The 61,280-nt window shown below is 53.1% G+C and overlaps 1 protein-coding gene across 2 annotated transcripts; it reads left to right on the top strand.

Moving 5' to 3' along the window:
* Positions 1-5,423: 5,423 nt before the first annotated feature.
* INSR (insulin receptor) lies at positions 5,424-58,707 on the top strand. Of its 2 annotated transcripts, XR_013834548.1 has the most exons (22): positions 5,424-5,582; positions 20,436-20,984; positions 35,983-36,298; positions 38,406-38,554; positions 39,540-39,684; positions 40,748-40,962; positions 42,259-42,385; positions 43,222-43,460; positions 43,555-43,722; positions 44,412-44,616; positions 45,844-46,118; positions 46,687-46,826; positions 47,085-47,244; positions 48,084-48,183; positions 48,881-48,948; positions 49,230-49,459; positions 49,691-49,801; positions 49,895-50,054; positions 50,862-50,991; positions 52,660-52,794; positions 53,657-54,737; positions 54,796-58,707. XR_013834548.1 is itself a non-coding variant. In XM_079960445.1 (21 exons), exons 1-21 carry the CDS (start codon positions 5,483-5,485, stop codon positions 54,015-54,017), a joined length of 4,083 nt encoding a protein of 1,360 aa, XP_079816571.1. In that variant the 5' UTR covers positions 5,424-5,482; the 3' UTR covers positions 54,018-58,707. The 2 variants fall into 2 exon arrangements, 1 of the variants encoding a protein (XP_079816571.1); XM_079960445.1 differs by having other exon boundaries at positions 53,657-58,707.
* Positions 58,708-61,280: the final 2,573 nt, after the last annotated feature.

Here is a 61,280-nt window from a genome sequence, read left to right as displayed (position 1 = left end):
GCTAAAGTGGTGCTTCAGGTTAAGAACAGATTCAGGTTAAGAACGGACCTCCGGAACGAATTATGTACTTAACCCAAGGTACCACTGTATATAAATTTAACAAATACAGCAGTCCCTTGGTTCTCAAACGCCTTGGTACTCAAACAACTTGGAACCCAAACACTGCAAACCCAGAAGTGTTCCAGTTCGCGAACTTTTTTCGGAAGCCGAACGTGCTCCGTTTTGAGTGTTACGCTTCCGATTTGAGTGCCACACTTCAGTTTTGAGTGTTAGGCTGAGGTCTGTCTGTTTTGGCTATTTATTTTGCGTTTTTGTTTTGTTTTTGTGACTGTGTGGAATCCAGTTCAGCTACTGATTGATTTACTGTGTGACTGCAGTACACTGTTTATTGCTTCCATTTTATGCCTCAATGGTCTCGTTAGATAGTAAAATCCACGTTCAGTTGCTGTTTTGGTGGTTGTTTTCCAAAGTCTGGAACGGATTAATCCGTTTTGCATTCCTTTCTATGGGAAAGCGCGCCTTGGTTTTGGAACGCTTTGGTTCTGGAACGGACTTCCGGAACGGATTAAGCTTGAGAACCAAGGTACCACTGTAGTAGTAATAATGATATTAATAGTAAATAATAATAATGGCATAAGTTCTGCGGGCGCTGAGAACAAACACAAGTCTGGCAGCTGAGGTTTTTGTTGTTTTTCTCTCCCTCGGTTGCCAGGAAATCAGTTTGCAAAGGATTTGCAAGTGTTGCAAAGGGCCAAAACAGTCTTAGGTCCCTGCGTTTAAACCCAGCTCCCATGGGGAAGGAAACTGGAGGAAGCTCCGTGTTTTGTCTGAGGCAGACCAAATAGAAGGCTTCGCGCGGCGCAGAGTTAAAACCCGTGGAATTTGCCCTCTGGAGAGGCGAGGAGGGCTGGCAGCCTGGATGCCTTTCAAAGAGGATTAGACAAAATTCACAGAAGAGGAGGCGATCAATAGTTTATGTTCTGACTGTCAGGGCGCCTCTGAATAATAAGACACAGAATCGCAGCGTTTCAGACTTGGAAGGGACCCCACAGGGTCATCTAGTCCAACCTGCTGCAAAGCAGGGGTCTCAACTAAAGCATGGCCATCTAACCTCTGCATCAAAAGCTCCCAGGAAGGAGAATCCATCACCGTCCATCCCACGGTCGAACAGCTCTTACTGTTTAGTCGGAATCTCCTTTATTGTCACTTGAAGCCACGAGTTCGGGTCCTGCCCTCCGGAGCGGGAGAAAACAATCTTGTTCCTTCTTCCATGTGAGATATCGGAAGATGGCTCTCCTATCTCCTCTCAGGCTCCTCTTTTCCAGGCCAAACATCCCCAGCTCCTTCGACCGTTCCTCATCAGGTTTCCAGACCCTGGGTCATCTCGGTCTCCCTCCTCTGCCCACCTTCCAGCTTCTCAACATCCTTCTTAAATTGTGGTACCCAAAACCCTCTCCCCTCCGACACTTTTCCCCCGTCTTGGCTCATCCTACCTCGCAGGGGGAGGGAAGGCAATTAATTAGCAAGATGAGTGCATATGCAACACGTGGTAACGAATGCACGTCGAATCATTAATTGCCCCCTGTTAATCATGCCCGGTTGGTAGAGTGGGAGACTCTTACTCTCCAGGACGCGAGTTCGAGCCCCACGTTGGGCAAAAGATTCCTGCATTCAGGGGGTTGGACTAGATTACTCTTAGGGTCCCTTTCCAACTCTGAATTCATAGATGCACTTGTGTAATTAATCCAGTAATATCTTTCCGCGCCCCCTGCTATTTTCTCACCGCAATCGAATTCTTACTCAGATCAGGCTCCGCTATTCTCATGAATAAAAGCTTAATCCCTGCCGGTTTTGAAAAGTTAAGAAATTAACCCCGCATTAATATTGTTACTAATATGTTGTCATATTCCCATGAATAACATCAAACACGCGCGACCCCTTATTCCCTACAGATAACCATTCAACCGCATAAAGAGAGGTGTCATTAATCTATTCTTCTTTGTAATTAATCTGTTCTTCTTTGTAATTAACAAGCAAATTAACCTGCTGGTATCCTCCTTTATTACAACACGGGTCAACCTCTGCTTGCTGTTCTTGCGAGCTGGTTAATTAACTCCTCGCTTCCTATTATTAGCAGTAATTAATACATTTTAATCCTCTTTGCTGTCCTCATCAAGCAATCAGATGCCCTCTTCTCAATTTCTCCGGTCAACAATAAGAGAATCCGCTTATAGGAAGGTGGATGATCAACGGGGTGCTTAATTAATAAATCAATCAATTAATAAATGATTGGGCTCCCCCTTTCCCCCAGTTGGAATAGCTAATCCTATGTCTACTCAGAAGTAAGCAGGGCTAGGATTGCAGCCTTGACACATAAATAAATATACTTTCCCCCACTCGCTCATTAGCGATCAGTTCCTAATGACTCAAGCAGTGCCCCTTTGGCCCCCGATTAATTAGCCCATCTGTTTCAATTTCTTACATGGTTACATTTTCTTAATATTTATTAAGCCTGCCACAGGACCGGAGGTGGCGAGCACATGTTCGTTAATATGACCACTACTGCCAGCCATTAATTATTATTAAGGGAAACTGTAGTAATGGTCATTAAGGGAGCCAATAATAATAATCAATAAAATAAGGAAAACCAGCTAGCTTCTAAAGGAACCAATCATAATTTAAGGAAATCCACGATTCCTAGCAAGAGGAAACCAATTAGGATGGGTGATATTCAGCTAAGTCGGGTCGGTGCTTATTATGGGATGAGTGCTCTTCACGCCTGAAATTTCGCATCGAAATGCCAGCCAGAATTCCTCCCCCCCCCATTTAATCCAGATTTACCTTTTCCATGGAAAAGCCAATATATTAAACCTTGTGACGGAAACCCTGTCTGAAGTATTAAGCCCTTGTGAAAGCAGCCCTACTCAGTGTAAACCCATTGATTTGCAGGGAGCCTGCTCTGAGCATGAAATGCCTTCGCTGTTGCCCTGGAAATCAAAGAATGGCAGAGTTGGAAGGGACCCCTGAAGGTCATCCAGTCCAACCCCCTGCAAGGCAGGAATCTTGGCTCAATGAAATTAATCAATAGTGGGTAATATCCTGATAAGCGCAGAACTAACAATAATAATAATAATAATAATAATAATAATAATAATAATCATGTTATAGATAAATAATGGGGTGGGGTGTCGCTGCCTGACTCCCCAGGCGGCCTGGGTCCCCAAAGCACATTGTTTTATGTAACAACATTAACGGTAATAATGTGAATAACAATAGAAGCCTCGCAGGACGTTGGCGATAATAATAAAAGCAATAATAATGAAAGCCACCCAAGACCTTTGGGAAAAATAACGCCCAGCCCGAGGTTGCGGTTCTGTAGTTCTTCTCCTTCCAACAATAGCAATAGGAGTAATAGTAATAGCCACCCAGCACAAAGATGATAATAACCCTAATTTCCATAATAAGGGAAGCCACCCAGGAGGCTGCGAGGGGTGATAATGACAGCCATAATAACGAAGAAAAGCACCAGAGACTTTTTTGGGGGGGAAAGAGCGACCTAGGAGCTGAACAAATAAGAATAATGGTAATGATTTCAATAATGGTAGAAGCCACCAAGGAAGGTGGTGGTGATAATAACAACAGCAATAGTCATAATTGATGATGAAAGGTACCAAAAACCTTTGGAGGAGGAGTAATAACCACCTGGGATGTTAGTAATAATAATAGCAGTAATAATAATGAAAGCCACTGAAAACCTTTGGAGAAAATAGCTGCCACCCCCCAGATGGTTGTGGTTCTGTAGCTGTTCTTCTCCTTCCAACAATGGCAATAGAAGTAGTAATTATTATTATTGTTGTTGTTATTATTATTATTATTGCCACCTGGGATGTTAATAATAATAGCCACCTGGGCTGTTAGTAATAATAATAGCAGCAGCAGTAATAATAATAATAATAATAGCCACCTGGGGTGTTAGCAATAATTAAAGGAGTAATACTAATAATAGCCACCTGGGGTGTTAGTAATAATAACAGCAGCAGTAATAATAATAATAATAATAATAATAATAATAGCCACCCAGGAGGATGTTAGTGATAATAACAACAGCAATAATACTAATAACTAAAGCTGCTGAAGACCATTGGGGGAGGTTGGCCTATGAGCTGAGTTAATAATAATAATAATAATAATAATAGCAATAATAGCAATAATAATACTAGCCCCCCAGGAGGACGTTAGTGATAACAACAACAGCAATAACACTAATACTGAAAGGCGTTTTTTTTGTGGAGAGTGGGGAAGGCCGGCTATGAGCTGACTAAATAATAGTAATAGTAATAATAATAATAATAATAATAATAATAATAATACTAGCCCCCCAGGAGGACGTTAGTGATAACAACAACAGCAATAACACTAATACTGAAAGGCGTTTTTTTTGTGGAGAGTGGGGAAGGCCGGCTATGAGCTGACTAAATAATAGTAATAGTAATAATAATAATAATAATAATAATAATAATAATAATAATACTAGCCCCCCAGGAGGACGTTAGTGATAACAACAACAGCAATAACACTAATACTGAAAGACCTTTTTTTGTGGAGGGGGGGGGGAAGGCCGGCCTATGAGCTGACTAAATAATAATAGTAATAATAATAATGATGATGATGATGATGATGATGATAGCCCCCCAGGAGGATGTTCGTGATAATAACAACAGCAATAATACTAATAACTAAAGCTGCTGAAGACCATTGGGGGAGGTCGGCCTATGAGCTGAGTTAATAATAATAATAATAATAATAATAATAATAGCAATAATAATACTAGCCCCCCAGGAGGACGTTAGTGATAACAACAACAGCAATAACACTAATACTGAAAGACCTTTTTTTTGTGGGGAGTGGGGAAGGCCGGCTATGAGCTGACTAAATAATAATAATAGTAATAATAATGATGATGATGATGATGATGATGATGATGATGATAGCCCCCCAGGAGGCTGTTGGTGATAATAACAACAGCAATAATACTAATAGCTAGAGCTGCTGAAGAGCATTGGGGGAGGCCGGCCTATGAGCTGACTAAATAATAATAATACTAATCCTAGGAGGCCGTTCGTGAATACCACCCCAGCACTAACCCTACTAATGGTGGGCCTCTGAGCTGCCAGTCCTGCTGGTGTTCCTGGGGGAGCCGGGGGCGCCCCTTTCCCCCCCCCCGGGTGGGGAGGAGGAGGAGGAGGAGGCTTGTTTCCCGGCGGAGGCCCAGGAGGCGGAGGCGGAGGAGGGAACTCGGAGGCGGGCCTGCCTGCCCGCCTGCCTGCCTGCGACGCCGCGGCCTCTTTCTTACCTCAGGAGGAGCAGCAGCCGCAGCCGCGTCGCCGCCGCCGCCCCTTGGAGGGAGAAGGGAGGCCTCGTCCTCCTCCTCCCGGTCTCGGTCCTGGTCGTGGTCCTGGCGGGTCCCGGCTCGCCCGCCATCATGGGGCGGGGGGCTCCCCCCTCTCCTCCCCGCGGGGCTCCGGGGCTGCTGCTCGCCGGGGCGGCCCTCGCCCTCCTGGCCGGGGGGGCCCTCGCCCACAGTGAGTGGGGGGGGGTACGGGGGGGGAATGGGGTGGGGGGAGCAGGAGGGGAGAGGGAGGGCCAGGGGGGGGGGAGAAGAGGGAGGGAGGGAGGAAACCGAGGGGCCCCTGAGACGGGGGCTGCAGAAGGGGAGGGGGGAGCAGGACAGGGGGGTGCAGAAAGGCGAGGGAGGGGGGAGATGGGGTGGGGGAGAATGGTAATCGTAGGATTACTCAGGTGGGGAGATATAGGGGGGAACGAACAGGAGGGAGGGAGGGAGGAAACCGAGGGGCTCCTGAGGTGGGGGGTGCAGAAGGGGAGGGGGGAATATGGAGTGGGGGATATGGGGGGCGAGGGGTGGGGGGAGTAGGACAAGAGGGGTGCGAGGGAGGGGGGATATGGGGTGGGGGTGAAGGGAAGGAATAGGGGTGGGGGGAGTAGGACAGGGGGGTGCAGAAAGGCGAGGGAGGGGGGGAACGGTAATCGTAGGACTCCTGAGATGGGGGGAATAGGGGGTGGACAGGAGGGGTGACAGATGGGAGGGAGAAAATCGAGGGGCCCCTGAGGTGGGGGGAGGCAGAAAGCTAGAGGGGGGCATGGGATGGGGGGTGAACGGAGGGAATAGGGGGTGGGGGGAGTAGGACAAGAGGGTGCAGAAAGGCAAGTGGGGGAATATGGGGTGGGGGTGTAACGGTAATCGAAGGACTCAGGTGGGGGATATGGGGGGAAATAGGGGGTGGACAGGAGGGGGCGACGGATGGGGGGGAGGGAGAAAACCGAGGGGTTCCTGAGGTGGGGAGAGGGGGAATATGGGGGGCGAAGGGGTTTGGGGAGTAGGACAGGAGGGTGCAGAAAGGCGAGGGAGGGGGATATAAGGGGGAATATAGGGTGGGGGTAACTGTAATTGTAGGACTCCTCAGGTAGGGGGATATGGGGGGAAATAGGGGGTGGACAGGAAGGGGCAACGGATGGGAGGGAGAAAACCGAGGGGCTCCTGAGGTAGGGGGTGCAGAAGGGGAGAGAGGGGGGGGATATGGGGAGGGAATAGGGGGCGGACAGACAGGAGGGAGAAAATAATCCAAGGGCTCCCGCTTAGTAGAATCCTAGAATTTGCAGAGTTTGAACGGACGCCAAATGTCACTTGGCCCGACCCCCTGCAAGCTTTTGCCCAACGTGGGGCTCGGACCCACAGCCCTACCAGCTCAACTAGACTTGAAATTGCCCTTGAAAGGGGGTAACTGTTCAAGACTGGCGTGTTGTTGTCGGTGGTGCCCACCTAGGTGGCTGCGATGCGCTTGGCGGGAGTGGAAGACTTAAAACAGTCAAGAGTTGCAATGGAAGGGGGTGCTTTCGAGGGAGGCCTCAGGTGCCAGGTTTAGGGTGCCAGGTTTACATAGGGGAGATTTTGAGGGCACTTGCAATATTTGGGGCAGCGCCAGCAATACGGTTGTAGCCGACGTAAATTGGAATGGCAAGAGCAGACTCGATTGCAATGCATTCATTAATGGAAGCGCTGCCAGTTTAGAAGACCGGGGTCGCCTTGGTGGGCGATTTTGGGGGGTCTGCAACTGGGGAGCGGTTGTGGAAATTTCATTCATCGTGACATTCAGGGAAGAAGGCTTCTGGTGTGGAACAGGAGGAGAAGGAGAGGATAGAGAAGGGCAATTCTAGAGCAAGAGACTAGGCTGAGCTTTTCCAGAAACTCCTCTTTTTATTTATTCTATTGTAACTTTGTACTAATGCAATGTTTTTATACGTAACTATGTGTCCTTGCAATGCTCTGTTTAAGTTCTGCGCTGCTGTGGCTGCTGCTCCTCTTAACAAATAAGAGTAGTAGATTGAAATCGCAACCCAAGGCGGGATTGAAATCGCAACCCAAGGCGGGACGTTCAGGGAAGTCCTCTGGGGTGATTTTTCGGTATCGCGAATAGTAGTAGCAGAAGATTTAAATCCTAATGACAGGGTGTGTCTAGAGAAGAGACCGCTGGGGTGGTTGCTCCATTTACTGCTGGTATTATTACCGGGAGTAGCCTCAATTATAATAGTAGAAGGCATGTGAAGAGGAGAGACCTCTGGGCTGATGCTTTTCTCTTCCCCCATAACAGGAGTGGCCATGATTCATGTTTTTGACTTGTTGAGAGTTTGTTTTATTGATATAAACAGTATTACGGTGGCACGCTAGCAGTAACAGTGGTGGGCGTTATTCTAGTATCTGCAGAATTAGAATTGGTAGTAGCAGCCTCAAAGTGTGGTCTACTCAGAATCCACTGGTTCAGTGGGGTTTGCTTCTGGGTCAGTGTGTGTGGGCTTGCATCACCCGTAACTAGCTAGTAACTAGTAGAATTAGAATTAATCATAACAGTTCCAGGTGATTGGAAAGGAGCCGTCTGGGATTATGCCCTCTCTTCTGGTGGTAGTTATGACTTTTGTACTTGCCTGGAGGGCGTTGAGTAATAAGCTTTAACGAAACTGATAAGAGTAGAAATAATAATAATAAGAGAAGAATGGAGAGCACATCTCTAGAATTATTCTCTCCTGAATTTGGACAGGAGACTCGTTATGTGCCTAGATATTTTTATATGCTTCACAAAGCAAGTTTCCTTTAGTTAGTTATCAAAAGCATCTGTACGCCACTTAGCATCCAAAAGGATTGAAGCAGTTGTACGAGACGATGGGAAGGCATTCAGCCGAAATAAAATAACATAAAACATAGTTTAGGCTTCATAAGCCGCTAGTAGGGCAGGGCGATATCTGTGATATGTCAGCAGCTAAACATCTCAGCAGACCGATAGATCACGATGTCTGGAATAAGGATGGAGGCGAGGGGAGCTTGAAAAGTCGTTGACACGCTCTGAAAGTGTAAGATCTTTGGCTGACGCCTCTGAACGTCAGAGGGAAGATCGTTCCTGCGCGTGTCTCTCTTTAAGGCATCACGCGGGACGTGGAGACAAATGCATAAAAGCGAAAACATCACAAGGAAAAGCTGTATTACGCTAAAGCCATAGCAAGACGGAAGAGGCGGCGAGCACGAAAGCAGGCATGAGATAATAAACAGATCGCGCTTATCTTCCCCGAGGCCGCCTCCTCCACGCATCCTGGCCATCGATAACAGTAATTAAGTGCCACACTGGATTCCGTGGCCCGGTTGGCATGCCAGGGCCGTGGTTCTGTTCCAGATGGCATCTCCGGGCAGGGCTGAAAAAGCTCCCCCCCCCCAACCCCTGGGTAGCTCCTGTCAGTCAGCGCAGGAGACATTGCTGAGATAGATGGACCCCCTCGGCCAGCCGCTTGCCGGAAGGAGGCGATTCTGCTCCCAAGGCAGCTTCCTGCTGAAACCGGCGCTTCGTTCGGACCCATGAGGACTTGAACCTTGGCTTGTTTGTAAGGAAAGGACCGTCTCTCGGGGCAGAGCAGCTGGGAGAAGGAAATGGAGGAGAGGGGCTGGCCCAGTGCTCCTTGCTTCGCTAAGAGTTGGCATAAGAGTTTGGGGGGGGGCCTGCAGGGCGCATCCCCCTTCTGCCACGCCGAGTCCCCGTGTCAGAGCTAATTGCTCTTACATTGGTTCAGCACCTGGCAATGATCATTATAATTTCAGGAAAAAATATCTGGCAGAAATCCTGGAGAGAGCTGCTGCCAGCCAGTGCGGGCAGTATTGAGCTAGATGGAGTCAGTGGCCCTGGCTCTGCGCAAGGCAGTTTCCTCTGTAGCTCCCAGATTTCGGGGGAAGGCGCTCCCTGTTAAGCTGGAAGATACACGTGTCAGTGAGGGTTTCATTGTCTAGGAGAGAAAATATATATGAAACAGTCTGTGGGGAGCAGCACTGGCGTGGGTCTGTGCTGACCTACAGGTTGGGCAGGCTGTTATTTGGGGCTGTGTTTGAGCTGTGTGGGGCCAGTCTGTTCTCCCTCTGTGCCTCGTGGCTCCTGGGCAGTTGCATCACTTCTTGCGATGTGTTTTGGGATGTATTTTGGTTGCGGAGACCCTGTCAATGTTGGGTTCCTAGAACCAGGCCTGAAAGAGCATTGCCGGCAGTGGGGGGATTTTATTTGGAGCAGTGGCTTCATAACAACAGGAAGAAAGACACCTGTTGACGAGATGAATCACCTGGAAGCTGGCTTATCAGAACTCTCCCATTTCCAGGCCAAAGTTCCTTGCTTTGCATAGGGACGGTCTCTCGCGTATTAGCAGGGATCATTCTCCCTGGCGGGGGCCGCTGATTTGCAGTCTCTCTCTCTGTGCTTGATGCAAGCAGCTGCCATTATCCCCAATCAAAACACGAAGCAGCCGTTGTGTTTGCTCTCCGCCATCGGGCCGCTTCCGCGAAACACGCTCTTTTATATTCTGTTCCTCGTCGGCCTTCCTCCCCGACAGCACATTCTGCCAGGCAATCTCTCTCTGCCTCTCGTTTCCAGAGAAGCAGAAGGAGGAAGAAAGGGGTTCTCCTCCGGAGGTGACCAAGTCCGAAAATCTCTCTTAATCTAGTATTGTGCATGTGTCAGGCTCCCAGCTGAAACGGCCTGTTTGTTCAGCCCGTAAAACTCTGGGGCATGTGCCCTCTCTGCCCCCTTCCCCCCCACAATTTCCTGGGACTGGTGTTTCCAATTTTGCACATTCGACTTCTCAGGCCGGACTGGTTCTGCCCATGCAAAACCCAGAGATGGGCATCACTTTCAGGAAAAGACGTGGCTTGCCTTGCATCTCCTGGGAGGGCGGAATTATTATTTCTTGGGAGGGGGAGATGCGAATTTAATACAGCCCTCTACCATTTGGAATGGGTGAAAGAAAGAAAGAAAGAAAGAAAGAAAGAAAGAAAGAAAGAAAGACAGACCATTGGAACCTTATTTTGGTCTGGTTTCATAGTTTTGTAGTAACCCCTCCCTGGAACCTTATGGCGACAGATGGGATAAAAATAATAATAATTTTGTAAGTAAATAAACACAGTCAGTTTGGAAGCAGTTAGGCATTGCCAAACAAGCACCCCATAATAACTGGAGGTGGCCGTTATACTCTGCACAGTTTTCGTTCTTCCCCTTCTCTCTCTTTTTCCCAGTTGTACATTCTTTGGTTTTTCCCCCCCGTGTTAGAAAAAAACGAGGCGGTCGATCTGAGAAATGCATTTGGCAACCTCGGACGTGACCTAAGCCATTTTCTGAAATGCATTCCTTGAAAGCGCTGGAAAACAAAACTCTTATTCTTCTGGACGGGACTAAGGATTGTTGTAGTTGTTGGTGTTGTTGGGTTTTTTCTTACCCTGGATACGGGTTGCTGTTTTTGGTGTAGGGAAGCCCCGTGCTTTTGAGATCCCAAAAGTTGGTTTCTTAAGTGCAAGTGGGAGGCTTTGCAGAGAGAGGGAAAAGAAGTTTTGGTTTTCCCTGGCTTTTACTACCTAGCCAGAATGCAAGGAGCTCAGACTTGTGAAAGCTGCCTTGTGTCATGCTCATCCATCCAGCTTGATATAGGCTACACTGGCTGGCAGCAGCTGCTTTTCAGTGGGGAACATTCCCCCGCCCAGGGCTGAGCAACATCACAACAGGTTTTGAACATGAGAGACGAGGGGAGACAGTTCCTTGAGTTTCCCCTGTCCGCTGTGAGTGCGCACGCAGTGAGGTTACTCGCGAGCAAGTGACTTCTGACCCAGCTGCCGGCCGTGTTTACGTGCATCCAAGTTAAAGTTTGACATCGCGCGTTGCAATGCTTAACCGGGGGATAACTAGGAACACGGCTGTTTTCTCCATGCTTAAGCAGAGGCAGTGTGGGTCGCGACGCCTTCCAGGCCTCCCCACAAGCGTTTCTCAAACGGGTCCCGAACCGCTGCTGTCCCTCTCCTCAAAAACCGCCCGCTGTACCAGGCCCCCAAACGGCTTCTCTGGACTGTGGCATTTGGAACACAGAGGGGTATAATTGTGCCCCTCCTGTCTATATATCCGTCCTTTGGCTATATATAAAAGCGGGCGTCGAAGCGGCCACATTTGTGCAAGCGTTATTCCATGCAAAACACGGAGCGGCGTTCTGGGGCTTGGGGGTGCGCCAATAGACGTTTTTTGAGGCTGCTCTTCTGCCAGCCTTCCCACCCACAGAAGCGTGCAGCAGGCTGCCAGCCCGTGCAGAATGGCAGGGCGTGTGTCCTTGTTTTGAAAGTGCTGCCCAGAAACATGGAGCAAAATTGGAAATAATAGAAAGCAACGGTAGGCCGGCCCTCTTGCAGGTTCTGTTCTCGGTGGCGTCTCTGCTGCCGCGTCAGTGTGGGCAATATGGAGCTTGCTAGAATATCGGTAGCTTCTTCCGTCCTTATTTCAATCAGCCCTCGATTGAGACGATGAGGACTGGCATCCTGCTTTGCATTTAAGGGAAGGAGCAGGGCTTTGTATGCCTAGCAGGTCCCGGGTTCATTCCCTCTGCATAGGGCCAGGATTCCCGCCTGCCTGAACCCACAGGGAACCCTTGCTGCCAGTCAGTGCTGTCAGCACTGGGTTCAGTGGTCTGGCTGCCCAAGGCCCCTTTCCTGGGCTCTGGAAATGGCAGCGATGCAAAGAAAGGCTTGTTATGCAACCTCAAGTCCTTGCCAAAGCCGTGCGCTCACCCCACAAGGCAGGCTTCGGCAACCTGGTGCCCTCCAGACACTCTGGAGTGCAGCCCCCCCGACCCCCGGGTTTTTTAGTCCAAAACCTCTGGAGGAGGGGGCACCAAGCTGGCAAAGGCTCCCCAGAGCCCCCCAACACGACTGCTCTGCAAGAGGCGCCGACTCCCCTCTCGGGACTCCCAGTTCAAACCAACCCAGGGTGTAAACAGCCACACGCCCTTCGCTGCTTCGTTAACAATACTATAAAAGTGGAGGCTTTAAACGGACACCTGGGTACAATTCAATAAAACTTCCCCACTGAGTTTGTTTTGTTTTGTTTCTGGTTTTTAAGGCCCTTTGGAGAACTCTTGGAGAGGGGGGGGGGAGAGAGAGAGAGAGAGAGAGAGAAGCATTAGTCGGATCTGCCCTGTCTGCAGCAGCCTGTTAAGAAATATATTCTTTTATATTTTAGACAGCCTGCTTGCCCCAAATATTTAATGCAACTTTCCCCAACCTGCATTGGGCTACTACTACCATCAACCCCTGTTGGGTAACCAGGTTGAGAAAAGCTGATTTAACGGGGGGAAGGAACCAAAGGTGCCTCCCTCTCCTCCGCATCCGACCCCCTGGTAATAGCCTAAGATATTGGGGGCACGTGCCCCAGCATCATTCCCGGCGAACTGTAACTAGGCAAGCAGAGGAGAGTCTTTCTGCCAAAGAGATTGCGCCGGTTTCTTTCATTTAGAGGGCTAGCCAGCCCCTGGCGCCGCTGAACCTCTTGGCGCTCGCAGTATCGAGTCTCCTCAGTCTCCTCTTCCGTTATTGCCCAGGCCCCATCCTTAGTCGCTTGGCATCTGCCTGCGTCGGGCGGCAAGGCAAGAGGGGCGAAGTCAGACCGCTGGAGAGTCGCGGCGCCTGCTGTGGCTGTTTCATGCCACTTTGAGGCAGCTGCGGCTTCCCTGGGAGAATCCTGGGAACTGTAGTTTGTTGCCGGAGCCGGTAGTTCTTAGGAGGCCCGTGCTCCCGCCGTCACAGAGTTCCCTGTGTGGGGAAGAGGGGCTGGCTCTTTAAAGGCACACAAAAGAACATAAGAAGATCTTTCTGGGTCAGGCCGACGGCTCTTCTCACAGAGAGGTGTGTGCGAAAGAGCCCTCTCTCCCCTCCTGCCCTTTTCAGCAAGTGCTGTTTGGAAGCATTTGGCTCCCAGTGGAGCACAGGGTCAGATTTAAGGTGCTGGTTTTGACTTTTAAAGCCCTTCACGGCCTAGGACCCTCATACCTATGGGACCTGCCCTACGGAGAGCCTCAAGGTCCATAAATAGCAACACCCTAGAGGTCCCGGGCCCTAAGGAAGTTAGATTGGCTTCAACCAGAGCCAGGGCCTTTTCAACACTGGCTCCAACCTGGTGGAACGCTCTGCCTCATGAGACCAGGGCCCTGCGGGATCTGATTTCTTTCCGCAGGACCTGCATGACAGAGTTGTTCCGCCTCGCCTTTGGCTTAGAATCAGTTTGATTCCCTCTCCCTCTTTCTTTTTCCTTTCTCCTCCTATGAAGAGATTGCTCCCTAATTGTTTTAATGTTGTATCTTAATCTTTTAAATTGTATTTTAATCAGCTTGTTTTTATTATTGGTTGTTAGCTGCCCTGAGCCCGTTCTTGGCTGGGGAGGGCAGGGTATAAATAAAAAATTATTATTATTATTATTATTATTATTATTATTATTATTATTTCCTGCTACCGCTCTCTGAATTTGCCCAACCCTCTTTCAAAGAGCTTGCCGACTGTCGCATTCCTCCTGCGGTGGCGAGTTCCAGAGTTGAACGGCTGAAAATTGTGAGAGGGTCTCTTGACAACTCAGATGGCACAGACTACAGGATTTTTTGGCGCCGGCGGTGGGTGGGTGGGTGGGTGGGGGGAAGCCGTGACGAATCAAAATGGCACGGTGCTGCTTCAAATGCGAAGTGCAGAGGCCGCCCTCGTGAGTCATTAAAGGTTTGTTATCCAGATTGTTTACTACAAACACGCTCATGCTGCGTTCCAGAATTGCCCTCGCTCTTTCGGTGCCTCAAGGGTACGCTACCTTCGGAGCTTATGTAAGATGCTCTCTCGCCCCCCCCCCCCCATCCCAAACGGCTTGCTGGCAATCTTTGTTGTTTTTGCATTGTGTGCTTCTGGGACTTGTGCTTTGCTTTAAAATTTAGATTTGGGGTGTGTGTGCCGAGAAGGTTCCGATTCTGCTCAGGCTGGGGGTGAGGGAGCCTGTCCGCCTCGCTCAGCGCTGGAAGCGGCTCCCTAGGGTTTGTTTCCCAGCCGCACTGGAAGGTGTTGCGCATGCAAAGGTGTTGTTGTTGTTTAGTCCTTTAGTCGTGTCCGCCTCTTGTTGACCCCCTGGACCAGAGCACGCCAAGCACCCCTGTCTTCCACTGCCTCCCTCATGCTGGCGGCTTCGAGAACACTGTCCCACCATCTCATCCTCTGCCGTCCCCTTCTCCTTTTGCCCTCCATCTTTCCCAACATCAGGGTCTTTTCCAGGGAGTCTTCTCTTCTCCTGAGGTGGCCAAAGTCTTGGAGCCTCAGCTTCAGGATCTATCCTTCCATGCAAAGGTAGCACCAAGCTCTGCCATCCATTCCAGGATATAAATGGCTCTGCAGCACACACCTGCCTTACCCAGTATGTGCAGTGAAACCCGTGATTCCTGCTTCTCAGGGGGGTTGGACTAGATGTCCCCTAGGGCTCCCTTCCAACTCTGCAGTTCAGCAAATGAACAAGGTTGCGTGGCTCAACCAAGGTGCGTCCGTCCAGCAGACTTGACCTCCCTGCTGCCCCGCAATCTCCCCGAACATTTTCCTCTGGGAATGGGGAGATGGAGAACCGGAACTCAAGGCCGGCCGGTTCTTCCAGAGGCCGGAGCGGCCAGCTGGCCGGCCCAGGCGAGAGGGACCTTGAGTGGCACCTGTGTGTGCCTCTGGCCGAACAACTCCCCGGCCCAAGATAACGGCGCAATATCTCGAGCAAGCACATTTTCCCTCAAGGATTTGTTTGTCAAGATGGTTTGCACTTGTAGCTTTCAAGGTTAACAAATAAGTCTAACCTTCTGCGCAGGAACAGCAGGGAGGAAAAAAGCCCCAGTACTTTGGTTTTCTGCCCCCACTCTGCTTTAAAGGAAAGACAAACAAGTTTTGAGTTGTTTGGACTAAGGAGCGTTGCAAGAAAGGCCAGGAGGATTTGCAAGCGAGAGGTCACCCGAAAAGTGCCTACTGGCCGCGATGGCTCGTGTTCTGCCCCCGGCTACCAGTCGCTGGGAGCCACACACGGGGAGGGTGTCCTCGCTTGCACTCAGGCCCTTTGGAGCCTCAAATTCATGGAGGGGAAGGCCAGAATCGGAGGAATTAGGTGTTGTACAAGCAAGGAGAGTTTGGGACTCGAATCCACAACCCTGAGATCAAGAGCTTCAGGCTCTGGCACCTGAGCCATCTTTAACGGGAAAAGGCAGTCTGGCTGGGTCTTATGCTGGTGGGTCAGAACATATCCATGGCCAGGTGGAGCCACCTTGGCCTGTCCCCAGCAAGGCTGTTCTCACCTGAGGGTCAGTTGCCCCTTTTTGCAGCCAGGCAAAGATGCAGCTTGGGCAGGGGGGCGAAGTGTGTTGTTGTTGAGTCGTTTCGTCGTGTCCGCCTCTCCGTGACCCCCTGGACCAGAGCACGCCAGGCACTCCTGTCTTCCACTGCCTCCCCCAGTTTGGTCAAACTCATGCTGGTAGCTTCAAGAACACTGTCCCACCATCTCGTCCTCCGCCGTCCCCTTCCCCTTGCGCCCTCCATCTTTCCCAACATCAGGGTCTTTTCCAGGGAGTCTTCTCTTCTCATGAGGTGGGGGTTCATCTTGGGTGCTCTGCTCGGCATAGTTCATAGCTTCTCTGAGTTATTCAAGCCCCTTCGCCATGGCAAGGCAGTGATCCATGAAGGGGGGGGGGGGGCGAAGTGTAAGATGGACCAAAACCAGTACAAGGCAGCTCTCTCGGTTCCTCTTTAAATCAGCTCAGCTTCGCGTTCAGAACGCCGCAAGCTCACTCCCAGGACAGTGGCTCCAGGTAACGCCCGAAAATCTGGTGCTGCCAGTCAGTGCAGACGGCAAGGAGATAGATGGGCCTGGGAGCTGTGAGGGCCGCCAACTCAGATATCTTAATAAGAAGAGATTTGTGGCAGGTGATGGCTGCTTGCCACAACGGCTCTGCTGTCAGAGAAGGTGTAGAAAACTCCAGCTACCTTGTGGAAGGGGAGTTAGTCCAATCCGCTGCAGGGTGGGTCCGTCAGTGGCTCTTAGTTGCTATAGTTAAGTCGAACCTCCAGACTCAAAGGCAGTCTACTTGGGAACGTTGGTCCCCGCGGCACAAACGAGGCAAAGCTGTTTGCAGGCTTCCCGAAAGCTTCCGGTCGGATTCTGCGCCAAATGGAAACCACCTGTTTAAATCAATACGTTCAACTTGCCCCACAAGGAATCCTTAAAATGATAAATTGGGACAAAACACTTTACTTCCTTTGTCTCTCTGCTGATTTTTTTGCTTTTTTAAGAGGAAACCGTTGTCCAGGGGCCCTTTTTCCAGCCTTGCCTTTATAAAGACGCGAGATTGACGCCACATTTCTTTCTGCATCTTTAAAAAGAGGGGAAGGTGAAAAATTCCACTGACGATTTACAAGACGGCCTGGACCTCTTGCCAGAAGAATGCAGCCGAGCAGCCATATTGTTCCAGATTCCGCAGCAGCACTGCCAGCTGAAAACATTTTTTTTATTTGCGATTAATGGGCTTTAAACAATTACTCGTAAAAGGAGCTTTCGGGTTTTAATTACACGGGGAGAAGGCAGCTCTGGAGCCGGCCTTGCAGTCCGACTCGTCCCCTCTGGGTCCCTCCATCCTGAATGAGAACCAGCTCAGTTTGCAACAACATTCAGAGTCCTGGGCTTTTGGCAGCCCCCAAAACCTGCAGGGGGGCTCTGGTGAGGCGTTTCCAAGTACCTGGCCTTAGGCCGCTGCCGCTCGCCTACAAAAGGACACGCAGGGAAGTGGCCTAGCTGGATGCCTCGCGGTGACATTTCTCGGGGTTAAGCACGGGCGACCTTTGCAGGTATTGGGTTGCCTGGCCTCGGCCGCCTCTGGCCCCACCTCTGGCCCAGCTCTCCTCCTCTCTGGGACACGTGTGGCCGTTTAGAGAAAAGGGCAGGATAGGAACGCAGCAAAGAATAGCAATATTCAGATAAGAAAGACCTCCTTGGAATCGACGGACTTGGCGTTTATCGATAGGGCAGGGCGATACAGTGGTACCTCGGGTTAAGTACTTAATTCGTTCCGGAGGTCCGTTCTTAACCTGAAACTGTTCTTAACCTGAAGCACCACTTTAGCTAATGGGGCCTCCCACTTCCGCTGCGCCACCAAAGCACGATTTCTGTTCTCATCCTGAAGCAAAGTTGTTAATCTGAAGCACTATTTCTGGGTTAGTGGAGTCTGTAATCTGAAGCGTATGTAACCTGAAGCATATGTAACCCGAGGTACCACTGTATTAAGATAAGAAAGACCTCTTGGAATCGAACTTGGCGTTTATTGAAAGGGCAGGGCGATATCTGGTTTTCAGTGTCGTGACAAACAACCAGTTGTGATATACAGTGGTACCTTGGTTCTCAAATGCCTTGGTACTCAAACAACTTGGAACCCAAACACTGCAAACCCGGAAGGAAGTGTTCCGGTTTGTGAACTTATTTTAGAAGCTGAAAGTGCTCCGTTTTGAGTGTTACGCTTCCGATTTGAGTGCCACACTTCCGATTTGAGTGACATGCTTCCAATTTGAGTTTTAGGCTGAGGTCTGTCTGTTTTTGCTGTTTATTTTATGTTTTTGCGGCTCTTTTTTTGTTTTTGTGACTGTGTGGAACACAGTTCAGCTACCAATAAATTGATTGTGTGACTGCAGTACATTACTTATCGCTTTCATTTTATGGATCAATGGTCTCGTTAGATAGTAAAATTCATGTTAAGTTGTTGTTTTTAAAAGTCTGGAACGGATTCATCCGTTTTGCATTACTTTGTGTGGGAAAGCGCACCTTGGTTTTGGAATGCTTTGGTTTTGGAACGGAATTTCCGGAACGGATTCAGTTTGAGAACCAAGGTACCACTGTACTGATATTATATCACAATCTCCGAAATAAGGATGGAGCTATAGAGAGGCGCTGGCTGGCTCCACGCTTTTCTCCGCATTGTGATTTCTGCACAGCACACGTATCACCAAGAATCATGAAACCGGTATCACAATATTGATATATCGCCTAGTCCTATTCATCATATATACTGGTTTCAGTGGATCTGTTTTGAGTACAAGTAATGCCAACCGCGGCGTTTCCGTGTGCTGTGCTGCGCTGGCTCGCCAGAGCAGCTTCATCACGCTGGCCACGTGACCCGGAAGTGTCTCCGGACAGCGCTGGCCCCCGGCCTCTTAAGTGAGATGGGCGCACAACCCTAGAGTCGGACACGACTGGCCTGTACGGGCAGGGGTACCTTTACCTTTACCTTAATGCCAACCGCGGGTGGGATGCGGGTGGCGCTGTGGGTTAAACCACAGAGCCTAGGACTTGCCAGTCAGAAGGTCGGTGGTTCGAATCCCCAAGACAGGGTGAGCTCCCGTTGCTCGGTCCCTGCTCCTGCCAACCTAGCAGTTCGAAAGCACGTCAAAGTGCAAGTAGATAAATAGGTACCACTCCGGCGGGAAGGTAAACGGCGTTTCCATGCACTGCTATGGTTTGCCAGAAGCGGCTTAGTCCTGCTGGCCACATGACCTGGAAGCTGTACACCGGCTCCCTCGGCCAGTAAAGCAAGATGAGCGCCGCAACCCCAGAGTCGGTCATGACTGGACCTAATGGTCAGGGGTCCCCTTTACCCTTTACCTTACTCTGAGTGCAGTTTATCAGGATACCGCCCTGGGCTGCTTTGAGAAGAAAGGCGTGCTATAAATCCAGTAATAAATAGGATAAAATATAACCCCGCTCCCTCCCAATGCTGGTAGGGTGGCCCGTCGCTGTCGTGGCCACTGGCCACGGAGCGAATTAGCTCAAATCCTCTTTCAGAGCCGTCCAAATTGGCTTTTGGAGATGAAGACTTTTAAGCGCCGGCAGCTTATCCCACAGCTGGGAGGGGATATTAATCCCGGCCCTCTGGTTATCCAACGCAGATTAGCATGTCTAAATCAGATTATGACACCAGAGCGTCTTCGTGGCCAAGGGCTCAGGGGGGGGGGGAGGCAGATAGTTGGCCTGCCTGGGTTCAGATTCCCTGTCCCAAGCGGTGGCCCTTTGGGTTGCCAAGGGGTGGGCAACCCTCTCCCCAAAAAGGGCAAGGGTGGGGGAAGAGAGGTTTGGGGTTTTCACATGCTGTGGGTTTGCCCTTTGGGGCCGAGTGGCTGGAAAACCCAAAGGCCCTTTTAATGTACCCCATAGGCAGTGGGTTGTATCCATCTTAGGTTCCTCCCTTGACCGACGGAGGCCTATTGATTTCAGTGGCTCTGCTCACAGTGGAACTCAGGTCAGTTGCAAACCCGCAGTGCTTGAAGTTACAGCCGCGTTAGAAACTCAGATATATAAGCTGGACTTCAAACGGCTCCTTAAACCAGGGTTACAGTCTCCAAAATGGAATGTCTAGTTGCCATTTTGGGGCAAGACAGCTCTAAAGTCTTATTTATCAAATGATGGACTGACTGGCTGGTTCTCAGTTGAACAGAGGACAACCTTGAGCCAGGTTGAGAGCTTTGAGAACAGAAAGTGGCCAATAAAAGTAAAGGGACCCCTGACCATTAGGTCCAGTCGTGGCCGACTCTGGGGTTGCGGCGCTCATCTCGCTTTATTGGCCGAGGGAGCCGGCGTACAGCTTCCGGGTCATGTGGCAGCATGACTAAGCAGCTTCTGGCAAACCAGAGCAGCGCACAGAAACGCCGTTTACCTTCCCGCCGGGAATGGTACCTATTTATCTACTTGCACTTTGACGTGCTTTCGCACTGCTAGGTTGGCAGGAGCAGGGACTGAGCAATGGGAGCTCACCCCGTCACGGGGATTTGAACCACTGACCTTCTGATCTGCAAGTCCTAGGCTCTGTGGTTTAACCCACAGCGCCAATACCCAGGTGCAAAACGCGCCTGGCGCCTGCCTTATTTCAAACACTGAGTTACAAGCTGTTGCCGCTGCCTGTTGGGAGGACAGGTGCCTGTTTGGCAGCTGGAAAGCTCTCCCAGCAGATTATTTTAACCGTTTTTGTCCCCTGCCCCCCGGTTCTCTTTCCAGTTTGCCCGAGTATGAACATCCGGAACGACATTTCCAACTTCCGCCAGCTGGAGAATTGCACCGTGGTCGAGGGCCACCTGCAGATCCTGCTGATGTTTGGGGCCAAGACGGAGAACTTCCGGGGCCTCAGCTTCCCCAAGCTCACCATGGTCACCGAATACCTGCTGCTCTTCCGGGTCTACGGCCTGGAGAGCCTCAAGACGCTCTTCCCCAACCTGACGGTCATCCGGGGGACGCGGCTCTTCTTCAACTACGCCCTGGTCATCTTTGAGATGGTCCACCTGAAGGAGGTGGGCCTGCCCAGCCTGATGAACATCACCCGGGGGGCCGTGCGCATCGAGAAGAACGCCGAGCTGTGCTACCTGTCCACCATCGACTGGTCCCGGATCGTGGACTCCGTTGAGGACAACTACATCGTCGCCAACAAGCGGGACGAGGAGTGTGGGGACATCTGCCCCGGGAAGGCCAAGGGGAAGAGCGTCTGCTCCCCGACAGTGATCAACGGCGTCTTCATCGAGCGCTGCTGGAGCCACGAGCATTGCCAGAGAGGTAAGGGATGCCTCTCAATGCCTCTGGTTGCTGTAAAGCGCAGGAGGGAGAGAGAGGGCTCTTGCGCTGGGGAGAAGAGGATTTTGGACTGGGTGGCTCTCTGCTCTAATCCGGGGTTTCCCAAACCAGCTCTTTTTAGGCTACAGCTCCCATCATCCCTAGCTAGCAGGTCAGGGATGATGGGTACTGCATCCAAACCGCTGGGAACCCTCATTTGAGAAACACCATTTAGCCCAGTGGTTCCCAACCTTTTTTTTTTTTGGCCATGCCTCACTTAAATTCTGATGGCACCCCCCTCCTGTGAAATATAATTAATTCAAAAAGTGGACTCCTATTCATGTGGAGGAAGCCTAAAAGGCCATTCATTTGTTGATACAGTGGTACCTCGGGTTTCATACGCTTCAGGTTACAGACTCCGCTAACCCAGAAATAGTGCTTCAGGTTAAGAACTTTGCTTCAGGATGAGAACAGAAATCGGGCTCCGGCGGCACGGCAGCAGCAGGAGGCCCCATTAGCTAAAGTGGTGCTTCAGGTTAAGAACAGTTTCAGGTTAAGTACAGACCCCCGGAATGAATTAAGTACTTAACCCGAGGTACCCATGTACAGTCGTACCTTGGTTGCCAAACGTCTTGGAACTTGTACATTTCGGCTCCCGAATGATTGAAAACCGGAAGTGAGTGTTCTGGTTTTCAAACAATTTTTGGGAGCCGAACGTCCTGCACAGCTTCCGATTGGCTGCACGACGCTCCTGCAGCCAATCGGTAGCCGTGTCTTGGTTTTTGAACAGTTTCGGAAGTCAAACAGACTCCCGGAACACAATCTGTTTGAGAACCAAGATATGACTGTAACTCATTCTCAAATTGCCCCCCTTAAAAATCTAATTGCCCCCCGTTGGGAACCACAGGCTTAGCCTATCCTACCTCACAGGGTTGTTGTGTGGATGAGATGGAAATCGCCTCGGGCTCCTTGGAAGACCCAAGTTTGGGAACGTAAATTCTTGCGTCCTGCTGCTAGGCGGAGTCCGTGGTGTTTGCCGAGGGCAGCAGTCCTTAACTGGCCCCGACAGAAAGCCCCCACCTCTGACTCCCAGCCTGTACCATGGGACCCACCCTCTCCTATTTGCTTTCGAATTAACAGTGCAAATAAGGCACGTTATGAATCCGAAAAGGGCAGTTCACAGAGCGATAGACATCATGCCACCCTCGCATGACCAAGAAATGAAAACCAGCGGTGGTGGTGGTGATTTTTAAGACTCCCATTTCAGTGAGACCCCTGGGCAGGTTTGCTCTTCCAGTGGCAGGCGTTGTTGGAAAGTCGTTAACTCGCAACTCGTTTTGTGCGGCGTAGCTGGGTTTTGGTTTCTGTTTGGAGGGTCGCTGCGGCGGAGAAGCCCGCTCACAAATATCTGTGGGTACCAAACGGCAGCAGGTGGACTAGCCAAAGTCCAAAACTGGTTTCCTTCCCCGCTTTGGCATGCTTCAAGCTTCTGAAGTAAACCCCGAGGCTTTGTGTTCGATTTAACTTCAGTAGCTGCTTAACTTTTGCGTTCTGCCTGGAAAGGGCTCTTTTTCTGTTTGTTTGTTTTTGTAGTTTGCTTTCTTCATTATTTGGAATCTCTCCTGTCAATGTTTGGGTCTCGCTTGCTAGGAGAGAAGGGACAACAAAGGCTTTGTGATGGCTAAGCTCCTTCTCCGGTTTACTTAACGTGCCCAAAGCTTCCTTGTAGGTTCTGCGTTCTTACTTTTTTATTTTCCTTTAATTGTTTTACAAGCCCAAAACATTTGGACTGGTAGCGTTTGCAGCCGGTGAGATATATATATATATATATATATATATATATATATACACACACACACACACACACACACACACACACACAAACACACAGAGAGAGCTTGGAGAAAGCTTTCTGAACGCCACAAACTGCTGCCACGGCCGAACTTCCTTTGTGTATATTTTGGCTGCCAGATTTCGAAGGAGCTTGCTACGTAGACAGCGGCTGTTGTATGCTTGCACAGATTAGACAGATTCACGGAGGGGAACAAGGCTGTTGGGGGGCTGTTAAACCCCATGGCTAGGTCCCCCCTTCTGCAGAAAACGTAGGTGCCGGTTCTGCTGGGAATCATCGCAAGTTCTGCTTGCAAAGGCTTCCCCTGGGGGCATCTTGTGGTTCCTTGGGAGGACAGGAGGCTGAACCAGGGTGGCTGCTACAGAGTTCTTCTCAGGTTCTTATGAATTACTTTAAAGGGGGGGTTAGGCAAATTATCTCTATGGCCCCGATGGCCGTCTCCGAATGGCAGTTGCCACGGATCACAAGAAACCAAGCCTTTAGCATCGCCGGCCCTGTGGAACTCCCTGCCACTAGAGGCTCAGCAGGAGTCTTCTGTGTCTGCTGAGAACTTTCCCATTCCACCAGGCCTATGCAGGCTGCTGTAGAACCACAGGATTGTAGAGTCGGAAGGGACCCCAAACCGCCCCCTGGAATGCAGGAATCTCCGTTAAGAAGACATCCTTCCACAACACTGAATTGGTGCCTGCCTTTAACCCTTTTAGTGGCTTCCGTCGCAGGGTTTTATGCTTTTATTGCCAAAAACCTGCCCTGACACCGCAGTATACAAATACTCTCATGGGTAAATAGGAGGGGAGGGAGGTGCTGTTGCTGGTGGCCTCAGTCCAGGAGGCTCTTTTTATGAGTGTCCCTTTTGGGCCCCTGGCTTGCATCCATCGGCTTCGCGGTGCAGGCCGAGACAGTTGTTTGTGCCAAAGTGAGGGGTGCTGCTCCTCCTTCCAGGGCCTCAAACCCCCTGCAAGTAACAGTTTGCCGCCTCCTGCCCCGGCTAATCTCTCCTCCTCTCTCTGATCCAGCAGACAAAACAAGGCAGGCGCAAGTGGGTGGGTGGGAGCTGAGGCCTCGACTGTGAATCCTGGCAAGACGAGGGTTTTCCCCTCAAACACGTCCGTATTTTCCATTTCTGGTCCCTCGCGGTTGTATCTCTCCCTCCAGCCTCCGTCTTTCCACTACTGCTCTCAAAACTGGCCACTCCAGCCCCGGTTTTGGCCCAGGTTTTCCCCAATTTCTTTCTGAGTTTTCCTCTGCTGCTGATTTGCAACTGCTGTAGGGAGCGAGAGAGGAATTACGGGTTGTTTTGGGGGGGAGGAAACGGGAACCGTAGACGGCTGAGCCCTGAAGTCCTCTCCACTGTCCAGATCATCCTTATTATTAATAATAGTAATAATTAGAATTCATTTCTTAGGGTTGTGTGTCCCTCATTACCCGAAGGTCTCCAAGCAACTCGCAACACGCTTGAAATATCTTGGGGAGCCCAAGGAAAGCTCTTTGCCTGCAGGAACAGCCTCGCTTCCTCAATTTTTCCCCCCTTTCCTTGCTGCCGAGACTTTGCTTTCTCAGAGGGTGGCAAAGTTCAGAGGTGTGTGTGGGAAAAACAGCATCTTGTAATGTTTGCTTAGGTGGGAACATTCCTTAGCAACAGTTTCCTGCGACTTAAAAATAAAAATAAAAATCCTGGGAATTCCTGTAAAATCGTAAGCTGGTCTTTGCTGCGATCCACTTCCTTCTCCCACCCTATAACCCCGTCCCCTCTTGACACGGGAAACTAGGCCTATAGATAGCTCTGGATTAAATCAGCCCCGTTCTCTCAAGGGTGTGATGTTTCTTTAAAGCTCCAAGAAAAGCAAAGGAAAGGAATATATTTCCTGTTGCTGGTGGGAGAGAAGGAAGGAGGCCATTTCTTTATTTATTTCTGACGTTGGCGCATCTGTTATTATTATTATTATTATTATTATTATTATTGGTGGAATTTGGCAACCGGCGGTTGCGGCACGTGCGTTTTCCCATCCTAGCAAGTGATAATATTTCCATCACCAACACACGCAAGGTGGGGCTTCTGAGAACACGCAGAGAGCCCTGCAGGCCGAGACTTTATCTTCTTTCCATCTCTGGGCCAGTAGTATCCGCGCTGCTGTTGTCGCATACATAAAGAATAGTTTCTGCTCCTTTGGTATCTCTGCACCTAAAATTCCTAGTAGAAAAAAAGCCTCTGGATTTTTTTCACAGACTTTTTAAAAACTTTTCCCCCCCAGCTCATTATATATCATTTCCCAGAATGCTCTTGTTACCTTGCACAACCACCACACGCGGTCGAATGTGCCTCCCTTCTTACACTTCCAACATACATTTGAAGCAGTTCAGTACATCTTTGCAATGTATACATCTTTGCAATGACAAACCTAGACAGCATCTTAAAAAGCAGAGACATCACCTTGCCAACAAAGGTCCGTATAGTTCAAGCTCTGGTTTTCCCAGGAGTGATGTACGGAAGTGAGAGATGGACCATAAAGAAGGCTGATGGCCGAAGAATGGATGCTTTTGAATTGTGGTGCTGGAGGAGACTCTTGAGAGTCCCATGGACTGCAAGAAGATCAAACCTCTCCATTCTGAAGGAAATCAGCCCTGAGTGCTCACTGGAAGGACAGATCCTGAAGCTGAGGCTCCAAGACTTTGGCCACCTCATGAGAAGAGAAGACTCCCTGGAAAAGACCCTGATGTTGGGAAAGATGGAGGGCACAAGGAGAAGGGGACGACGGAGGACGAGATGGTGGGACAGTGTTCTCGAAGCTACAAACATGAGGAAGGCAGTGGAAGACAGGAGTGCCTGGCGTGCTCTGGTCCAGGGGGTCATGAAGAGGCGGACACCACTAAACGACTCAACAACAAATACATCTTTGATAATTTTGTGGGTGTTCAATACCAATGGCACATCATTTTCATATAGTTCTCCTTTGAGGCGCAGCGCCAGATGCAAAATTGTTATTTCAAACACGGCAGTCTCAGTCAGGCCAAAGGGGTCCCGTCGGGCACCCTGCGGTCACAGTGGCCAACCACAGGTGACCCCATAAGGGAAGCCCCCAAACGCACACCAGATACTGGTGGGGGGGGAGGCATTGACTGCCTCCGACGGAGGAGGCCGGAGATAGCTGGACGCTGCATGGACAGGGACTGGCCACCTTTTCTAGTCGCAGCTTGGCTCACCTTTGGCCCTGACTTTCTGCACAGTTCCTGGTGCAGAGGCGTGAAATGATGGTGGAAGACGGAAGGCCCTCGGGTGACGGCCAGGGGTGCCAGAGCGGCTTGCGCCGTGCCCTCCCTCGCGCAGCCTCTCCGCTGCATGCTTTCCCACTTAGCAGAGCACACGCATTTGTCCCTCTGAGCTTCCACGGGAGGCCCGTAGCTCCGGAATTCCTGTGGAATGCTGGCTATGTGGCCACGCTGGAATCGCTGGGCCCGGACCACCAGACGGCACCCTGACTGTCAGCTGGGGGGGCAGGGGAGAGGAGGATGACGACGACGAAGGCCTCTCCTTCTTTAAAAAGAAATCTGTGTGGAATGGAGCTTGCCAAATGAATTTGAGAGCGAGCAGGCGGGACAAGGAGCAGCCCAGAGCAAAAGGCAGGAATGGTTTGTGCCTTCTCACAAGGCCATCTAGAGCTGTGTTGTCTCCACGGACTGGCAGCAGCTCTCGAGGGCTTCCAGCAGAGAGGGTCTTTCCCAGCCGTTGGGGAACTGGGCCTTTTGGACACCGAGCACAGGCGCTCTGCAGCCGTGCGATGGTCCTTTCCTTCAAAATAAACAAGAAGGTTCTAGTCCTCAGGATTATTATGGCTGGGCATCGGAGAGGCAATCTGTCTGCAGACTCACCTCTGGGGGTGAAGCCAAACCGCTGCGTTAGCAGCACCCTGAAGTGACCTCCCCCGGGGTGCAAGCCTGGGCAGTGCGTCTGGGGTCCTGGCTGCCCAGATGACAAGACGCGCCCGCCTTGGCCTTGCAAAGCAGAGTGGGCTTCCTTTGGCCGGGCGGGGGGCTTCCGGGACCCTCGCTTCCTCCACGGATGTTGCCTGCAGAAGCCGTAAGCTCACCAGGGAGTGATTCTCAGACGCCTCCATTCCCAAAACAAGAAAGCAGTGTTTTCTAGCTGCTTGGCCTCGGGTCTTTCTGTTTATTTATTTATTGAATTTATAAACCGCGGTTCACATAAAAGATCAACATAAAAACCACAATACATATACCGTATTTTTCGCTCTATAAGACGCACCAGACCATAAGATGCACCTAGTCTTTTGAGGAGGAAAACAAGAAAAAAAAATATTCTGAATCTCAGAAGCCAGAACAGCAAGAGGGATCGCTGCGCAGCGAAAGCAGCAATCCCTTTTCCTGTTCTGGCTTCTGGGATAGCTGCGCAGCCTGCATTCGCTCCATAAGACGCACACACATTTCCCCTTACTTTTTAGGAGGGAAAAAGTGAGTCTTATAGAGCGAAAAATACGGTAATCAAAATAAAAACAACAACCCAATAGCTCCAAAAAAAGAGAGCCAGATTTTAAAAGGGAATAGGATGTCAATCAGACCAACCAAAGGCCTGGTTAAAATGGAACGTTTTTGCCTGGTGCCTAAAGGTGTGTAATGAAGGCGCCAGGCGAACTTCCTTGGGGAGAGCGTTCCCACAGACGGGGAGCCACTGCAGAGAAGGCCCCGCTCTCGTGTTGCCACCCTCCTGACCTCTCGAGGAGGAGGCACATGAAGAAGGGCCTCAGAAGATAATCTCAGAGTCTGGGTAGGTTCATATGCTCTTGCTCCCCTGAGTTAACAACAGCCCTGCGGGGCTGGCCCGTGTGGCAGCGGCGCTGAGGGTCTCTCGGCTTCTGGACCTTGTGGGCCTCCTCTTTCTCTTCTGCTTGCGTTGCTGTTCTTTAGGTAATCGGAGCTCTTCCAGCAAACGTTCCCCGCGTCTCGTCCGGGCACGACTTGCTCCAGATGTTTTCCTGGAATTCCCTCTCTCTGGCGTTCCCCAGAATCCAAAGAATAACAAGCGCAGGCCCTCGCAGGGGTGAGATCCTGCTCCTCTGATTTCTATCCCCTCTCCGCCGAATGAGGCTGCCCGTGTTTCAGTACCAACCAGAGGAAGGAAATGGAGGGATTCCCTTTCCTCCTCTTGCCCTCCCTGCCCCTCCAGATTCTGCAAAAGGGATTTGGGAACTTTCCCTTGTCAGAAATTGGAACTGCGGAGATGGGGTGGGGGTGGGGAGGAGATAAAAATCTCCCTTCTCAGAAGCCAGAACAGGACAAATTAATGAACTGCTGAAATGCCAAGAGCTCTACCCGCGGTTGCAAAGTCTTTCACGTGCTGCTGCTGCGGTGTTGCAACAGCCTTGCGTAAGACGGGGCGCACTCTCCCTCTTCCCACAGATGTGGAGCTGCCCTTGTATGTTACGCGCCATGTTGCCTGTTGGATCCGGAGCTCCCTGAGGCCCTTCGCCCCCGACCCCTTTTGCAGATGCACCCCCTGGGAGCGTGCGATCTGCCCTGGGCCTCTTTGCCCCTGGTCTTGATCCGCAAGCGAAATAAAGCCTTTCAAAGTTTTGAAACTTGGAGAAATATATATGGTTTTTTTGTTAGCCTTCAGATTCCACATGCAGCTGTGGAATAAACAGCTTATCTGATACTTCTGTTGAGAATTAATGAACGGCTGCGGAAACGTCCTGGGGGCAGCGCTTGCTGTTTATTTCGCCGTTTCAAAACCAAGCCGCTTACAGCAGGTCTCGGGCCCCTGGAAACCGAGTCACGCCTTGGGGAGTCACTGCCCAGGTGCAGCTGAGGTCAGCCTAGCCCTCACCTGTGCCTTCCTTCCTTTTTGAAACAACGCCTGTCCCAAAATGGACTCTTTTCACCCAAACCGCAACCCTTCTGAAGTTGCCTGTCTGGGTTTTACTCGGTCTTGTTCTGTGTGGCTTCCACGCCATCACTCCAAATCGCCACCCTCCGGTCACGGCAATAATCCGGGTTGACCTCCTGCCTCGCTTTCAGACCTGATTTATTGCCGTTTTGACCTCGGAATACATGGCAGCATCAGCTAGCCTGGCAGAGTGCTCTCGAGGCGTTTCGGGGGCGCCTGCCGAAATCTCCCTCCTCGCGGATTTCCGGGGCTACTGTTATCTTTTTACCAAAGCTTTCCTCCTTGTAAATTCAGCTCACTTTGTTGGTTCTGGTTCAGCAAACAGGTGGATTAGCGGCGAGCCGCCCCTGTGAATTGTCCGCTAAAGTTCCCTGCCAGTTCTGCGTTTGACAGTAGGCGGGACTCTCCTTCCTTGGAGGTTTTTAAGCAGAACTTGGATGCCCCTCTGTCCTGGATGCTTTGCAGGGGGTTGGACTGGATGACCCCAGGGGGTCCCTTTCCAAGTCTACGATTCTAGGATTCTGTGACGTGGAGAAAGCGAACAGGAAGACGTCCCCCCCCCCCATCTAGCAAAGCTGAGTGTTGGAAGATTCGGGAAAGACAAAATAACGGGCTTCTTCACACAGCACATGATCGAAACTGTGGAACTCCCTGCTGCAGGAGGCACCAACTTGGAGGGCTTTAAAAGAGGGTTGGGCAAATTTATGGAAGAGGAGAGGGCTCTGGAGGGATACTGGCCAGGATGGCTGTGCGCTGCGTCCCTGCTCAGTATCCTCCTTAATGTGAGTTGCTAGAAACTGCAGGAGGGGAGGGGTGCTGCTCTTGAACTCAGGTCCTGCCGTCAAGTTTCCCTTTGGGGCATCTGCCTGGCCACAGTTGAGAAGAGCAGGACTGCGGATGAGATGGGCTCCCTTTGGGCTGATCCAGCAGGCTTTTTCTTCCATCCTGGAACAAAATCTCCCTTAGGCCTCCTCCGCCTTCTGTGAGGGATTCGGCAGCAAGCGGAAACCAAGGTACCTTTTGTATTCGGAAGCAGGGTCACGCAGAAACCACCCCGACGCCGTCACGGGCACAAGTGGCCGCAATGGGACTCGTGAGGAATAGGATGTCCGGTGGGCAAACGCCGCCTCTCCGGAGCTGACATCACCAGAGTCCCGGTCAAAACAGTGCAGAGCGATGGCTCTGGCTCTCCGTCTGCGCATCCTGGCTCTCGACCCGGGCGTGCAGAGGGCGGCAGACGCCAAGCAGAGCTGGGACCCCCCCCCCGTCAGCTGTTTCCCGCCTTTAGGCATCCCTTCTTTTTAAAATTATTTTTAGCGGGCAAGCGCTAGAGGCCGGGGCATGGCTTAATTAGGTTGTGGCGAAGATTGGGCAGATGTTTCCTCCTCTGGCGCCAGATTCCTGCTTCCTTGACTTCAAAGTCTGCAAGCCCTCTGTTCTTGCTGCTTCTGGTCGTGGTGGGTTCAAATGTGCTACCCCCGAATGCTCTTTCCTCAATGCAGCCCCCGGGCATTTTCACTGAGCTCTTCGCCAGCAGCTCCTTGGGGGGAGATGCTTTTGCAACTCCCTCCATTATTACTCTTCGCTCGCTCTGCCAAAGGTGTTCCCTGCCCGCCCAAACCCCTTTGTGCAATTGCTTTGGGGAGGGATCCTATTGCCTCAATTCAGCGCTGCTGCGCTGCGTTTAAGGGGAAGGCGAGGAGTGCAGGGCTGTTGTTTTCCCTCTTGGGCTTGCATAATCACCGTCCTGGGTTTGCAAGCAGGGAGCCTGACACTTGCAGGAGCAGAAGGGGTTGTGCGTGGAAGGGAAACCAGAACGGCTGCCACATGCCACAGGGGAACCAGCAAGGTGGAGAAAGGAGTTCAGGGGAAATTGGGGGCTGAAAAGAAACTTGCTGCTTCTTCTTTTTTGACCTCTAGCAGATTTTTTATAAAATACATCTCAGAACAGAGGCGTCAGGTGGGCAGTGGCTGCATCCCTTTCTGAACAGAGGCATTCCAGGGGGTGGGACTAGATGCGTCTCGGGGTCCCTTCCGCTTCTTGGAGCAGAGATGCAGAGCGCCAAGGCAGTGGCAGGGTCTGCTACTTCTTCCTCTTCCTCGGTCATGTCTTGTAGGATCCCTTTTCTCTTGGCTCCCACCCCCCCCACCCCGAATCCCTGCTGCTGGCCCCTGTAGGCCGTCTTGAGCCCAGTGGACAAAACTGGCTCTGGACAAGGCAGCTTTCATTCCGCGTCCCTGCGCAAGAAAGAACCAGGGCTGCGTAGTTTCTCGAGGGAAATCTCTCTCTCTCTCTCTCTCTCTCATGCACATATACAAACACACCCACTCAAGTTTCACTCTTCAGATGGCCGGAGGGCCTGCTGCTTCCCTGCTATCAGATAAAAAAGATGAATGAGTTCAAGAAGAAGAAAACTGGTTTTGGTGCTTGTTTTAAAGTGCGCCTTATTTATTTGTTGTCTTAAGCTGCTTCCTTTGCAGATAAATTTCACTGAGGGGGGTGTTGGTTTTTTGTGGGAGGGGAGGTTCTTGTTTCGTTCTTTTAACTATTCATTGGTGCTTTTTAGCCTGTATATTTTTATCGAAGGGCGGCATGCAAGTCTAATAGATGAAAATAAGACGTGTGGAAAGGCAGGGAACTCCGTTAGCGTCGAACCGTAAGGAGCAGCTCGCAGTGTTTCCTCAACAGACACCCAAGGCAGGAACAAGCAGCAAAAGGCAGCGTCTCGGATTCAGGACTTCTTCGCCCGCCCACAGCAACACTTTAAATTTGGCCCAGTAGCATCTTGGCAGCCGGGGCGGATTCCTCAGCAGGCTTGTCACATGCTGCCGATAACCAGCTCCGGTCAGCAGCCTAGGCCTTCTGCGCCCCAGGCCCTGCCTTGCCCCGGGGGTGTCCCAGCCCTGCCTTCCTCCCTCTGCAGACTCCTCTAACTCCTCTCCGTCGTCCTGCCGGTTCAGGGCACAGACTAGGATGGAGATGTCCGCTGCTGGAAAGGCACGTTGGGGAAAGTGCCTGGTGAAGCTGAATGCCCAAAGGTTCGGGAAGGAGCTGTGTTCACCTTTGGAACTGCCTTCCACAGGAGTTGGGGGAGGCCGCCGTGCGTCTTGCGTACGGCTTGCTGGGAACCAGAGGCTCGGCTTGCGAGTTTCCTTTGGGGCCTCCTGAGAACGGGGTGCTGGGCTAAACGGGCCCTCTGCCTGCTCTTCTTAGGCGCTGAGAAGGCCAGAGTGACAGCGTCTGCCTTATGCGCAAGGGGAAGGTGCTGCGAAGGGTGGGTTCTGCACCCCTCGAAAGGCCCGATTCTGACACGGCACGGAACCACCCTGCAGCTGAAACGGTGCCTGTTTCATATGGTGGGGCTATTTTGTGGCAGATGTGAGTTCAGTTCCCATCAGCAGGACGCTGAGTCTGAGGAGCCTTGCACAAACACAAAACTCAAAGCCCAGGCGCACCCTCCCTGCAGAGTTGTCTGCAGTTTTACTGGTGGGGAGGGGAGCCCTCTCTTCTCCTCTCCGCCCCAGACCCAGATTTCTGCGCGTTCCAGGTCTCGATCAGGTCCCAACTTTGGCTCAGGAGTGGATCTGACACACCCGTATTCCAGTCGGCATTGCCCGTGCAGAAGGCGTGTGCTTGTTGGCCTCCTCCGTTCAGGACTGGCTTGCTTTCCTGTGCCCTGGGCTTTTCCAAAGCGGGTTGGGCTAGATGACCCTGGGGGTCCCTTCCAACACTACAGTTCCATGATCTATAAGCCAGCCCACCTGGCCCCGTGTTGCCTTCATGGACCGGCAGTCTGTCTCTTTCTCTCTCTCGGTTTCTCACTTCAACCTGGGAACTTTTTCCGCAGTTGCCGTCTCAGCGAAGTGCGCAGGGTGGCTTCAAAAGAGGGATAGACAATGGAGAGGGCGATCCTGGCAACAAGCATGGTGCCTCTGCGGCAGGGAGAGTCGCATTCAAATCCTGCTTGCTTGGCTCCTGGAAGAACTGGGCGCCGGATTCCGGCACCCTTCCCTTCCTATGTTTTGTGGGGGCATAGCTGCCTCTTTCTACGGTGCGAGGCAGGGCGCACCTTCGGAACAGCTGTAGTTTAGTGGTTAGGGTACCTGCTCCGCATGCAGAAGGCCCATAGGGCATCTCTGGGCAGGGCCGGAGAGCTGCTGCCAGTCTGTGCAGGCATTACTGAGAGCCTGCTGGGTCGGGCCAAAGGGGGCCCATCCAGGCCAGCAGCCTAAATAAGAACGATGATAATTTTATTATTTGCAGCGTGTCCGTCTGCACCAGCCAGAGCAGCCAACCAGACACCCAGCAGGATTCGAACACAAGAGCCCCTTCTCCTTTCGCGGTTTCCAGCAACCCAAGGGTCTATATGACTGGATATTCAGTTTTGCATTCAATCCAGCCTTTATTCAGAGCAACAAGTAGTAGTAGTAATATTTATACCCCTTCCCATCTGGTTGGGTTTCCCCTGCCACTCTGGGCAGCGTCCAGCAACAATGAAAACATAATAAAACGCCAGAGCTTAAAAACTTCCTGATACAGTCAATCTGAACTTGTATTTCTAAGGGAAGGATTTTGACTTGGGGAGGGGGGGACCACGCCTGATTCAAATGTGGAAGCTCAGTCACTGGTAGGGGGAAACCCCATGGGCTGCTTCTGCCCGTCCGTGCCAGCAGCAACGAGCCAGGCCTGGGAGAGACCCGCTTCCTGAAACCCTGGTCAGCTGCTGCCAGCCAGTGCCTGGCTCTATAAGGCAGCTCCCTCGGTGGGTCTTCCTTGCATGCGTCTCCAGGCGACGCCATTCGCTAAGCTCCTCTTTTTTTGGCTTCTGTTGTCGGATCTGGCATGTTATTTATCGCAAGCCCTGATGCAACGTGGCTTGCGACTTTTTCAGCGCTGGATCTCAGCTGGGGAAAGAGGCCGAAGGGGTTAAGGATCTGTTTGCTTTGTGCAGAGGCAGGAAAAATGTCTTGAATGACGCCCCCTCCCTTCGCCACCCCAAGCAGCCAACGCATTGGTTCAGGGAGAGGGCGGTTCTCCTGGGGGAGCCCTTTTTCCCGGCCTGGATTTCTCGGGATCGGCAGCCATGTTACATATCTAGAGATACATGTTTATATATTTTTCTCCTCCTCCCCGGGGCCTGTGGTCTGGACTCAAGCCAGGTCTTTTGGTTTGCTTTACTCCTGTTATTATTATTATTAAAATAATGGCAGGCAGGCAAAGAAACGAAAGGGAAATTGAGATTAGTTGCAGCAACCGACAGTAAAGAAGTAACAGGATTTGCTACAGTTGTAATGGTAATGTTCCGTGGCCTAGACTGACTCAATTAGGCATCGGAAAAGTATACCGAGAAATAACCTTGAACCTGAGAGGCAGTGTGGTGTAGTGGTTAGAGTGTTCTGACTAGGGCCTGGGAGAGACCAGGGTTCCAATCCCCATTCAGCCATGCAGCTCCCTGGGTGACCTTGGTTGCCAGTCACTGCCTCTCAGCCGTGCCTACCTCACAGGGAGGTTGTTGTGGCAATTAAATGAGGAGGGGGAGAACCAGGAGCGTCCCCTTGAGCTCCTTGGAGATGGGATATAAATGCAATCCTTTGTTGTTTAGTGGTGTCCGCCTCTTGGTGACCCCCTGGACCAGAGCACGCCAGGCCCTCCTGTCTTCCACTGCCTCCCTCATGCTGGTCTCTTCGAGAACACTGTCCCACCATCTCATCCTCTGTCGTCCCCTTCTCCTTGTGCCCTCCATCTTTCCCAACATCAGGGTCTTTTCCAGGGAGTCTTCTCTTCTCATGAGGTGGCCAAAGTATTGGAGCTTCAGCTTCAGGATCTGTCCTTCCAGGGAGCACTCAGGGCTGATTTCCTTCAGAATGGAGAGGTTAGATCTTCTTGCAGTCCGTGGGACTCTCAAGAGTCTCCTCCAGCACCAGAATTCAAAAGCAATACTAAATGAATACTAAATCCAGACAGGACAAACAGTGCGGGGTGTGTGTCTGTGTCCCACATTTTGCATTTGAGAAGGGTTTTATGGGGTTGCCCCTTCCAAAAACACATGGGTTGTTCTTCCTATGCGCAAGCGACAACCAACTTGCTAGTTCGCCCCCCCCCATGAGATCCCATTGTGCAAGTGATCCATTCCTTGGCTGGATCTTTCTCAGAATACAGGAGGGGGGAAGAAGTGGAACGAAAACTGCAGCTCGGTGATTAGAACACCTGCTTTTGGGGGGGAGCCAGGTACAGAACAGACGCACCCCAGCATCTCCAAGCAGGGCTGGGAAAGGCTGTTCGAAACTCTGAGAGCTGCTGTCGGTCAGAGGCGACAACACTGAGCTGGTTGGATTTGATGGTCCGACTTGGGGCAAGGCAGCTTCCGTCGTTCCCATTAAGCGAGCCCTTTATTCAGAATTGTGGAGACTGCCATCCAAAAAGAAAGGACCATAGCCGTTGGCCACTCTGGACTATTTCAAGCGACGGTAACTAGGGGAGCCACCCGCTGGAGTCCCTGTTCTGTGTGCCTAGTGGGAAGCAGCTGGCCCCCCAAATTGGAGGACAGGTAATGGGGTGGCCCAGCTCTGTGGGCGGGAGGGAGACGGAAGGGCAGAGACGTGGGCAGGCATTGCTCTATAATAACAATTCTCTTATTTATACCCTTGTTGAATGGTCTCTTTAAATGTGAAGGTTCATTATTGTTCCACAAGATGTGTATGTCTTTAAGGGCCAGAGCAAATAACGAGACCCAGTATTACAGCTGTGGAACAGTATAGCAGGTGCTGCTAAGTTGTGTTAATTAAGCTGTGTCAGCAATTGGGTATAGTATATAAAGAGCAGCACCTAGCTCTCTCAGTACCCTGGGGGTTGGGGGGGGAGGGTGGATGGGTCATGCTTGTTGATATCTTTAATGTAAAAGGAGGTTTTGTTTCTGTTATTAAAACCTTGTTAAAGTTATTTTTGAGTTCCTTGTATTGTGTGGTCTTCCCCCGCAAGCTTTCTGCAGCGCAGCTAATCTGCAAATAGCCAACAACCCTGCCCATCTGGGTGTGTTTCCCCAGCCACTCTGGGCAGCTTCCAGCACATATAAAAGCACAAGAAAACGTGAAAAACTTCCCTTCCGATGTCTTCTGGAAGCTGTGCAGTTGTTTATTTCCTTGGCATCAGATGGCAGGGCGCCACCACCGAGAAGGCCCTCTGCGAGAGGAGGCGGGGCTTGCGGGGCATGTTTTCATCCATTTCTCTCTTTCTCCCCTGCTCCCCGCAGTCTGCCCTTCCGCCTGCAAGTCCCAGGGCTGCACCCCAGAGGGCACCTGCTGCCACGCTGAGTGCCTGGGCAGCTGCCTGGAGCCCGGCGACCCAGAGAAGTGCCTGGCCTGCCGCCACTTCAGCCTGGAGGGCAAGTGCGTGGAGAGGTGCCCCGCAGGGTCCTACCGCTACGCCGGGTGGCGCTGCGTCACCTTCGACTTCTGCCAGGAGCTGCACAACAAGTGCAAGGCCGCCCGCCAGTCGGACTGCCCCGTCATCCACAACGGAGAGTGCGCCCCCGGCTGCCCTTCCGGCTACACCATGAACTCCACCAAGTGAGTGGGCAACACACAAGCACCCTGGGGAGGGGGGCGGAGAAACCAAGGGGGGGCCTCTTCTCATCGGCAACCGTTCCCCCAATATCGGGGTCTTGCTTTCACTCCCTGTCCCCGTTGCGAGAGTCTGTGCAACTCGCTGCTTTGTGGCAGTCAAGACGCCCTGAAACAGAGCAATAATAATAAAAGTGATGATTTGGGGAAGAGAAAGAGGTCGGCGCAACGCAGAGTGAGCCCCCCAACCCGTTGAGGAGGAAGGCAATGAGGATTTAAAGCCCTTTTTCTGCCAGATACCGATCCCTGAGGGCTCTTGTGGTGTGGAGGGAGCTGGACACCCTAGTCTCAGAGATCCTCCCCTTTTATTTCAGGGGTGTCTGACCCCCCACACTCCCGCTGGGGGTCCTTGTCCGAAAAATGCCTCCCTACGAAAACATTAACGTTTCGTTTTGGAAAATGATTGAGAAATAGCGTCTAGCCTTGGAACGGCTGCTAAGATTTATAATTGGCTAAAAGACGGAGGTGAGGGGAGCTTAACTACTGCTCTGTCCTGATGGATGGAGAGATAATTGGTCAGTATGATCTCTGGTTAAACTCACCTGTTACGAAAGAACGCGCACAATGCAGCCTAGCAGGTTTGTGGGGAAATGGGCATTTTGGGTAATGCTTTGGAAACACGTTCGGTGATCATGCCCAATCTTAGGCGGCTGTCAACCTGCTGTAACATTATTTCTGTTCTTTATCTTTGGTTTATCTTGTTTATTAATGGAGGAAGGAATGGAAAATGGGGTCAGGGATCAACCACCGAGCAATTTCATAATGTAAAAAGCGGCGAAAGCGAATTCACAGACTTAAAACAGTGGGTTGCGCCCCTGCCCAGAGGAGACTCGTTGAAATGGGCCGATTGGTTTTAGTGGGTCTCCTCTTAGCCCAGTGAGAACAGTTAGAACAATTCCAGAGCTCCGCTTCCTGAAAGAGGCAGGCCTTTGGTCGGTCCCAAGGAGCCCCTGCCTGATAAAGCCACAGGAGGGAGTTTAATCCACGCTTAATGTATGTTTGATATTTAAGATATCAACAGAGTTCCTTGTATTGATCAGAGGCAGCTTAGGGTCACAGGGGTCTCTGAAATTTGCCTGCTGTGAGGACGGGGTGAGAGGCTGGGTGGGGGGCTGTTGCCCCTCCAAATGCAAGGCATCCCCTTCTTGTCGCCCCCATCTAGACCTATCTAGACCCCATCTAGATCTGGGGGGGTCCTCGGCCTCCTTCTTCTTGGCAAACCAGCTTCCTGACACTCTTGGGCAAAGCCAGGAGCCAGAGGAGGAGAGGAAATGGCCTGTTCTGATCATTCTCAGGAAAGGGTAGCTAATTGGCCTCTAATTGTGGCTGACGGCAGCAGACCTTGTTCCTCCTGCACCGGATGAATGTTCTCAAAGCAGATGACAGTTTCTCCGAATGCTCTTTTCCCGAACCTCCTTGCTATGACGGGGTTGCGAAAGGGAGGGGGCAGGAAGCAGGAAGCAGAATCTCGAAGGCAGGCCCCTCCACAACATGCCCCCCCCCCCACCAGCAGGGTGCTGAATGACCTTGCAGCCAGCGGGGACCCTTTCAGCCGTCCTGTTTTGTTTTAGCTTGATTTGCTTGCTGGGGAAGAGAGATTAGAAGGAGGCTTCATTCTGTGCCGCCCCACAGCCCCCAAGGCACTGTCCTTGTCCCGAGCGACACACCGTAAACCCGTGGAACTCATTGCCACAGGAGGCGGCAATGGCTTTAAAAGAGGACTGGACAAATTGCCGACGGCTGCTCTGCCTCCATGAATCCCAGTTGCATGAAACCACAGGAGGGGAGAGGACTCTTGTTCTCAGATTGCACTGGCCACTGGCCTCACCCAGCAAGCTGTTCTGAGGTTCCTTTCCTCTCCCCTGTTGGGAATGTGGGTCTGCAGGCCCCACAGGGCCATCCCAGAGGCTGCGGGTGCGTCTCTGCAGCCTCTGCGCGCAAGCCAAACTCCCAGAGCTTTCCTGAACGCGCGCATCGGTTCTGGCGGCGGCGAGAAAAGCCCCGTGTCCAGCGCAAGAGGCATCTCCCTTTCCCCGCCGTGTCTTTTCTGCAGCCTGCTCTGCACCCCCTGCGAGGGGCTGTGCCCCAAAATCTGCGAGTTGCCCGTCAAGGAGAAGACCATCGACTCCGTGACGGCGGCCCAGGAGCTCCAGGGGTGCACTGTCGTCAACGGCAGCCTGACCATCAACATCCGCGGAGGAAGTGAGTTCCTGGGGGGCGGGCCCGATGTGGGGGGAGCCAGAGGGGCCTCTCTCTCACCTGGAAGCTGGTTCTGCTTTCTCTCTGGGACACAAGGGCTTCCTTCTCAAGCCCAGAACCTCACGGCTTCAGCTCAGGGGGAGCCTTTTCAGCGGAGGGCCGCATTGCCTTCTTCCGGGGGCCTTGTGCCGATTTGGGGAGCGGAGAGGGCCAGAGGGGAAAGCCGGCAGAGCAACGGAGACGAGGGCTTGGTCCAGTTCTAGGCCTAAGGAGGTCCTGGACAAGCTGGAAGGTGCGCAGAGGAGAGAATTGGAATTGTAGAATAGTGCGTCAGAAGGGGCCCAATGCAGGAATCCCAACTAGATCATACATATGGAATGATAGAGTTTGGGGTGTTTAGCCTGGGAAAGAGGAGAGGAGATACGAGAGTCCTCTCCAAATATCTCGAAGGCTGCCCCGTGGAAGTGGGAGCAAGCTTGGTTTTCTGTTGCTCTGGAGGACCTGAACTGATGTCTTCCAAGAAAGGCAATTCCGACTAAAAGTTAGGGCAGAAAATTTCTTCACACCACTCCAAGCTTTTTACCGATAAGAAATCCCTTTGGGGAAACCCCAGAACTAGGATCGGCCTCCGTATCGCTTGGGTGCTCTCATTTCGAAAAGATATCTATCCATATTCTGCCAATGGGAAAAGAATTATTTTGATACTAGAATACGCCCAAATGCTTCTTGAATCTTCCTGCCCCTTGGAGAATTTTCTGTGGACTCTTTTTGTCGGTAGTGGACTCTCCTTCCTTGGAGGTTTTGAAGCAGAGCTGGGGGGGGGGCGTCCTCCAGGGATTCTTCATCCGAGATTCCTGCATTGCCAAGGGGGTTGGGCTGGATGACCTTTGGGGGTCCCTTCCCACCCCGCAGTTCCGTGAGCCTGTGAAGCAGGAGGGCAGCCAGTTTCTAGGCTGGCTCAGCCCACGCCTCTGCATCCTCCCTGCAGGCAACATTGCGGCTGAGCTGGAGGCCAACCTCGGCTTGATTGAGGAGATCACGGGCTACTTGAAGATCCGGCGCTCCTACGCCCTGGTCTCCCTCTCCTTCTTCCGGAAGCTCCACCTGATCCGAGGGGAGGCCCTGGAAGCCGGGTGAGTGGGGCCCCTGGGAAGGGACGGCTAGGAGCAGGGCTCCGATCCTCGCTGGGTTGTGCGGCTCCGCCCTGGCCTGCCTTGCAGGGGCGGTGTGGGTATCAAATGGGGGGACGGGACACGCACACCAGCCTGAGCTCCCTGGAAGAAAAGGGGGGTTGGACATGTCCAAAAACAGATAGGGAACAAACACTGGCGTCGCCAAGTGAGCGCTACTCAGAGTAGACCCACTGTTTGCTTGGCAAGAAGCTGTAGCTCAGCTTCAGAGCTTTGTGCCCCAAATGACCGGAAGAATCAGAAATCAGGAAGACCAAAATTTAAATAAGGAATGGGGAATAATTCTAATTCTAATTCTACCCTGCCCATCTGACTGGGTTTCCCCAGCCACCCTTAAAGTAAACAGTTGTATCTGAAAGACCATTGTAAACAGTTAAAATCATTAGTAGGATTGGAATAACGCTTGTAGTTTAAGGGTGAGTTTTGGACACAGCGGAGAGGTAAAAGATTTGGAATATCATAAAAGATGCAAGAGGAAATGATTAACAATAGGACCCACAGAGGGGGGAGTGCAAGAGATTCCTTGGAATTATTATTATTATTATTATTATTATTATTATTATTAGTTATTTATACCCTGCCCATCTGGCTGAGTTTCCCCAGCCACTCTGGGCAGCTATCTTGTTTTAATGTTGTATGTTGGAGATACGACTGTAAAGTTTTAATCTGAAAAACCGAATAAATAAATTTCTAAAGGAAAAAGAGGCAGAGAGGAGTCCGGCTGGAGAAGAAGCCAGGGCGTCTTCTTCTCCTGCTGCAACCGGGAGAGGGATGAAGAGGGCAGAGCAAAGGCAGTCGAGGCGGAGAAGTCTCAGATTGCTGGGGAAGGACAAGATTTAGGCGGCTGTGGGAAGGCAGGGGCCTTCAGTGCCTCACTGGGGATCCGTTTTTTCTTTGAAGGAAGAGTTCCCTTCCCTGGCAGCCCGCTTCCCCCGCTTGGCCAAGGGGACCTCTCTCCCCTCTCCCCCCGGCCGTAGTCACCTTGCTCTTTCCCCCTCCCCGCCAGGAACTACTCCTTCTACGCCTTGGACAACCAGAACCTGCGCCAGCTGTGGGACTGGAGCAAGCACAACCTTACCATAGCCCGCGGGAAGCTCTTCTTCCACTACAACCCCAAGCTCTGCCTGTCCGAAATCGACAAGATGGAGGAGATCTCGGGGGCCAAGGGGCGCCAGGAGAAGAACGACATCGCCCTCAAGACCAACGGCGACCAGGCCTCTTGTAAGCGGGGCGGCCGAGGGGTGGGCACTGCGCTTTTGCACGCACAACGGTCCCAGGTTCGAATCGCGGCAGTTTTCCCAGCAGCTCCTGCCTGAAACCCCGGAGGACTGCTGCCAGTCTGAGCAGGAGATACGGAGCTAGATGCTTCAGAGGGAGAGGTAGCAGGCAGCTTCCGATTGCCCTGTTTGAATCACTTCTTCATCTGGAACCTTGAGGACTGGAGTCTTGGCTTCTGCTTTGGAGTAACTCGCAGGAAAGGGCCGTGTCTCAGCAGCCAAGTAGTGGGTCCCAAGTTCTGCCTGCAGGGGCATCTCCCTGGAGAGCTGCTGCTGCCAGTCAGTCTGGACAGCAGTGAGGTAGAAGAGCTCTGTAGAAGGGCATTTCAGAAGAGCCTGGTGGCGGCATTGGCGGGATCAGGCCAGAGGAAAGACCCCCAAGCAGGACCCAAGGGTGCTGTGGGTCAGGGGTGTGGGGCCCCCCCATGCGCCGCTGGCTTCCTGAGACCAGAAGGGCTGCTCTTCAAGCTCCTGGGCCTGAGCTTTGTTATACTAATAATAAAAAGCCCCATTAAGCCTGCCCTACTCCACTTGGAGGTGGGGTCGAACCCTGTGCACACCCGACACCCTCCCTCTGCTCTCCCAGAGGATCGCTTCCGGGGTTGTCTTCCTCTTTCCCTCCTGGCCGGCGCCTCCTCTGTGTGTACGATCTATATGTTTGCTCAGTCTCGGCTCCCTCCCTCTTGCAGCGCCTGCCAGGCTGGCAGAACGCGGGGCAGCTTCTCCTCCCAGGGGCCTCCCTTGGCACCGACAGCCTCCAGGAGAGAGAGAGAGGGGGGGGGAAAGGGGGAGGAAGAGAAAGAAAGAAAAGGAGAGAAAGAAGGAGGAAGAGGAGAGAAAGGGACAGGAGGAGAGAGGAGAGAGAAAGAGGTAGAGGAAGAGAGAGAGAAGGAGGAAGAGGAGAGAGAGAAAGGGAGAGAAAGAGAGGAAGAAAGGGAGAGAAAGAGAAAGAGAGGAAGATTGAGAGAAAGAGGGAGAGAAGAAAGGGAGAGAAGGAGAGAAAGAGAGGGGGAGAGAAAGGGAGAGAGGAAGGGAGAGAAAGAGGAAGACAGAGGGGGAGAAATAGAGAGGCGGGGAGCGTGCTCTTGGACTGGGGTTCCGCTTAAGGGCCTCCCACCTGGTTTGTGGTTCACAACATAAAGTTAGACGATCCAAATGAATGAATGACCTGAGCCCCCCCCCGGTGCGTCCTTAGCCAGGCTCTCCCGTCTCCAACACGCCTTTTCCGCCCTTCCTGCAGGCGAGAGCGAAGTGCTCAGGTTCTCCTACATCAAGACCACCTGCGACAAGATCATGGTCAAGTGGGAGCCTTACTGGCCGCTGGACTTCCGCGACCTCCTGGGCTTCATGCTCTTGTACAGGGAAGCGTGAGTAAAGTGGGGCAGGAAGCTCCTTTCTGCACTTTGGGTCTTGGGGGGAGAGGGGTTCTCTGGCTGGGATTCCTGCGTTGCCGGGGGTTGGACTAGATGGCACGGGGGGGGGGTCCCTTCCAACCCTTCAATTCCAGGATTCTATAACACACATGTCCAGCTTGATCAGAGAGAGCTGTGGCCGCGGAGACCCATGCGGGAGAGACATGTTCTGTTGCAGCTGGGGCAGAGGAAGAGGATGGTCCAGTCTAGGAATAAAAGGGAATGTAGTCCGAACTAAATGTGACCACGCTCTCTTCTATACCCTAAAAGTCAACTGAGGAAAGAGACCGTGTATTTTCCCAATCCTCGCCCAAGAAGGATTTTAAAAAGGCTGGGCATTATTTGAAGGAGTGGCGCAGAGTGATTTCACTTGAACCCGCAAGATCCCCAGCAAATCGCTAAGAACGTGCATTATTTAAGTTGAAAGGCTTCTCTGCAAAATAACTTAAAGGAGGAAGAGGACGACACCTTATCCTGTCTTGGGCAATGCAGAGTTTGGAGGGCTGCCCCCTAAAATGAAGTTGGCAAGTAGATTTTGCCATTTCTGTAGCTGGGATTGAAGGATCGGCAGAGGCAGCGCTTGAAATAAAAGCCAGAACGCGGGAAGAGCAGCTGCAGCCAAACCGGCTCCGTTTCTAAAAATTTCCGTGACCTTAATTCATTTCTGCAACAGGCTTTCACACAGCCTTTTGCCGTTTTCACATCTCTCCACCAAAGCATAATTCTCTCTGCAGGTGTGTCTTTCTGAAATAAAAGCCGTTTCCTCCTTTTGGCCTTTTCTTCCCCCCCAGCCCCTTCCGGAACGTGACGGAGTTTGATGGGCAGGACGTCTGCGGCGCCAACAGCTGGACGGTGATGGACGTCGAGCCGCCTCCCCGCAACAGCGACACCAAGCCGGGCCACCTTCTGCGCGGCCTCAAGCCCTGGACGCAGTACGCCATCTTCGTCAAGACCCTGATCACCCACTCGGACGAGCGCAAGTCCTACGGGGCCAAGAGTGAGATCATCTACGTCCAGACCAACGCCTCGGGTGAGAGGCTGTCCACGGTTGGAAGCGGGGGGCTGGGATGAGAGGGGGGATTGCCCTGGGGTGACATTTTGTCTCTCTTCTCCGCCCCCCGCAGTGCCCACCGTCCCCCTGGACCCCATCTCGGTGTCCAACTGCTCCTCGCAGATCTTCCTGAAGTGGAAGCCGCCCTCCGACCCCAATGGGAACATCACACACTACAAGGTCTCCTGGGAAAAGCAGCCCGAGGACAGTGAGCTCTACGAGCTGGACTACTGCCTGAAGGGTGAGCCGCTGGCACTGCCCTGCCCGCCTGCCTGGGTCCCACCTAGTGGCACAGAGCTCGGGGAGCGGAGGTGGGGAAGAGGCGGTGTTGGAAACCGGAGAGGAAACAGGGTTTGGTGAGCGGGGAGATTCTGTGGCAGAGAGCAGTCCAGGCGTAGATGCAGAAGCTGAGGGTGGAGAGGAGGGAAGCCAAGAGGCAGAGATGAAGTCACAGGGGTCTCCCTCTCCTGCTGCAACCGGCTCCCCTCTTCACTGGTCTCCCAGGGCCAGAAGAAAAATAAAAAAGGGTGGCGCAGCGAGAGACCAGGTGATGGCGCCTTAGACTGCTGGGGAAGGCAGACACCTTCCGACCCCGCAACTGCCTCCTTGGGGCTAGACCCGCTGCTTGGGCTTCCTTGAATCAAGGCCGGGTGCTCCTGACCCCCAGGGTGGCAGGGTGGGCCTTGGGGGGGGGGGAATTTCCCCCAGGTAAAACTCCTGCCCCCTCTTCTCCTCTTTTCTGTTTTCTCGACTGTTGTCGCTGCTGCTTATCACGAGTTAGAAAAGGAATCTATCTATCTAAAGAAAAGGGTTCTCCATCTCTGCGACAGAGGGAGTGGGGGGACTGTCCAGAGTCTGCCTGGATCTGGCTGCCTGGGGCTCTGGGGCTCCGTCTCCATGGCTTGGCCTCACAACCTCCCCTCCCCGCAGGCTTGAAGCTCCCTTCTCGGACGTGGTCCCCCCCGCTGGAGTCGGAGGACTCCCCCCACAAGCCAAACGACAGCAACAGCGAGGAGCCCAGCCTGGAGTGCTGCCCCTGCCCCAAGACCGAGTCGCAGATCATGAAGGAGACGGAGGAGTCCGCCTTCCGGAAGGTCTTCGAGAACTACCTCCACGACATTGTCTTTGTCCCCAAGTAAGAGGCTGAGCGCGGATCCTCACCCCCACCCCACTTTCTGGCTCAGGTGTGGGAGCAGGAAGCGCAAGTGGAAGAACAACCTGCCGCTGCTGCCGGCCAGTGCAGGCAATGCTGGGTCAAATGGCTCTGTAGGCCTGTGTCAGGTCAGACCCAAGAGGATGATAACCGCGCTTGACCTGCTGCGGCTCGGTGGTTAGAGCCCCTGTGTTGCACGCAGACGGGCGCGGGTTCAATCCCCAGTGGCGTCTCCCTGAGAGCCCTGAGCCTGAAACCCATCAGAGCCACTGCTGCCAGTCTGTGCAGGCAGTATTGAACCCAAAGGAAGGTGTTTGTTTGTGCCCTTGGATCTTTGGGCAGGGGAAGGTGTGGGGTGCGTGACGGAGCCTGTGAACCCTGCCCCGCTGCGGAAGGGGGCACAGTCCAGCCGGGCGCTTGTGCTGCTCACAACCCCAGGATTAATGAGTAATCCCGCCGGAAAGGGAGCCCTCTCTGCTCCCAGAGCCCCTTCCTGGGAATGTTTTAAAACCCAGAGGCTGAGCCGAGGCTGCTGGCGGATCCATTTCTGCCCGCGCGCTTGCAAGGCGAGGCCACGCACCCTTGAAGAACCAAAGGGGTCACACATCCCTTGACCAGATGCGAGGAGCCGATTGTGAATCGGAAATGAAGATGCGATATCGTGCGGCGTATTTGCAGCAGATAATTAAGCAAGTTAAAGGAATGTGCATATGCAGAATAATATTTTAAAAATAAATTTAAGGAACCACAGAGAGAGGGGGAAGGAAGTCAAGTTTTGAAATGTTAAATTGATTGTAAAATGAATGAAAACGTATACATTTGAAAAGTATAAATAAAAAGCTAAAAAAGAATGTAATATTGAGCATGGATGGTGGAGGCGTGAGACGCATCCAGGACGGAGAGCAGGAAGTCAACTTTGGGGGGAAATTGTATTAAATTTGATGTTTTAAAAAAGGAAAACCAGTCAAGACTAATGGGCAAAGTCTGAGCTCAGGGAGCGGAGAACTCTTTTTTAAAAGTGGGGGGACCCTCAGAAGGGCCAAAGAAAAGCCCCTCTTTCCCCCAGTGCCCACTCCTGCCCCAAAGGGAATCCCAAAGGGACGAGACACTGTCATGGTGGCTCCAGTTTGTTTCTGAGCTGCCCGGCCGGCTGCCCGCTTTTGGAACCGGGGCTCCAACCGACTCCTCTCTCTTTCCCCTTCTCTGCAGGCCGTCGGTGATGCGGCGCCGGAGGGACCTGGGCGCCCCGGCCAACAGCACCACCCCATCCCCGACGCTACCGGCCTTTGGGAACGGCTCCACGGTGGCCCCCGCCAGCTCCCCGGAGCCCAAGCCCTTCTCCAAGGTGGTCTTCAAGGAGTCCATCGTCATCTCCAACCTGCAGCACTTCACCGGCTACCGCATCAAGATCCAGGCCTGCAACCACGAGGTGCCCCAGGAGTGCAGCAGCGAGGCCTACGTCAGCGCCAGGACCATGCCGGAAGGTGAGCGCCGGGCGCCTGGCCCGGGTTGCACGGCGTGTGCATCGCACCCTCGTCTTCCTCACTGATGGCCACGTTTCCGTCTTGAGGGGCTCACGGTGGTGGCACACGCAGATCGCCCCCATTTTATCCTTTCAACAATCCTGCGAGGTAGGCCAAGAGGCAGTGACTGCAAGGTCACCCAGTGATCTGAGTGGGGATTCGAACCCTGGGGTCTCCCAGGTCTGACACTCCGACCACTACACTGCGCTGGCTCTCCATATGGAGAAGCTCCTGAACATTGCTTGTTTTATTGTGTTTTTATATACATGCTGGAAACCCAGCCGGATGGGCCGGGTGCAAATAATAAAATTATTATTATTACCACCATTATTTCTCCCTCTGAGAAGCTGGCGCACGAGATTCTCTCTTTCCTCCATTTCTGTCCTCCCAACAACCCTGTGAAGTCAGCTTCGCTGTTTGAGTTTCATGACGGAGCGGGGCTTTGAACCCAGGTCTCCTACCCGCTGGCTCTCGCGTTGGTTGTCCAGATTCGCGCTAAGCAAGCCTTTTCTCTTGGTTGTGTTCCCAGCGAAAGCCGACGACATTGTGGGGCCCGTGACCCACGAGCTGGACAAGAACGTGGTCCACCTGCGCTGGCAGGAGCCAAGGGAGCCCAATGGGCTGATCATCCTTTACGAGGTGAACTACGGGCGCCTCGGAGATTCGGAGGTGAGGACCCCTTTCTTCCCCTCTCTCCCTTTTCTGGCTTTCCGCCCCAGAGGATGCGCATGCGATATGCCGTTCTTAACCTTCTCCGACTGCCAGTAGCGTGATCAGGAAAGCGCCATTTCCCCAATAGGTTACGAAAACCCTTCCTGGCGCTCCCTCAGCGCTGTGATCCACCCAGGGCTGTGCAAGCCGCTGCTCTGAAGGATGGGGGGTGGGGGGTGCCAGGAAACCCCCACTGAGCATGCCGTCTCCCCACAGGAGCAGCGCTACTGCCTCTCTCGCCTGAAGTTCGCCGCTCAGCAGGGCTGCAAGCTGACGGGGCTGCAGACAGGCAACTACAGCGTCCGGGTGCGAGCCACGTCCCTGGCGGGGAACGGCTCCTGGACGGAGCCCATCTACTTCTACGTCTACGACTATTGTAAGATCCTGGGGAGGGGCAGGGGGGCACGGAGAAGGAGCTTGGCTCCCACAACCACCCACCCAGGGGGCATGGTCCTCTCTGCAGGCAGGCGGGCAGTCATGCGACTGTAGATTAGGGCTTTCCAGACAGCTGCTTTGGGACTATGATTCCCATCATCCCTGGCTAGTCCTGGGATGATGGGAGGTGTAGTCCAAAAGCAGCTGGAGACCCACATCATTTCATACTTTGTGTGTGTCTGTGGCATGTGCGTACATACCGATTTGAGGTATTTACATCGATAAAGCATTTATAAATCCATCAAATATATCAAAGCGGTTTACAGCAACAGAGCCACATAGAAAAGCCGCAATTGGGTACCAAGCGGCTGTAATTATTATTATTATTATTATTTATACCCCGCCCTCCCCATCCAAGGCCGGGCTCAGGGCGGCTTACAAGCAATAATAAAAACAAGTTGAATGATTACAACTTAAAAACAAAATTAAAATACAACATTAAAATAATGAAACATTAAAATATTAAAATGTGGAAAGATGAACCCTAAATTGCCCACGGAGGGAGAGTTTTCAGTGGGCATTTGGGAGTTTGAACAGCAGGCGCTTGCTGCGGGATCTGTAGTGGCAGAGGGTTCCTCAGGACGGGGCCCGATGCCATGAAAGCAGGACTTGCTTGTTGCTGTCAGAGGAGCCTCTTCTATATGTGAGAGAGGTTGTGTGCCCTTTTGTGGGGGGTGAGAGAAAGGGGCAGGGCACAAAACGCTTTGGGGGGGTGATGGGGGAGGTGAGTCCTTTTTACCCCAACCTGACCTGGTCCCCCCTCTCTCTCCCCCACTGCAGTCCCCCCCAACAATAACCTGGTGAGCATCATCGTCCCCATCATCTTCGCCGTCTTCTTCCTGGGGGTCATCGGAGGCGCCTACATCTTCATCAAGAAAAGGTGGGGTTGCCCCTCGTTTGCAGATTCCCTCCCCATAGACTCTGGACTTCTTGCGGCAGGGGGGGTGGAGCTGGCAGGTGCTTGCAGCCGCAACCAAGGACACCGCCTTCCCCTCCCGATCCACGAAAAGCTTTCCCCACTACAGCTGGTGGGGCAGCGCCTTCTTCCCCCTCGCGGACCGGGCAGCAACATTTCCCACCCCTCCAAAAAAAGGGTTTTAGCTGTTCTTGTTTTATCTGTTAGACGCCTTGAGTCCCTGGTAGGGGAAAAGGCGAGGTATCAGTTAATTTCTTCTTCGTCTTCTTCTTATAATAATAAGCATTGCATAGGCTGAGTGTGTGGGGTCACATGCCCTCACCTGGTTTTGCTTTTTCTTTTCAAGGCTTTATTATGAAGCTTTTCCTTCCTTCCTTCCTTCCTTCCTTCCTTCCTTCCTTCCTTCCTTCCTTCCTTCCTTTCCTATCCCCTGGTTTTGCTTGAGCATGTCCCTTTAAGTGCCACAAAACACACACATGCACCGTCCTGAGGACTAGAAACCTCCTTGCGCCTTTAGGCGATCACTCGAGTCCTTTTGGATTACGCAGGCCCCTCCGTGCCCATGCATGCCCCTCTCACACGCACAGCCATTGCCGCTCTGGTTTTTGGGATCCCCGATGGGTGACAGGCACCTCTCCTGTGCTTCCTCCCCCCCCCCCAGGCAAAAGGAAGGACCGACGGGGCCGCTTTACGCCTCCTCCAACCCGGAGTATCTCAGTGCGAATGATGGTGAGTGGCAGGCCGAGGCGGCGGGGCCCTTCCTCTCCTCCTTCTTTGGCTCAGGGAGGGCGCGATCCACTGGGAAGAAACAGATACTCCTTCCCTTGGGAAGCGTTGAGGTGCCTCCGGACTCGGACCAGAACCGAGCTGGAGAGAATCTTCTGGGACGCTGAGCTGGGCTGCGTGCCATTCTCCCCTGGGCCGGCCTCTGCCCTCCTAGAGAGCCCAAGCCTGGAAGGGACCCGAGGGCCATCTAGCCCAACCCGCTCCCCTCTTTCCCCGACTTGCAGTGTACATCCCCGACGAGTGGGAGGTCCCCCGCGAGAAGATCTCCCTCCTGCAGGAGCTGGGCCAGGGCTCCTTTGGGATGGTCTACGAGGGCATCGCCAAGGACATCGTGAAGGGCGAGGCGGAGATGCGGGTGGCCGTCAAGACGGTGAACGAGTCGGCCAGCCTGCGGGAGCGCATTGAGTTCCTCAACGAGGCCTCCGTCATGAAAGGCTTCAGCTGCCACCATGTGGTGAGGGGTCCCGAGGGTCATCCAGCCCAACCCCCTGGGATACGGGGGTGGTGGGAGGGCTGAGAAGACTGCTCCTCAGGGGGGTCAGTTGCAAGCAGGGAAGACCGATTCCTTGGCCCTTCAGGTCCTTTGGCCACCGAGGGGACAGGCGGCCGGGCCCTTCCTCCGCTTGCTGCGGGGTTCTTCCTTGGCTGACGGGCCCTTCCCTCTCGCCCTCCTTCTCCTCCCCAGGTCCGCCTCTTAGGGGTGGTGTCGAAAGGGCAGCCCACCCTGGTGGTCATGGAGCTGATGGCTCACGGAGACCTGAAGAGCTACCTGAGGTCCTTGCGCCCGGATGCAGAGGTAGCAGCCCAGTGTGGGGGTTTTTGGGGGGTTGGCGAGGCAGAGAAGCTGGGCCCCCCTTTTGCTCACGCCGCCTCCTCTCGGCTCCCCCAGAACAACCCCGGCCGCCCCCCGCCCACCCTCCAGGAGATGATCCAGATGGCGGCAGAGATCGCCGACGGCATGGCCTACCTGAACGCCAAGAAGTTCGTCCACCGGGACTTGGCTGCCAGAAACTGCATGGTGGCCGAGGACTTCACCGTCAAGATCGGAGGTGGGGCGGCTTTCCTCCTGGGGGGCGGGGAGAGGACCCCAAAAGGGATTCATTCCGAGCCCCTCTCTGAGCCCGGCACGAGCCCCACAGCTGAGACGGCCAAAGGGAGAGCCAGAAAGACGCGTGTCCTCCTTGAGTGACATTTCTAGCAGTAAAACACACTGAACTCTCCATATCCTACAAGAAATACATTGGGGTTGGGGGATTGGGGAGTTATTCCATAATTGGGGTGCCCCCACTGCAAAGGCCTTTAATGTGTGTGTGTGTGTGTGTGTGTGTGTGTGTGTGTGTGCCCGCACACTTTTCTGTTTTCTGTTTTGTTTTCTTTTGTTTACATACCGCCCTATACCCAGGGGTCTCAGGGCAGTTCACAGAATAAAATCAAACCACAAAATACCTAATGAAAATAAAAACAACCCAATAGCAACACCCCCAAAAATAAGCACACAATTTTACAATTTAGAATATTCATTTAGACAACCTTAAAATATCAGCGACTTCCCTTCTTCTCTTTCCATGGTTCATTTAGCGGAGCATAAATCCCTGCATATTTTACATAAACTAAACCATTCAGTATTGCATCGTTTCCAAAGGCCTTTTCCCAGATCACCGAATAACGGAGGTCTCCGGACAGCAGGCGAGCGTTGAGGAGGCCCCGTGCATTCAGGGGTGGTGGGGGCCTCTGGGTTGGGGTCCAAATGTGGCCCCCCAGGACGGGTCCCCCCCAGCCATGCCCCTGCAGACACACGTCCTTGAGGGAAGCTCTGAGCTCTCCCCCCTTTGCCTCTCTCTCCCCCCAACCCCCAGACTTTGGCATGACCAGGGACATCTACGAGACGGATTACTACCGCAAAGGAGGGAAGGGGCTCCTCCCCGTGCGCTGGATGGCCCCCGAGTCGCTGAAGGACGGCGTCTTCACCGCCTGCTCTGACGTCTGGTGAGTGGGGAGCACCCCCAACCCCCCGGGGCTGCTCAGAGCCCCCCTCCCTGGCCGCATGCAGGAGGACGCTGGCTCTCCTCACGGGCCTAAGAGGCCGTAGGAAGCCGCTCTTGTCCCGAGTCAGGCCATCTGGCTCAATATTGCCAACTCAATATTACCTTTCCCGCCCCGACCTGGCCACAGTGATCCATGCGACGGTCATATCCAGACTTGACTACTGTAATTCGCTCTACGCGGGGCTGCCCTTGAAGCTGTCCCAGAAACTCCAGCGGGTGCAGAATGCCACAGCGAGACTCCTCACGGGGTCTCTGCCATGGGAGCATATTCACCCAGTGCTTTTCAAGCTGCACTGGCTCCCGGTGGAGTACAGGGTCAGGTTTAAGGTGCTGCTTTTGACCTTTCAAGCCCTTCACAGCCTAGGACCCTCGTACCTACGGGACCGCCTCTCCCGGTATGCCCCATGGAGAGTCTCAAGGTCCATAAATAACAACACCCTAGTGGTCCCGGGCCCTAAGGAAGTTAGATTGGCTTCGACCAGAGCCAGGGCCTTTTCAACTCTGGCTCCGGTCTGGTGGAACACTCTGCCTCATGAGACCAGAGCCCTGCAGGATCTGATTTCTTTCCACAGGGCCTGTGAGACAGAGTTGTTCCGCCTGGCCTTTGGCTTGGAGCCAATTTGATTCCCTCCCTCCCTCTCTTTTCTCTTTTCCTTCTCCCTCTGCGATGAGGCTACATTATAATATTTTAATGTTTCAATATTTTAATGTTGTATTTTTTAATTTTGTTTTTAAGTTGTAATCATTTAACTTGTTTTTATTATTGCTTGTAAGCCGCTCTGAGCCCGGCCTTGGCTGGGGAGGGCGGGGTATAAATAAAAATTATTATTATTATTATTATTAACTCTGGCTGGCAGCAGCAGCTCTGCAGAGTTTCAGGCAGGGGGTCTTTGTCCCGGCCCATCCTGGGAAGGGAGCCCATTGGGGAGAAGGGAAACTCTGATCCGAAACCTCCGCTGCCATGTGGGGTATTTGGGGAGAAGAGGCTGGGGAGTAAACCCCACCCAAATCCAGAGCGGAGTCCCTAAGGCAGTTGGGTGGCTCCTTCTGGCAACTCCTGCAACCAAGCAGGTGCCGGACATCTCACTCTGCTTCCCTTTGGCCAAGAGGGGGGTCTTGCCGTCTGGGCAGCCCAGGATCTCCAGACACACGGCCCAGATTACGCCCCAGGGAAGTCACTTCGGTGCTGCTAACACAGTAGTTTGGCCTCACCCCCGGAGGTGTGCTCCATTGTCTCTCGAGACAGACAGGTGCCCTCATTGGGGACTGAACCTGGGACCTTCTGCATGCGAAGCGGGTGCCGTGCCGCCGCTGCCCAGCTCGTTCCAGTCTCCAAGGCTCTGAATGGAAGTGTGGGGAGCCGCCCTCTCCCGAGTCACAACAGTGTGGTCTGCACTGACTGGCAGCAGCTCTGCAAGCTTTAAGGCCGGGGGTCTTTCTGCGCCCTTTGTGCGGAGAGTCCTTCTCCTCCAGCAGTGCCCTCGGGGAGCCAGGGACTCCAGCCTTGCGGGAGGGGGTGGGCACCCTGGAACGGCTGCCTGAGGGACAGCCTCTGCCTGGGGAGTCCCCTCTGCTTCCTGGCCCTCACCCTCCTGTGCCCCCCCCCCAGGTCCTTTGGCGTTGTCCTCTGGGAGATCAGCAGCCTGGCCGAGCAGCCTTACCAAGGCCTCTCCAACGAGCAGGTCCTCAAGTTCGTCATGGACGGCGGGTGCCTGGAGCAGCCGGAGAACTGCACCGAGAGGCTGTGAGTCGGGGAGGGGAGGCCGGGGCCGCCCTCTGGGTGCCCCTCCGGGTGGGTGGGTGGGGCACCAGGCAACTCCTTTGCTCCCAGGTGGGGACAGTCCAGGGTTCACTCCATTAGGGGGAACAGGCTCCCTCTGCCCTGCCAGCCAGTTTCTCAGGCTGGTCCCTTATGGTGGAGTCAGGGGAGAAGAAGCGGGCTCTGGCGCCACCTGCTGGCAGGCTCCTTGCCTCCTGCCCATCGGTCTCAGGAAGTGGTGGCAAATTCATGCCATGCAGCCAGGCAGCACTGTGCTCTAAACCAGTGAGCCTCTTGGGCTTGCTGATGGGAAGGTTGGTGGTTCGAATCCTCACAACGGAGTGAGCTCCCATTGCTCTGTCCCAGTTTCTGCCAACCTAGCAGATCGGAAGCTAGCGCAAGTAGATAAATAGGTACCTCTCTGGCGGGAAGGTAAACGGCGTTTCCGTGCGCTGCTCTGGTTTCTGTCACGGTGTCCCATTGGTCCAGAAGCGGTTTAGTCCTGCTGGCCACATGTCCCTGATAGCTGTCTGTGGACAAACGCCGGCTCCCTCGGCCTGAAAGCGAGGTGGGCGCTGCAATCTCAGTCGCCTTTGACTGGACTTATCCATCCAGGAGTCCTTGACCTCACCTTACCTTTCCTGCCCCCTTGGCGCAAAAAAAAGGACACAGGTCCTTTTTTTTAGCGGGGGGGGGGGGAGGTCTCAGCCTTCTTTGCCCCAGGGTTGCTAGTGGCAACCCCAGAAACAGAGGGCCTGGGGGAGGCAGCAATGGCCATTTGGCATCGGAATGGTTTTTGGGGAGCTGCCCGATTGACCCCCCGGCGCCTTTGTCCCCCCCCCTGCAGCCACGACCTCATGCAGCTGTGCTGGCAGTACAACCCCAAGATGCGCCCGACCTTCACGGAGGTGATTGAGATGCTGAAGGACGAGCTGCACCCCTCCTTCCGGGATGTCTCCTTCTTCTACAGCGAGGAGAACAAGCCACCCGAGACGGAGGACTTTGAGATGGACTTTGAGAACATGGAGAGCATCCCCCTGGACCCGGCCTCCTCCTACTCCCAGCGGGACGAGGGCGTCCTGGGCAGGGACAACGGCCTCTCGGTGGCCCTCAAGGGCAGCTACGAGGAGCACGTCCCCTACACACACATGAACGGCAGCAAGAAGAACGGCCGCATCCTCTCCATGCCCCGCTCCAGCCCCTCCTAATGGCAGGGGTGGGGGCGCACCCGGCTTTTATCTCCCCCGCCCCCCGCTGCCCCGGCCGTTCCTCTCCCACACAAATCTCAGGACTGGCAGTATTTTTGCAGACACACCGCGGACTCGCTTTCTACAGAAAAGACGGACTTTTTAATCGTCGTGGAAGGTTATTCTTATTACTACTACTACTAGGACAGTGACTTTTCTCCCCCAAATCGTGTCGTATTTCTGGGTCGGGGTGGTTTTTTGTTTTTTTTGAGGGGGGGGGTTAGGGGCGCGCAAACGTCGACTCACCGTCAGCAGCCTTCATCTGTGAAAGACGCAAGCGGCCGTTTTGCCGCATTTCCGCCTGGCCCGGATCCCCCTTGCACAACGCTGTGGCTTTGAGACGGGAGGGGGCTTCTCGCGAGTAGGAGGGAGAGGGGAGAGCCCTCTGCCTGCCTCCAGTCCCACGGTGGTGGTGGGGGGAGGCTCTTTAATGCGCCCACAGCCCAGAACCACCTTCCCAAGCAGAACGCGGAAACGTGTTCCCTCTCTTCTTGCCTGTCCCCCTCTTTCGGAGGGGATTCCTTTGCCATTTTTTTTCTCTCCTTTTTTTATTATTTAAAAGAATTAGGATCTGAAGGATCTCTTAAGGCGTGTCCCACCCAGATCTGTCTTTCTGTCCCGATTTGACCAACTGCTGCTGCTTTTCTCAATGGGTTAATCGGTGTGTGTGTGTGTGTGTGTGTGTGTGCGCAGGGGGAGCGAGCGAGCGAGTCTTTTTGTACAGAACCGTTCTCTCCAGCCACGGAGGGGCGTGAGAGCCAGCCCCCGCCCCGGAGTGAATGGATTCTCAAGAGATTATTTTTATACTGAAGAACTTTTGGGGGTGAGGGGTTCCCCACCCTGTCGTCATCCCCCCCCCCAGCAAAGCGAGGTAGCCAAAGCAGTAGCCAACCCCCCCTTTAGGATCCCCCCCCCGAGTGCTTTTTGGCGGCTTAAAAATAGCACAGAGTGAGCCACCTCCCTTTGGGCCCTGTCCGGTTAGCGTCCCGTGCGTGTGTACATAAATATATATATATATATATGTTTGTTGTGACATATTTAAGTCCGAGGTAGCCAACCTCCTTATAAATTATTGTTGCCTTTGTTGATTCCCCCCCACCCCAAAACCTTCTAGGGTGGGGGGGGGGAGCCTTGCTTGGTGGCGGACCTGACAGGGAGACTCGCTAAGTGTTTGGGTTTCTGTTTTGGCAAAGTTGGCAGACGACGCTAGGGAATTTTGGTGGGAAGTTCCCGCAGGATCCATCACGGCCTCCTAGGGTCCCGCAGCCCCTTGGCCAAGCCGCTGGTCTGCAGGCAGGACGTCCGGTTAGACTGGGGGGGGGTGGAGACACCCCCCTCTTGAGGGGCCGCTTGCCAGCGGATGGAGGGCCATAGTGAGGCCTGGCATCTTGCCGGAAGGAAGGCAGCCCCGCCGTCAGAGCTCCTGCTTGGCATACAGAAGGTCCCTAGCGCGCGCCCTGCTGGCAGCGTCTCCAGGCAGGACTGGCGAAAGGGCTCCCTGCCTGGAGAGCATGCTGCTGGTCTGTGCAGACAACACTAGCCTAGGTAGGCAAACAGTCTTGCTCTGGCCTTGTGCCCCCTGTGCCTTTGCTCAGCCCCCCTTTTTTTTGGGGGGGGGATAAGCCCAAATGCTGTGATTATTTGCCAGGGAGGCAGAGATGGAGGAGGAGGCGGCTGGGGAAATGTTTCTGCCCTGCTAAACCTGGTCAGTTGTGCAATCTGCCTGTGTGTCTCCCGCCTGTGAGGTGGGGGCAAGAATTTCACCCTCTTCAACCCTTGGGGTTTTCTTTTTTTTTAGGGTTCCCCCCCCCGCCAACCTCCCCAGTGTTGCACTTTAGAGCTTTTCTGCTCCAGTCGGTGGGCCCCACAGAATTTGTGGGGTCCGCCCTCTGCTCCTCCTTCTCCCCCCCCTCAGTTCAGATTTCCTCTTCAGTCCCAGGCGATTGTTCGCCTGCTGAAATTTGCATCGCCAAAACCTCTCTCTTACCTCAGTGTCATTTGAAATAAGCTTTTTCTTTAAAAAAAGAGAAAAAAGGAAGAAAAAAAACCCCGTATTTCCTTATAATGTGAATCGTTCTGAGAAAAATAAACCGATGTGGATCTTGTCGAGTCGACGGAATAAGTAGATCTGTAGGCCTTGTGGGTACTGAACAGACTAATTGCACATAGGTGGTTCTGTGCCCCCCCCAAAAAAATCCACTCTGTTTGCCTTCGTTGAAAATGCACCTTGATTTATCTTCTTTTTTTATGCTGAGCACAAGGAGGATGGAGGTTTGAATTTGATGGGGGGTGTGCTGGGGAGAGAGGGAGCTTGTTTGGGGTTGTGTGCCTCTCCCAGGAAAGCAGGGTCGTTGTTAGGAGCTGCCTCAAGGGCCGCCCTCTCAGAGCGGTGGGGTTTTTCGTGGGCGCCATGGTCACAATTAATAGCACATTCGTGGTGGGCTCCTCCTGGGCCTTCCATGCAGCGTTCCTGCGACGCTTCCTCAATGTTGGCGCCTTATTGCCGCCTGCAGGGGCATCTCTTGGTGGGACAGAGCGGGAAGTATGATGTTTGGGAACGAAGCAGCCCCGAAACCTTTGCAGGGTGGCGTCAACCCACCCCTAAGGCCATCGTGTAATGATGCCTAGAAGGGGGGCGGTCCTTAGTCTCTCCTGCCAGTCTGCAATTTTGATTTGCGCCCGTTTGAAAGATTAGCGAGCCTCGAGCGCCCCAGAACTTTCCAGTCCCTCTGGCCCTGGTTTGCACAGAGAGAGAGAGAGAGGAGGCCTCACATCTGCCAGCCTAGGTAGAGATGTGTCACGTTGCCTTTCAAAAGTTTTTGGTGCTATCCATATTGCGGAGCCTCTTGCACTTAGGGGAGAAGGGCCCAGAGTGCCTGTCCGTTTGAGGGGAGCCGGGGGGGGGGGCTGGTGCTGGAAGGGAGAGCAGAAAGGCACACAGAAAAAAACCCTTTTTGAAAAGATTCCCCTCCTGAGAACCTCAGCTCAGTGGTTGAGCACTTGCTTCGCGGGGGGGGGGGGGAGAAGGGGGCTTGTCCTCCTGCAACCCCCAGCAACCTTTCCTTGGCAGTAGGGCTTTTAAAAAGCTCTCTTTGTGCCCTGGGCAAACTGGGTCATCTCCAACGAAGTCCAGTTCCTTGATGGCATCAGTGGGTCTCTTCTGCGTTGGGTGCAGTGCTGCGTAGACGAGTCTTGTGGGGTAGGGAAGCAGCTCCAAGGGGTGAGGGTGGAGGCTGGTACAGTGGGGGCAATGGGGTGCTAGGCGGTCAGGGTCCCCCTCTTGTATGGCCGTTGTAGCTTAACTGATGCTGCCATCCCACTGCTGCCCCCTGAGGCAAGGGCCTCGCGCTGTCTAACGGAAGGGCCGGGCGCGGCCTTCGGACCGCTTTGTGCCAGGATTGCGGACGAGGTGCTGTGAACTGGAAGTGAACCAGGCCGGCTGCTCGGCTTGTGTGTCCTCCGCCTGCTCTCCCTCCCTCGCCTTCCCAATTGCCCCTTCTGCCCGCAGCCACCATCAAGCAGCTGCCCTCCAGTGCTGTTCCTCCTGCCAGGACGGAGGGGAGTTTCCGTTGTGCCTTGCCTCCCTTCGGAATAGTTGCAAGCAACTGGCAAGACTTTTCTGAAATAGGGTTTCGTTTAGGTTGTTTCCCATTAAGGTTACAAACTCCGGTTTTTGAGTTCCGACCTGCCTTGAGAACTCTGTCTCGCCAGCCTTTCGTTCTGTCCGAACCCCGTGGAGGATCCTGCAGGGTGGAAGAAGCATCCCTCTCCGTTTTGCCAAGCGAGACCCACAGAGGCGACTCTGGCTCACTTCGGAGTCAGCCGGCGTTCTCTTGCTCGTGTTGCAGGGGGTTGGGCTGGATGACCCCCGGGGGCCCCTTACGATTCTGTGAGCTCTGCGTGTTCTCTAGGACTTTTGCTGGACGCAGCCATCTCTCTTGTGTGTGCTCCTTCACCCCGGTTTATTTCTGTGGAAATCCGTCAAGCGCTTCTCAGCCCTATCCCGGAAGCAGAAGGGGGATTTTCCCACCGCCTTGCCTGTTGGTAAAATCACCTCGCCACCAACACACACTGCTTTTTGTTATTTTTGTTGCTGCTGCTGCTGCTGCTGTTCAGGACTGGTCCAGGAACGTTGGAAAGGTTAACGGATCTTTGCACGGAGAAAGCTGGGCTGGCTTCCCCCTTGCGAGGCGGGCAGGCAGGGGGGGCCGCCTCCTGGGTCCCACTGAGGTCCAAGCAAAGGCCTCGCCGGGTTCCCCAAGCCCGCCGTGGAGTGCCTGAGAAGCCAGCCCCCCCCAACCCCGCTGCCCCACTTTCCCCATACGTGCAGACGATGGTCCCCGAACACTGAGAAGGGGCGGCATTGGAGAGAGAGAGAAAGGAAAGAAAATACCTCTTGCTTTTAAAATAAAAGGATCAATATCAATATGTGCCATGGTTTTGAGAAGAATTCATAGAAAAAGAGTAGGCCCACTTGATTTTTATTTCTTTTGTCAGTGCTTTTCATATCGGAGCCCAGGCAGTGATGTGTACAGAGAGTATCTTTGAATATCAAACGGATTTTTCTTTGCTGTGTGTAAAATATTGAACAATTAACTGTTTATATTAAAAAAACACAAAAACAAAATTCTGAATAAATTATCCAAGAATGCCTCCGACTCCCGAGGGTCCTGGTCTGCGCTGCTAAACGCTGCTTTGTTCTCCGGCCTTGCAAACCCCAGCCTGCTGCCTCCTCCTTCTTCGCTGTTTCTGGGCCCCTTTGCAGGCTCACAAAATCTCTTCCCAGCCTGAAGCTACCAGGGGGTGTTGCGTTAGACCAAGATAAAAATGGATTACTGATGATAATAATAACAATACTGTAATAAAGAAATGCAGGCTTGTGTCCAGTGCCGCTGTCCTACTCAAGAGTCATTTGAGCCCTTAATTTTGGTGAGTAGGACTTAGCTGGAGGCAACCCACTGCCAACTCGGTGGATTTAAATGGCAGGACAGGAGATTCTGACCACAGTAGGAAGAGCTTCCTGGCGGTTTGGCAGGTCGGAAGGTGGCGGGCTCTCCTTCCTTGGGGGGGGGGTTTCAAGCAGAGGTTGGGCGGCCACCTGTCATGGGTGCTTTAGTTCCTGGGGGTTGGGCTAGATGACCCCAGGGTTCCCTTCCAACTCTGTGTTTCTAGGATTCTGTGAAGCCCATGATTTCTTAAAGTTGCTCCCGCAAACTCAGAGTAACAAACCAGTTCATGTTCCCATAAACCTTAGTTTAAAAGCCTCTTCTTTCAAAGCCTGGCAATGGGCAGCTAGCGAGCGATGTGGGACTCCCAGCTCCTGTTGCCCGTGCTGACAAGAGTTTGGGGTGCCAGGAGCTGCCTTCTTTGTCCAGAGTCCGACCCTCGCTCCGCCTAGACCAGTATTGTCGACGCAGGTCCACCACGGCACGAGGCAAAGACCTCGGGGTCTCTGCCAGCCCCAGCTGCATTTGGAAGTGGGGTTCTTTCTGCACACCAAGCAGGCACTCTGCCAGGTAGCTATGCCCAGCCTTCTCCCCGAAGCAGCCTTCTGGATTCCTGCACTGCAGCGGGGTGGACTAGATGGCCCTTGGGGTCCCTTCCAATTCTGTGGTTCTTCAGGACAGAAGCTGCCTTATCAGCTTGTCGGTCCATCTCGCTAAGGACTGTCCGCACTGGTTCTCAGGAACCTGCCCTGCATGCGTCCCTCGGGCTGAATCGGCCTGTGGCTTTGAGGCTGAGAAGCGGCTGCTTAGCAGTCAGGTTGCCCAACTTCCTTCGCAAGTACCAGGCGCCTGAGATAAGCCAGAGGAACTCCTAGCCCTGCCAGTGTTTTGTTTCAGGAGTGTGTCTCTGGACGCCCTTCGGAAATGTGGCACATACAACCCCCCTGCTTTTTGGCCTCCTCGGCGACTCTTCCCCCAACCAAGCGCCTTGGGACTACAACTCCCATTGGCCCCCACAGCCTGTGTAATATTGGAGCTCCAAAGCTCAGGAGGGTGTCCCATTGAAGAAAGGCTGTTTCTGTGAGTTTTAGCACAAGGGGGGAGAGGAGGTACATTAGCAGTTGCTCTGTGTGCCCAGATACGTTTGTGGCGGCTGCCAGGCGCCTTGACGATTCCTGAAGTGGCCCTGCGCTATGTTTCCCACAAACGGTAGCTAGATGCAGCGCTGCTGCTGGCAAGAGTGAGGCCTTGCCGGCCTGTAACGCCTGTGGCTCAGAGATCTGCTGCCGGGCCAAGTTCATAGAATCGTAGAATGGTAAAACTCAAACCCACAACCCTGAGATCAATAGCCTCATGCTCCCCTGGACTGAGCTACTCAAGGTGTTACTATTAATACCCCATAAGTGCCTGTTAATGTTAACTGAGTATCTTTAAATGCTGCTGGCTGGTTTTTATTGATGGTTTTAATATTCCCTGAAAAACCACCTAGCAGTTCCATTGCAATTGAGCGGTATGTAGACTTTGTTAACTGAAACCAAACAGCATTCCATATCGGAATCCACCTTAAACCATGGCAGGACACACACCCCCTCTATCGAGCTCAGGAGTGTCAGCACAGGCCGGCAGCGTCTCTCCTGGTTAAAAAAACCTGGTAACAAAGTCGCTCGGAAAGCCTGCAGAGCTGCTGCCAGTCTGTGCAGGCAATACTGAGCCAGGTGGGTGCCAAGGACTCCGTGCAAGGTGCTGTCTGTATATTTTGTGGCCCCCACAAAGGGAGGGCCATTAGCAGAAAGTGAGAGGCATGAAGAAGGGGTGAGTCAGTCTCACCTTCCGGAGATGGGAGGAGGTTTCTTAAGAGAAAAAGGAAGTGGTTGGTTTCGAACTGGTTACCCTAGCGAGCCAACTGCCTTTATTTCATTTTATTTTTGGCTGCTCCGAGTGCCCAGCGAGAGAAGAGGCGGCAGGAAGCAAGAGAAATAGAATCTGGGGTAAGTCCGCCCCAGCAGAGAGAGCAAGCTTCCGAGCTCAGCAGAATGCTTCTTCAGCCTGGATGATAAAACGCAGAGGGAAGTGGGGTTGAGAGAGCGAAGATGCTCCTGGTCCTCCTGCAAGTTTTGCCACAGTCTTAAAGGGAGGAAGGTCAGCTGGAGGAAGAAGGCGATGCAGTGAACCAGCTGGGGGCAGAAGGAGGTCGGGTGGGGCAGGGGCAGGGTCACCTTTTGCCCCAGCAGACCTCCCAGTGCCCTTCTCCAGCTTCACCAAGTGCCTCGGTCTCCAA

This window comes from Podarcis cretensis (genome assembly GCF_951804945.1).
Source record: "Podarcis cretensis genome assembly, chromosome: 18".
NCBI classification, from domain to species: Eukaryota; Metazoa; Chordata; class Lepidosauria; order Squamata; family Lacertidae; genus Podarcis; species Podarcis cretensis.
Note: the sequence above shows the minus strand (reverse complement) of the source record. Positions and strands in the feature narration are given on the sequence as shown.

Excerpts from the sequence above, each read along its gene's own strand:
- INSR (XM_079960445.1), top strand. The coding sequence starts at position 5,483 with ATGGGGCGGGGGGCTCCCCCCTCTCCTCCCCGCGGGGCTCCGGGGCTG. Across the intron at positions 46,119-46,686 it reads CGCCAGGACCATGCCGGAAG|CGAAAGCCGACGACATTGTG; the intron begins GTGAGCGCCGGG and ends TTGTGTTCCCAG. Across the intron at positions 50,055-50,861 it reads CTTCACCGTCAAGATCGGAG|ACTTTGGCATGACCAGGGAC; the intron begins GTGGGGCGGCTT and ends CCCAACCCCCAG.